The sequence below is a fragment of the Dipodomys ordii genome, unplaced genomic scaffold, assembly GCF_000151885.1.
Source record: "Dipodomys ordii isolate 6190 unplaced genomic scaffold, Dord_2.0 Scaffold2, whole genome shotgun sequence".
Classification (NCBI taxonomy): Eukaryota; Metazoa; Chordata; class Mammalia; order Rodentia; family Heteromyidae; genus Dipodomys; species Dipodomys ordii.
This window is the reverse complement of record NW_012267218.1, coordinates 11,774,870-11,839,722: the sequence shown is the minus strand read 5'-3', so window position 1 is coordinate 11,839,722 and position 64,853 is coordinate 11,774,870. Positions and strand designations below refer to the sequence as shown.

At 44.5% G+C, this 64,853-nt stretch overlaps 1 long non-coding RNA gene across 1 annotated transcript; it reads right to left on the bottom strand.

The window, feature by feature from the left end:
* Positions 1–20,799: 20,799 nt before the first annotated feature.
* On the bottom strand, positions 20,800–35,395 carry LOC105985397. Its single transcript, XR_001175056.1, has 3 exons — positions 35,314–35,395; positions 21,567–21,698; positions 20,800–20,923 (listed from the first exon to the last, which is right to left on the bottom strand). It is a non-coding gene; the product is annotated as an uncharacterized LOC105985397 (long non-coding RNA).
* Positions 35,396–64,853: the final 29,458 nt, after the last annotated feature.

Genomic DNA, 64,853 nt, shown 5'->3' with positions numbered 1-64,853 from the left:
TTCTTCTTCTTCTTCTTCTTCTTCTTCTTCTTCTTCTTCTTCTTCTTCTTCTTCTTCTTCTTCTCCTTCTCCTTCTCCTTCTCCTCCTCCTCCTTCTCCTTCTCCTCCTCCTCCTCCCCCCTCCTCCTCCTCCCCCTCCTCCTCCTCCTCCAGCTTGCTAAGTAGACATCCTCTATAGTTGAGCAACACTGCTAGTCCGTTTGGTTCCAATTTTTTGTTTCCCTTTGTTTTTTTGTGTTTTTTTTGTCAGAATGGGTCTTGTGAGACAAATAGCTTTGTCACAAGATCTAATAGCCAAGAGTGTGGATTCCAGTAAGCTTGTTTTTATTCCTACTCTGTCACCAAGATGTTCAGGAAATAGCTGGGCAGGGTGGCACATGATTATTATCCAAGTACACGGCAGGAGGGTCACACGTTTGAGGCCAGCCTGGGCCTGTCACAAACAAACAAACAAAAAAATGTGGGGAAAGTAAAAATAATAGTAACAACAATAGCAACTAACTTTTAAATCACATTGAGATTTTTTTTTAATTTTGTCTGCACAAACAAGACAGGGTAGGATCTACTTTAAAAAGAAGACACATAAGATGGGCACCAGTGGCTCACGCCTGTACTCCTAGTGACTCAGTTGGTTGAGATCTGAGGATTGCAGTTCAAAGCCAGCCTGGGCAGGAAAGTCCATCAGACTATCTCCAATTAACCACCAAAAACTTGAAGTGGCATTGTGGTTCAAAGTGGTAGAGCGCTAGCCTTAGGCAAAAAGAGCTCAGGGATAGCACCCAGGTCCTGAGTTTAAGACAACAGAAAGAAAGAAGGAAGGAAGGAAGGAAGGAAGGAAGGAAGGAAGGAAGGAAGGAAGGAAGGAAGGAAAGAAGGAAGGAAGGAAAGAAGGAAGGAAGGAAAGAAAGAAGGAAGGAAGGAAGAAAGAAAGAGGAGGAGGAAGAGGAGGAGGAGGAAGGGAGGGAGGGAGGGAGAAAGAAAGAATGAAAGAGAGAGAAAGGATGAAATAGAAAGAAGAGAGAGCACGCGAGAGAGACGCAGGATTTTTGACCTGACTGTTGTGTATATAATGCCCTCAGCCCAAGGTAAAGGGCTATTGCCGTGCCTGGGAGTTTGGAGGGTTGAATAAGACATGAAAATGGTTTGTGAAACTAAATTTCTGGGATTGTCATTCCAGGTGGAGGCACCATCTCATATAAAGGAGAACAGCTAAAGGAACACTGGTTATGTGACTCTGAGGTTTGAACCAGGGCCTCATGAACTCTACTGGGTCAGACCCCCAAGCCCTGGAAGGTGGTTGGAACAAGGTGCATGATGGAAAGAAGGGATTATTTGCATTGACTATTGTTCAGTCTCACAGTGGCCAAAGATTTTGTTTGAATTAATCAGGTATGCAGTCAAATAGGTAAAGAAAAATCTGAGACAAAATGACTCTGACCACAATTTTATCTGTGTGAAGGCTTTGACCCTTAATAATGAAACATTCACATCATTGTAATCATGATAATAGTATAATAGTATATAATAGTGATAATGTATGACTACTAATTATATATAATACAATATCATATATACAATTTAATAATGATAAATGATGATAAATAGCATAGCATAAAAATAAAAATTTAAAAGAACAATGCTCATCTATTTCCACACTCAGATTTAATACATACTAATAATTCAGATTTTGCTTTGGACCTTCAGTTCTGGTTGTTTTCTCTTTTTAGTAACAAAATGCTATAGATTCTATTAAAGGTTCGCACTTCAGCCCTGTGTGTGCCATTTCCCTGGATGCTTTACTTCATGTACAATCCCATGAACAAGATATAACATTGTTCTGACAGCTGTTAGAATTTTGATTAAGCAATAACACATTGCACCATATCAATATGTGTATCTTACATATTTCGTGACACCTGTTTTTAAGGTAGCTCCACATTGTTAATTGTAGATGTGGTTAATTTGTTTTTATTGCTCTATCCTGCCCCCTGTGAGGTTTAGACTTGTGCCTAGAAATTCTGCCTCTAGATACCTCCCTAGAGAAACCTTCTGGTGCAGTCTCAAGATGTTCATTGTAAAACAGTTCATAATAGTGAAGAAAAGCTTTGATAAGCTGTTCCAGTCATCTATTGCTACATACTAACCTCCTTAACAGACTGGATAAAATGACCAATTATTCTGGTTCTCAATCGTCCATGTTTAGCTGGGACCACCATGCCTTTCTCAGTCACATTAGCTGGAGTGACTGAAAAACTGAAGCTTTGACTCATCTGAAAAGTGGCCAGCTCCCCTATCTGGGGGCTGGTGTTGTCTGCCCCCCGGAGACCTCAGCTGTGAGTTTCAGCAACAGCATGATGTACAGTTGTCCAGCTTCCTCACAACATGGCGGCTGAATTCCAGCAGCAGTGCCCCAAGAGAGCAAAGCAGAAGAGCATCGCTTTTTTTTTCTTTTTTTTAACTAGAGCCTCAGCCTCAGAAGTAATATACCATCACTTTCTTCCCAGTCAGCTAGTTGGAATAGCCACAAAGGTCCACCACACAGGTTCCAGGGAAGGGACATAGAGAAGCCAGTGGAGGGCCATCCAGGTTCAAGAGGAGCGAAACAGCTACATATAAGTAAGAGCAGGAAGGATGGAGTGTGCTTTGGAGAACAGTTTTGGAAAAGATAATCCGCTGATATAATCTGCCATACCACCTAATTGTCCACGGCAAAGAACACGTAAATACACAAGAAGTTTTGGCATATCTACTCCTGTTTATCTGGCTGTAAAAGAGTAGGCCTTGTTCCTCAAGACATAAACATAATCCCACGTAGAATAAACAAGGACAAACGACTTGGAGAGTGTGGCAGAGATGTTACATTGGTCTGTGTATGTTGAGCTGACCAAGACTCTCTCCTCTCCCACTCCCATCGAAAATTATCAGAAACAAGCACAGAAGAACATGGTCAATTTTGTTTTCTTTCTCTTCAATAGTGTGAATAAAGTCTGGTTTTATAATCCTAGGACTTGGGTAGAACAGGTGGAAAAGTGCACTTGTTCTCTGTGGGCTTCAGAAAAGCTCAAGGAGGTTCTGGCCATCTTGTCTGCATCAGCCACGCAGAGGCTGAGGGACAAAGAGGTTGGGGCACTTCAGTACTGGCTCTGCCACCTGTTCGCGTGTGACCGCAGATGCAGCACACTTCTGTCTCCATCAGACGCAGGACAGCAGTCATAATATTTTATTTTTTTGCACACAATAAATGTGAGTTAATTCATGAGTTTTGCTTACACTTCACCAGTGTAAGCAGACTCTGAGCTGTTATTCAGCATGACAAGACAGAATGGGCTCCGAAAGCTGGAAATGACTTGTACCAAGTCCAGATTTCTTCATGAGCACTGTCTCAGGAGCTCTAGCCCTGAGTCTGAGCTTCATCTTACTTTTCATTGCTTTTCAACAAGGCCATGCATGGGGCACTCTAATCCCTGAGTTACAGGGTCGGCAGCTAGATTGTGGCCTTTACCCTAGGGTGGTGGTGGGGTGGTGGGGGGTCAGGAAGGGGGCTCCGTGGCGCCCACCTGAGCTGCGCAGGAGGCTGCAGCCCGGCGGGCCGCGGCGCTTTGATGTCGCGCGGCCACACGGTGGCGCTGTCGCATCGCCCTGTGGCAGCGGCTGCGGGCCAAGGTGCCCGGGGCGGGGCGAGGGAGGGGGGTGGGGGCGGGCAGCCGTCTGCAGGTGACGGTGAGGCGGGGGTCACTCCCCCTCCTCCTCCCCCCCCCCCGCATCCTTGAGTTGTGGGACATTGGCTCAGCCTCTTGGGGTTCGAGTTGTAGCTAGACGAAGGTGGCATCCTCCCCCCACCCGGGAAGAGGCTCAGCGAAGGAGGAATCCTGGTCCCCTTGGGCTGAGAAACCTCACAGGCCTTTCCTGAATGGAAAAGAAGGGGTGGAGGGTGGAGCTAAGAGGGAAGGGAAGAGGCCCATGGGGTTTACTCCCCGTGGGTCCTGGGAGCCAGCACCACCCAGGAGGAGGACATTAGCCCATTTTACATAAGATCAGGGACTCCGTCCTGCTCAAAGCCAGGTGGATCCCAGGTGCTAGTCTGAACGTCTGCCCACAGCCCCTGTGGCTTCCGGACAGACTTTTTGGGTGTTAGCAGTGACTTAGAGTTAACACTCCCCAACATAATTGAACAAAATACCCTTCATTTGTGTGATGTACTCTTTAAAAAACAAAAAACTATGTCCTTCCTTCCTTCCTTCCTTCCTCCTCCTCCTCCTTCTTCTTCTTCTTAATTTATTATTATTGGTCATAGTTGTTGAACTCAGAACTCAGGGCCTAGGCGCTGTCCCTAAGCTCAAGGCTAGCACTCTACCGCTTTGAGCCACAGGGCCACTTCTGGTTTTCTGCTGGTTAGTTGGAGATAAGAGGTTCACCACCTTTCTTGCCCCAGCTGGCTTCCAACCACTAACCTAAGCTCTCAGCCTCCTGAGTAGCTAAGATTACAGGTGTGTGCCACCAGCACCGTCTCTACCTTTCTTAAAATGCTGGGTGTAATCTAAAAGAATAAACACCATCACAAATGCTGCATTCTTCCCGTTGTGAAAGGCAATGGAAACTTGTCTGTGTCAGAAGCCGAAGTCCAGACCAGGCCAATGTGTGCTGCTTCTCCAATCACCAGAGATGCTGCCAAGGACTCTGGCTCTGTATGTCTGGAAATTCCAAGTGATATGGGGACACCCCCACTCCCCACCAGAGTAGTCAAATCTCCTCAACCTCCCCGTCAAGTATATTACCATGAAATGCTGAGACCAAGTTCTGCCATAAATACAGATATCTTTTAATGACTACACACACACACACAGACACACTTCTTTTTTCTTTTCTCTTTTTCTTTGGTTGGTTGTGGGGTTTGAACTCACCGCCTAAGTGCTGTTCCTGAGCTCTTTTGCTCAAGGCTAACATTCTATCACTTTGAACCACAGCAGCACTTCCTATGTTCTGGTGGTTAATTGGATAAAAGAGTCTCATGGACTTTCCTGCCGGGCTGGCATTGAACCAGGATCCTCAGCTCTCAGCCTCCTGAGTAGCTAGGATTACAGGTGTGAGCCACCAGTACCTGGCTGGTATGTTCTTATTAGAGAAATTTGTTGTATACTTCCTTTTGTACATGAAGAAGATCCCAAGCTCATCTCCAACAAGCTCCCTGCAGGGGGGGGGGCTTACCTTAACCTTGCCACCCCTAGACCCCCATTTCTCACTTCTCCTGACTCCTTTGGCCTCTCTTTACTCTCCCACCTGGGTCAACCCTGAGGTCACTTTCGGTGACAGACAGTGGCGGGGGTGGGAGGGGATGATAATACGGGGGGACTGAGCCACATCGTGGGCGCGGTCGCCACTGGTCATTCAAACATTTAATCTTGGGTGTCACTGTGTTCAGCATTCCTTCCATCACCCTCACCCTGTATCACCTCCTCAGCTAGATTCCTCACCCCCATTGGCCCCTCTTCTCCCTCGGACTTCCTGTGTCCCATAGGGTCTCTCCTTCATCGCCCCTCCCCCAGCTCTGCTCCCCTGCCCCCACCCAGTAGAAAACCCTATGCTCTCAATTTGGTACCCAGTGCCCCATCCCACTGCACCACTCCCACTCCACGCGTAGCTCCAGGGTCTGTCCCCTGTTCAGCCTATGCCCACAAACACACAAGCACACGGAAAGTCTCTTGCTGTGCGGCTAGGGAACCAAATAACCCCTTCCCCTCCCCAACCTCATGCAAGTCAGGTCCAGGTATTCCTTTGCTGGGATCTCAGCAACTCTTCGCTGGCCTGTGCACATCCCCATCACCATGGTTACCAGATCCATGGAGATCTCCCCCCCCCTCCATTTCTAGCTCCTCTATTGCTTGTCCACAAAACTCCCCTGCCTTCCCCACCCAGACACTTGGTGCGCTCTGAATGGGAACAAGGTCTGCAACCTTCCCACCTCTCACACGGGGAGGGGGGAACTCCCTAACTTCCCTGGGTTGTATATCCCAGCACTTAAAATTCATCCTCCCCTCCCCCCCCCACCCCATGATGGAATCCCTTAAGGCAAGTGCAGTTCTGAACCTATAGGAGCACAGAAGAGACAGTCGTTGGAGACACATTGGTTAAATGACTGGCTGAATGGGGGAGATCCATTCATCACTTGACTGAAGAAATGTGGGGATTACAGACGCAGCTTGCGGGTAAAGCATGGCTGGTGCTTTGGAGGTACAAGGCCCTGGCTTCAATCCCCAGCACTACAGCAAAACAGTTTGGAAGGAGCCAGGAATGGAAGGAGGGCGTAAAGGCTGCTGGTGGCTCCAGAGCTGAGGAGGAAGAAGGAGAGGAGCAGCAATCAAGTCACCAACTGGGCTGTCCATTTGCCCATCAGCCAAGCATGATACTGGTGCTGAGAAACCAACATGGCGCTGGGTACCAGTGGCCCATGCCTGTAATCCTAGGAACTCAGGAGGATGAGATCTGAGAATTGAAGTTTGAAGCCAGCCTGGACAGGAAAGGCCATGAACTTCTTATCTCCAGCAAAAAGCCAGAAGTGGCTTGTGGCTCAAGTGGTAGAGTGTTAGCCTTGAGTAAAAAAAGCTCAGGGACAGTGTCCAGTCCCAGGACAGCCACAAAATAAAAACAAAAACAGCAAAGACCTTGACAAACTTCAACTATGCGGTCTCTTCTGTTTTCATATTGTTGATACAATTTTTTTACCTCCATCCCCTAAAGGTTATAGCTCTAAAAATTGCTGTGGTTGAACTAAGAAAAAACCTGTTTATAGATTTTTGTGGAAGGGATGGTTTCATGAGCAGTCTGGGGGAGGGAAAGGCTGAACCCTTCCGAATGTGATGATTGGGAATGAAAAGTACTTCACTGGCCTGAGCTCTGACCTATGTACTTTGCAACCTGCATCTGGGCTAAGGAATCTCTTCATAAATAAGCAATCCCGAAATACCACCAGGCTGGAGGGTGGAGGAGAAGCCTTCCATTTTCTTCAGCACCAGCGAACCAGTCCGTTTTTCTTTCTGGAACAAGTCTGAGTACCTCTTCCCAACTTTACTCATCCCAACCCCTCCTCCTGGAGTCTGACAGATGCCTGTCTCCCATGGGAAGGGCTGAACAATGGGAGGGACAAGGGAGTGGGTTTGTCCTGCCCTTTGCCCCTAACATCTTTAGCAGAGGAGGTAAGGCCTCCTCCCCAGGGTTCTGAGTATCTGAAGTTACTATTCTTTGGCTCCCTTTCTGGTCTTGTCCATTTCAAGAAGATGACATCTCCTCTGGATGGCTCTGTCTGGTGAGGCTAGGCAGATTATTGGTACCAGCAGCTCTGGAAGGAGATGTTCAACCACAGCTCCTTGGCTGGAAATTGCACGCATGCTCCGACCCAATCACAGGGAACCAGAAAATACAATCATAGCAGCAAGGGGTGGGTGGGGTAAGGAGCCCTGTAGCTCTTTAAACATTGCACTAATGATGACTCGGAAGTCAGCCAGCCTTTCAGGACTTTATTACTGTCTAAAATAAAGCCCTGATTTTAGAAAAATGATCCAGATGCAGCCAGCTGGCGACCTCTTCATTCCCTTTCCTTCAGACAAGTAACCATATCTACCATGCATGAAGCCCAGGGCTGCACTTTCTGATGGCATTCCTTCAGTAGATGTTGGCGTGTCTCCCTCTTCTGCATGGGGAGTCCTTTGAATTCAGAGTCAGTCTCGATTCTCCCTCCGGATTCCCGTGGCACAGGATCTGGTATTCACTCAATATCTACTGGGTTGTTCTCACATACTCCACTGTGGAAGATAGAGATCAACCCCAAAATGGATGCAAAGGAAAGGTTTAAGGATAGAAATGATACAGTCCCTTCTCTCGTCTCTCAAGGCTCCCACTGATTGAATAAATTGAACCATCTTCTTGTTACCAAACTCAAATCCAGAAGGCCATCCCATGGAGAAATTAAGGTCTTAAGAGACAAGTACTGAGGAGAAAAGAAAGCTTCGCTCAAAAGCCAGCTTCTCAACTCCAGATAATTAGGGAATCCCAAGTATAGGCCAGGAGTAGTAAAAAAGAGAAATAGGCCAATAAAGAGGAGGAGATTCATGTACTTTCCGGGAACAAGCAGAGATCTTCCCAGACCTTGGGTACCACCTCTGTTCACTCCTTACACGGCCTGGCATTTCTGGTCAGAGTGGCTGGTAGTTGTCATTGGCCTTAAAGGGAGAAGAGAGAAAGTAGGCAAGTCTAGGTCAAGTTAACCTTGTTCTCAAATGGCCAACAAGTCTACATGCAGTGCCGAGCAGACACTGAGCCAAAGGACAAAGCAGCCAAGGAATCAGACAATATGAAGGCTGAGGTGCCAGACCCGTTCAGACCTCATCACCCATCCATGTCTGCAGGCCCAATGGAGAGGGGGTGCTTTCAGCAGAACTGCCTATCAAGTGTCTGACAGGTAACCTAGGCAACCGTGACCAGCATGACCCCTAGGCCAAAGGTATTATCTACAGCAAGGCTAGTGACAGATGAATAATATATGGTCCAGCTCTATGACCTCTGAAATTGGTCATTTTTAAAAGTCAGCTAAGAGCAAACGAAATGAGAGGGTTATTTAGGTTTTTCCTTTCATACAATGGTACGCAAGCCAACATTGTCTATTTCCTTGATGGCAGTGTTGTTGTCACCTCTGTTCACGTGATGGCTTTACAAAGGTGACTCTGTCCCATGTCCTCCATTTCTGGATGACCCCAGAACTGCTAGTCACATGTGGCCATGAAGAATTGAAATGTGGCTACTGAGGTCTAGAGTGCGTGCGTGCGTGTGTGCGTGTGTGTGTGTGTTTGTGTGTGTGTGTGTGTGCACATGTGTACGTGAGCTGATCCTGAAGCTTGAACTAAGGGCTTGAGCACTGTTCCTGAGATTTGTATGTTCAAGGCTAACACTTTACCACCTAAGCCATAGTTACACTTTCAGTTTTTTGCTGGTTAGTTGGAGATAAGGGTTTCACAGACTTTCCTGGCTGGGCTGGCTTTGAACTTTGATCCTCTCAGATCTCAGCCTCCTGAGTAGCTGGGATTACAGGCGTGAACCAGCGGTGCTGGCAAGGACTGCTTCCTTTTTGTTTTTTATTTACTTCTTTCCTCCCAAGCCCTAGACTACAAACCAAACTAAAACCATCCTATCAAAAATATTTTTGGTGTTGGGGATTGAACCCACAGCTTTGGGCATGCTAAGCATGTACTCTATCCCTGAGCCCCATTTTCAGCCCTAAAAGACCTCTGACTTAGTCTATGAACGGATCTCCACATCTTAACCAAATACCAACTGCCACTCTGCATTTTACACACACACACACACACACACACACGCACATCTACAGGGACCAACATTTTCCCATGTGTAAAACGACATGCCTGATTACTAGATTAAGCAATGGAAATTAATTATTACAGTAATTAGCCAGCCACTAAATATTTGAATGCTAGACCTGACCTAGCCACCCCAGGGGCCGCCTTCTCCTTCTTGAATGTATTGGCATTGACAGGAAACTAGCCAAGGTATTTTTCAAGCTCTTTCATAGGCTGCCCTGTGCCAGTTTGAGACACGCACATTTGTTCTGGTCACTGAGGGGGTGGGGGGCTGTGTACCCTAATACTACAGGGGGGAAAGCAAAAGATGCTGGCTTCTGGCCCTCCTCTCTCCAGACCTAAAGTCAGATACACGAAACGAGAGCATCTCTTCAGGTCTTCAGAATGGCGTTCAGTGGCGTGTCCATGCCTAGGTGGGGGATGGTAGAGAGGAAATAGCTGTGGGGAGGAACATGAGCCCACATCACTGCCCCCTCCCAGGAAGGGAGCTGTCTGTTGGGAATCTGGAATCCGGCAGAGCCATGCCAAGGGAGCTGCGGCTAGGAGTCAGCCTGTGTGTCTTCTTTCTCTAAGGCCAACTCTATTTAGGGTGAGGAAGAAATTTCCTTTAGTGAACATTTCCAGGTCAAGGCTGAAGATTCACCCTCTGGGGCCTGGTCTAGCAAGGGAATAAGAAGTCCCTGCTGCATGCGGCTCACGGCCCACCTGCCATTCTGCCGTGGGCCTGTCTTCAGGCAGAGACTCAAGCTGGCCCAGCTCAGTCTGCTCCTTTTGCATCCTGGTGTCGAGTTTCAGCTCAAGCCATGGGGAATGTCTGCATCACTTTTGGCCCTTGACTTTTGTGAATTCCTCCAGTTGAGCCACCATTTGAGGACAATCTGGGATTGTCAGTCTTTCTGACACCATCTCATTCTTCCTGCATTAAAACAGTTAGTTCAAGCCAGACAATGATCAGGTTACATGTCAGGCAGAATGAAAGGCAAAGTCTTCACTCAAAACCCGATGAAGGTTCCAAAGTGCTCAGAGATGTCTGTAGGCCAACGCCAGAATTATTTCCACCTTCTCCAGGTCACTGAATCCTCCAAGCAAGTACACGAACCTGAAAGTGACAGATGTACCCCCAAATGAATAGACAGTAACAAATTATATCATTTAATATCTATTAATAGAGAAAACACAGAATGAATAGAAATGGCTAAGTGGCAACATCTGTCCCCATATTGTCAGGTGCTGAAATAGTAAATGTTGTAGAATGTGACTTCATCCAGTCCTTACGTATTAATTCAAAATCTATCTTGTGAGAATGGCTGTGGCGTTTCCTAGGGGTTTCCCCTCCCCTCCCCCAGCCCCCACTCTAGTCTATGTCCATGGAAATATCTGAAGAGGGTGCTTAGAGCACACCCCCTCTGCCCACCTCTGAGCCCAGCTGCTGTCCTCCAGTGTCTTCTGGCCCAGCCTGGAAGAGCAGGAGAGTTTGCCTTGATGGATGGAGATGGAGGGGATGTGGTGGTAGACGTGATGATGGTAGAGGTTGAGATGGAATTGGAGATGCTCTGGGCCGCTCTTCTAGGTCACCCCGATAGGCCCACTTGGCTGGCAGGGCTTAGCAGCGCCCACCTTTATGGGTTTCATTCCTTCTCTGCCTCACTTTCAGGGCTACTTTCTTCCTACTTCCTGGGATCCCTTCCAGCCTAAACCATCTGTACTCATACCATTGTCTTGGGCTGCTCTTTTTCGGGGAGAGGGGAGGGTAGTGAACCAAACTGGATGCACATCCCATTTTAGTTGGATGTTGGTGGCTCACACCTGTAATCCTAGCTAATCAGGAGGCTGAGATTGGAAGATCACAGTTCAAAACCAACCCCAGGCAGGAAAGTCCATGAAACTCTTATCTCCAATGAACCACCAGAAAACTGGAAGTGGCGCTATGGCTCCAAGTGGAAGAACACTAGTCTTGAGTGAAAGAGCTCAGGGGCAGCACCCAGGCCCCGAATTCAAGCTCCATGATCAACAACAGAGAGAGAGAGAGAGAGAGAGAGAGAGAGAGAGAGATCCCATTTTACAGTATAAGAATGGAGATAAGATTGCCTTGAAATGTCATGCTCATAAATAGTGGAGCCAAGATTACCATCAGTCTGGGAACCCAGTGAGTCCCACCCAGGTAATACTGTCTCCCACTGCCAAAGGCTTTGTTGCTGCCCAGCAGGAAGGAGAATTTGTAGCATGGAGATGCTGGGCTTTACTGGTTTCTTCACAGACAACCCATTCAATCACTAGGTATTTGTTGTGCTTAGAAAGTTCTGGATTGGAATTTAACCCATATCCACAGGCACGAAGTCCTCTTTATGTATATCTTCCTCATCAGCGTCCAAGGCCCGGGCAGTGTGTTAGGCTGTGGTGCATAGCTGCAATGAGACAGATGTGCTCCCTGGGGTCACTGCACCCCGTCTAGGCCTGAGGAGGGTGGTGTGGGGCAGGGACTTGCAGGGAGCTACGGAAATGTGGACTGGGCATGTCCTCCCCCGCCCCAGCCCCCTGCAAGCTCTTCTCTGCAGAAAGTGAGTGTCAGATGATTCCTCGTCCACCATCAGCCCACCTCTGTGTGGGCCTTGAGCACAGAGCGGAGCCTGCTTCCCTGGTGCCATCAAACTCGAAACCAAGGCACACGGTGCTCCGCTGGGGAGAAGAGGCCCAGGCTCAGCCAGGGAAGCTGTGGTTGTCGTGACTGAAATCTTGGACCTTTCCCCATTGGACCTGAACCCCATTAGACTCCCCTGCTGCTGAGTCACTCGAGTCCCTTTCCCTGACCCAGTATCCACTGAAGTTGCTGGCAACATAGGCCCCAAATGCCAAAACCAGTATTCTGTTCCATTTTCCCTCGTGTTGCAACTGATTCGTGAGGTAGTAATTTACCTGATCAATTAGTGGGTAGAAGTCTTTGAAGTCTGGCATCTATATCTATATGTATGCATATGGGCTGGGAAGGTGGCTCAGTGGTAGAGTGTTTGCCTTGTATATGTATGTATATGTATGTATATACACACACATACATATATGTATATACGTGTGTATATATAGATATAGATACAAATAAATTAGGCCTGCTGCAAGTGGCTTGTGTCTGTAATGCTAGCTACTCAGAAGGCTGAGATCTGAGGCCTGTGGTTCAAAGCCAGGCTGGCCAGGAAAGGCCATGAGATTCTTATCGCCAATGAACCATCAAAAACTGGAAGTGGCGCTGTGGCTCAAAGTGGTAGAGCACTAGCCTTGAGTGAAAAAGCTCAAGGACACTGCCCAGGCCCTGAATTCAAGCGCCATGACTGATTTAAAAGAAAAAAAAATTAGGCTTATGAAACTGCTAGCCTGGTCTGCTTTCTCTGATTTTAACCAGTCTCGTGGCAAATCAGCATACTGTTTGGCTGCAGCAGGCTAGCATGGCTCAAAGCAGCTACCAAAGCACAGGAGTGCGACCTATTTTTATACGCCTTTCCCAGCAACCCGAATGGATGTTCACTGGTTGACTTCTTCCTGATGTACCTGGTTCTCATTTGGATTTTACTTTCTTAAAATGGTTCCTTGAGGAAATGGAATTCTGGCAGTCTTGGAAAGGTTAAACTGAGAAATCACGCCGAGATCCTGAATCAGGGTGGTTCTCCGCCCTTCTGCTGTGGTTCACCAAGCCTTCCCCTCTCCTTCCCTCTCTCCCTGGTGACAACAAATCCACAGGTCTTCTCTCTTCTGGAAATCAGCCTGACTCTCTGTCAGCCCCTTCTACTCATCCATTCACCATCCATCATCTGTCTTTCTCTCTCTCCAACTATTAATTTATTCAGTAAATGTGAAACCTCTACTCCATTCCAGGAAATGGGCCAGAGCTGTGTTCAAATGTTTGAGACAATATGAAATAAGAAAGGTTCATCTCTTCTTTCTCCAGCCTTCCAGGCTAGCTAGGAATGCACTGCTATACAAATAAATTTATAAATTATTTTGAACATAATGATTCACAGATGAGTTATAGTAGGAATAGGTGTGCCCCAAGGCGAGTTGAAGTTACTATGTAAGTTCTCTTATGAGGTGGCCCTTAAGCTGAAGAGTGCCGTTAGCAGTAGGTGGAGAGGAAGATTCAGGAGGGAAGAGCTGGCATGGAATGGTGCTAGTATGGCTAGAACAAGAGCCAAGGGAAGTGAGGTGGAGAAAGTTGGGGTGGCAGGAGAGGTGTGGCTCTTTGGGCAGGATTTAGGAGAAAAGGGGGAAGCCCTAGGAGAAAAGGAGATTGTGATGATGGAGTCTCAGGTGTTAAGAAAGAGCATGTGATTGTCTTGCTCAGGTAGGGGACTCCTGGGCAGGTAGACCAGAGCTCAGGGAACCTTAGGAGGCCTGGGTATCTCTCCATGTCCTATGGGAGAGGGGACTTGGGCTAGAGCAGGGACAGTGGCAGAGAAGAGAAGCAGAAAGGTGCAAAGTACACATGAAGACACTGGTGCTGTGGGGCAACCTGTGACAGCGTTCTGGACATGAAACCAACTTCAAGCCAAACCAGATCCTCAGAGCCTCCTCCTCCCACTCCATGGCTGCATGAAGGCTCCAGGGTCAGAGAAATGGGACTGCTTTTCCCTTCTTCCATTTCTGGTGAGATTGTGGTGTGCAGGCAATGCCCCTGATCTCTGCCTGTTCTCAGTGGTGGAATTACTAGAGACTAAACCGAGAGCCTTGGTGGCATGCGCCCCTTTCCCCACTGCTCTTCTTCTCTACTCCCTCTTTCTCCTAGCCATGGCCCTGCCAGCTCACCATGGTGAGAGCCACCTGCATTCTCAATCTCCACCTTCTTCTTCAGCCATCCTGTGAGCTGTGAGGCTGTTCCAACTCAAGAACAGGCAGTTGGGAAAAGCAAGTTGCTCAGACCTTACAAAAGTTAGGAAGTTGGAAAAAGAAAAATCACATCATCAGTTCAGTCCCCGAATACATGAATGTCAGTAGCACCACAGCAGGGCACAATGGCTTTGCTTTCTCATCTAGGATACACTCTCATATCCCTTTGCCTAGACAGCATGTATGCCAGTGCTCTTCCGTGCTGTGCTCATGACAGACATTACTAATCAATAATGATGCTTTTCCTCAAACTAATCCTTCAGGAAGATTCTCCATATAATGCACCAGGCTCCTCAGTCGACCAGAGTTGGTACAGAATATGAAACCTACTTCCTAGCCTTGGGCTGACTCTTGAATCAACACAGTCATCAGTAAGATGGTTTAAATGGCTAATTTGGTTGAGGACCAAAGCTTGTCAATAGGCAAACTTCCTAGTCATTCTCTTTCGGTGGTTGTTAATTCTTCACAAGTTCCCATGATTCTGATACCTACATCATACCACTATGAACCTCCTTGGCTTCTCCTGACAACAGATCACTTTTTTTTTTTTTTACATTTACCTAAACTCTCTCTTGCCTGCTTTTTCAGAGAAAAAGAAGCAAGTGCAGAATTACCAGGCTACCATGAATTTGCTTTTCAGAGCTGCTTAGCTTTCTTTGATATTTGATGGTTGCTGTGGCCCTTGGGTGTCTTGGTACCGCAGAGAGATGAGTACACATTTTAAAAACAAATAACTGGATTTTCAATACCTGGCTTTTCAGTGGTTGTGCTTGGGCACGTATCAGCCACACACAGGGCCGTTGGCTAACCTCTCAATCAGCTCAGGGTACTTTCACTGCTCGATCTTCAGTTAGAAGGGCACAAAGAGCCTCTTGCTTCAGAGAAAATAGAGCCGAGAACTCAAGAAGAGTGATTTCACGCCCTCATTTGGGAATCTAAGGGTGGCTTTCTGTTATCTAACCCAGAGCTCATGGAATTAGACTTTCATGCCCAATCACTCAGATATTTTTTCTCCAATCTTACTAGCTTGGCCTGGCCTGGCCTGGTCTATCCCAGGTGCAACTTGTAGTGGTGATGGGATCCTTGTACACTAGGGGGCGCAAGCAGGCTTGTTTTCTGGGATGGCCCTAAGAAATTCTCAGCAGCAGCAGCAGCAGCAGCAGCAGCAGCAGAGGTGGAAGGATGGCAGGCGGGACTGCCAGGAGCCACTCTCCCTGGGAAAAGTGCTGAGCGAGGGTGGAAGGGTGCTTTGGAATGAGGTCTGAAAGGAGAGCGAGCGCCTTATTAATCGCTTTAAGCTGTTTTCTGGGTTTGTTTTCAGAGCTGAGGATAAAGGGCAGATTACATAAGGCCCTGGGCGCTCTCTTGCACGGAGTGAGTCAACACCCTGGGAGCTAGCATCCCAGGACACTCTTTCAAGCTGGCTGAGACTCGGGACCATTACACTGAGGCCACTGTTTGACCCATCCCTGAGCCAGGCAGGAGCTAACCACATCCGTGGGCAGTGTCTCTCTCGCTGGGCCCTGAAACCACGCAAAGAGGCTCAGAAGCTCTCGCTCTCTCTCCAAACTTTGAACCAGCCCCAGGAAAATGGGGTCGTGCTCTCTGCCCCAGGGAATAAATAGCAAGAGCTCATTTCACAGACCAGACTTCTGCACTACTGGCCTACTTTCTGCACCAAGTGGCAGGAAGCCAACTCAGGGGCTCCCTGCCTTCCTCTCCACCTCTTCCAGAACCTTCAACAGGGCTCTTGTTCTCTCGGTGGATGATGACCATAGTTTCCCAGCCCATCGGTGAGAAAGGAGGTGAGGAAATCAGCCCAGGGGTTTGATGGCCAAATATTTCTTTCCCTAGGAGGACAGTGCATTCAAAGCCCAGAGTGGCAGATTGGAGTTAAGCCAGCCATACACCATCTTAATGAACACTAATGTAGAGCTGCAATCACCCTGGACTCCAAAACACAAACAAGAACTTTAGACAGGGAACCTCATCTACCCAGGAGGCTGGGCACGGAGGCCGGGCACTGTTTTTATGGTTGCTTAGCAATGGAAAATGAACTGCACCTGCCTCTTATCGCGGGAGGTAAAGGTAGGACAATGAGCTTTATTGGACTGAATAGGTATAAAATTAGTTTATTCTTCCTCACTTGGAGAAAGCAATTGGCAGTGCTGGGAATCACTTGGAGCAGGGGAGGTTCACAGGTAAGGGGGTGACTTTCTCTTTTGTTACCTTAGACAACACTAATCTTGTTTTTTCTTCCACCAATAAAGTTTGGACTTTTGCCCAGCTTCCTTCCCAGACTATCAGTAGAGAAAATACCTACAAGTATTCACCCAGAAACCAGGGCAGAAAGTAGAGTGAGCTCTAGCTCACTCTAGGAGGGGTACCAAGAAACGAGTCAGGATAAAGGATAATTTAATGTAATATTAAATGTGGACATTTTGGGAGGTTCATTATTTACCATACTATACTTGGCTTTAAATGAAATTAGGAGGGGCTAGGAAGGTGGCTCAGTGGTAGAGTGTTTGCCTCACAGGCATGAGGCCCTGGGTTCGATTCCTCAGCACCACATAACAGAAAAGAGCTGGAAGTGGCACTGTGGCTCAAGTGATACAGTGCTAACCTTGAGCTGAAGACCTCAGGGACAGTGGCCAGGCCCAGAGTTTAGGCCCCACAACTGGCCAAAAAAAAAAAATTAAATCATGAGTTTGTTTAGGTTAAAAAAAAAAAAAGGCTGTAAAGCATCAACCCACATAGATGAATAAAAATCCACAGGGAGCTAGGTGCTGGTCCTAGCTACTCAATAAGCTGAAGTCCCAAGGATCACAGTTTGAAGCCATCCTGGGCATGAAAGTTTGTGAGACTCTTATTTTCTATTTTCCAATGAACTACTAAAAAGCTAGAAGTGAAGCAATGGTTCAAGTGATATTGCTTTGAGCAATAAAACCCAGAGACAGTGTCTAGGCCTTGAGTTCAAGCTCTAGGCCCAGCACTAAAACAAGCAAGCAAAAAACCCATAGGGAATAAAATGTTCAATTTTCAGATAAAGAAAGGCCTGGAACTATCAACTTTTATCCCTTGGCCTTGAGCTTCAATACAGTACTGCGTAATCCAGCCATTGACATCTTTACACAGGGAAGGGTTTAGGGCTGCACTTCTGAAGAGAATGCCAGTGCTGTGGTAGAGGGCTGTTGTTTTCTTCTCTTTTTAAGTCAGAGATGAGGTCTCAGACTTAGGTCTTGCCTTCCCTCATTGGCTGGAGATGTACTGCCTGAGCCATGCCTCCAACCCCCTCCTTATTCTTTTGGTAGTCCTTTAGCCTGCCTTTTCTCAAACAGCAGGAATATAAATAGCCTTGGGGAGGGAAAACCTACCTGTGCCCCAAAGAGGGCTGAAGGCATGGTCCACATAGCACAGCACCAGACAAGCAAGTAAGCTGAGCCAAGGGAAAGTCCTGTATGGAAAGAAAACCAAACAATCCAGTGACCAGGAAGAGCTGACGCAAAGTGGAGAGGTTTGTCTGTCAGATGTCGGGCTTGCTTAACAGTTATAGTCAGTGAGATAGCATGGTACCTACCTAGATCAATCGCCAGACACTTGCCGTTTTCCCTTTGCTTTCCAGCCAGCATCCTCAACCACAAGCTCCACCGTGATAGGCTGTGTAGACACAGGCTCAAAACAACAAGGCCACGTGACTGTAGACAGAAATCTTTGAAGCTATGGGCCAAATTCAGCCATGTGTGTGTGTGTGTGTGTGAGAGAGAGAGAGAGAGAGAGAGAGAGAGAGAGAGAAATGGGGCTTGAACTCAGGTCCTAGGTGCTGTCCCTAAGTTCTTTTGCTCAAGCCACAGCTCCACTTCCAGTTTTTGGTGGCTAATTGGATATCAGAGTCTCATGGAGACCTTTCTGCCAGACTGGCTCAGACCTTGTGATCCTCAAATCTCAGCCTCCTGAGTAGCTAGGATTACAGCCACTGGTGCCTGGCTTATGCCTTTTATTAAGTTGTTTTTCTCAGGTAGTTTGTCATAGCAACAGCAAACTGACTAACACACTTGGCTGCATGGCTCTGTCTCCATCCTCTGCTACTAAGGTCATGTGGCTGTCTGCCTTGTGTGTGTCTATGTCTCTGTATCTTTATCTCCTCCTCTTTCATAAGGATACTAGCCCTTGGATTTAGGACCGACTCTAATCTTCTAATAAGATCTCATCTTAACAAACTGCAGCTACAGGATGGAATCCCTGCTTCCAACAGGGAGGCTGGAGGAACAGTGACTCTCCTATGTGTATACAGTAAAAAGAGGGACCAGGATTCTGCTCCCAGCACAGTGTCTCTATTACCACCCTTCACTGCCTCTCAGTTGTCTCCATTTGTAGAATTGAATCAGAGTTTTATTGCCTTCAAATTGCTGGGCACAGCATCCTAACAGCATTTCAGGGACCAGGGCCTTAGAAATCTCATTTCCCCTGGCCCCGGCCCTCCAGGGAGCAGCATCTTTCAGATTCCTTTGGAAGCAGATTCACTGGCACAGCAGCCTCGTCTTCCCGTGGCGTTCTCTGGTCACTTCCCTGGTTCCACTCAGGGGCCTGTGCCTACCTATCCTCCTCAATATAACAGGTCCTTATCACCGGTGTGTCGGTGATTAGCAGGAGAGTTGAAAACACAGTTCAGAAGCTCAGTTACAAAATATTAAAAAGATCCCTCCCCCCCAAAAAAAAGGAAAAAAAAATCAACACAACATCCACCAAACCCTAACCCACATCTTCTATTGGAACCAATCCAATATTTCTTCACACTGACCTAAACACTCCCAGTTTTGTTGTCTGGATTGCTCTAATCCAGCATATGTGTGTGTGTGTGTGTGTGTGTGTGTTCCTTCTCTAACAAAAATTCTATACAACTCAACAAAACACAAAACACAAAACGCATTTTTCTTCTCCTAATGGATGTCACATCCCTAGGGCAAAAAGTTCTCTTAGTAGGACTAGTTGCCCAGGTGTCCTGGTTGATCATGGCGATATCTCTTTACCAGCTAAATGGGCCCAATTACTTTGTCTTAACCAGTTCCCCTCCTGGTTGGCCTCTGGTAGCCACACTTGCTTCTTTCTCTCCAGGCCTTTCCGCTGGCTTTTCCTTCTGCCCAGAGCTCTCTTCCCCTGGGAACTTTTACGGCTTTCTTTCACCTCCTTTGGGTCTCTGCCCACAGGTCACCTTGAGAGGGACATCTCCTCTAACCATTCTGTCAAGAGAGCAAGAAGTGCCCTGCCCCCACCCAGGCCTTCCTCCCCTCCATCCTCACAGCCTCCCTCTCAGGGCGACCTGGCTTGTCAAACATTGATCTGCTTTTCCTCCATCTCCTTAACAAGAATGCCTGCTCTTGACAGCAGGACTTTAGGGGTTGTACCGTAAGAACAGTATCTCGCACACACCAAGGGTGTGTAAATATTTGTGTGAATAAATGATCTCTAAGTTTAAGCAAGAAGATTCAATGTTGAAATTATTATTTCAGCTGGGCCCTGGTGCTCACGCCTGTAAACCTAGCTACTCAGGAGGCTGAGATCTGAGGATGATGATTCAGAGCCAACAGGAGCAGGAAAAGTCCATGAGACTCCTTTATCCAATTAGCTACCCAAAAGCCTAAAGTGCAGCTGTGGCCTAAGTGGGAGAGTGCTAGTCTTGAGCATAAATGGCTCAGAGACAATGCTCAGGACCTGAGTTCAAGCCCCAAGACCAGCACCAATAAATAAATAAGCAAACAAATAAATATTTGGTCTATTTTTCCAAGAGAAATGAAGGATGAACCTTTGCTTCAGGCTGTTCACTTTTTGCTTTTCAATGTTGCTATTTCAATTTTTGCTTTTTCAATGTTGTATATAAAGTTTTATCCAAGAGATATATTCTGCCAAGAAAGAAACTTCAGCCATCAATAGTAACACCAAGGATTCTTTTTTTTTTTTTTTTAAGTGGTGGTCGTGGGGCCTGAACTCTGGACCTGGGTGCTGTCTTCAGCTCAAGGTTAGCACTCTACCACTTGAGCAAAAGTGCCACTTTCAGTTTTCTGGTGGTTTACTGGAGATAAGAGCCTCATAGACTTTCCTGCCTTGGCTGGCCTTGAACCATGATTCTCAGATCTCAGCATCCTGAGTAGCTGGATTTCAGATGTGAATCACTGGCTCTCAACAAGGATTCTTAGCTTTTGGAGAGCATGGACTCCTTTGGAGTCTGATACAAAGTACACCATTTATTTGCAGGAAAGTATGGACCATGTGGTAGGGGTAGGAACTGTGAGCGCCCACAGCCCTCTCCCGTCCACTCCCTGGTTTAACATCCCTGTCCTCTCATAAGTATTCGTTGAATGAATATCCTGTATTTTTATTTCTCAGCGTTACCCCCAAATGTATTTTGCTGTAACAAATCACCACAAATTTGATGCTTAAAACACAGAGATTTATTCTCTGACAATTCTGTATGCAGTGTCCAGAACCAATACCCTTGATCTAAAATCAAGTGTTAGCTAGGACAAGCTCCAGTTAGGAGGGTGAATCCCAAATCCCCTAGGCTCTAGAAGATTCTTCACTTTTCAGCTACTGGGAGCTCCTAGCATTCCTTGGCTTGTGACCACGGTCACTCCTATAGCGGTGGGAAGATGCAATATTTTTCTTTCCCATCATCAGGGTCACAGTCAACATTCCTATAAGACAGGTTAACAAAAGAAAAGCATAAACTATTTAATCATAGTATTGGGTTACATGGGCAGAATCCATATTGGTGCGTAGGTTCAATGAAGCAGAGACAGCTGTGTGGAAATGTAAATGGATAAAAAGAGAATGATGTAATCATAATAAACCATGAGGAAGCTTAGCCAGGCCTGTCTACTGAGCTTCTTCTCTGCCTCTCTGTTGTAGAATTTCTCCCTCCAGAATATGGACCATAACTTGTCTGAAACCAGGAAGGGTCTTACAACCTATTATTGGGCAAAATAGGCCATAGATCTTCTTCATAGTCAGCTTCTAGACAGAGAGGAGTAGGGATTGGGAAAGGGGTATTAATTCTAGTTTGTCTAGCTTTGGTGACAAGAAGTGTCTATGGCTCACTTTAAAGGAAAACTAAGAAGTGGAGGACAGGAGGGTAGGAGAAGGCCAGAGAGACCTTAGCTTTGAGTCTGCTAAGTGTGACCTTCCCAACACCCTTCAGCTCAAAGTACTTGACACGTCAAAGCTCCAGACCCTGAGACAGCGTTTCTGAGTCCTGGACATCTTTTTGCCTTCTCTTTCATGGCCGTCAGACCTCCCCGAGCCTCCCTGGCAATCCTGGCAGTAAGATCTCCAGCTTACATGGAAGATCTGGTATAATCTTCTCACCGCAAGATCCTTAATCACATCCTCTCAGTTGTTCCAAAGCCATCTCAAACCACACATGCAGGTTCCAGGATTAGGGCCTTATGTCTTTGGGAGCCACTAGTCAGCCTACAGTACCAAATAAAGAGAGAAAACAGCACACACCAACATGCAGAGAGTTATCCGCAGATGGATGGATGTATTTATCTTTTTACTATGTTGTGAAGCTGGGTAGAGCGAGCATGTAGAAGGCTGGGCTACCTCAGGCTCGGCCTCAGGGGATTTGTTTAGAAGTCACAGGAAGCATTTCAGGTTGCCAGAAAGCCGCACATACACAAGAGAGAGCTGGGAGACTTATTTAAATGACTTTCTAACCCCAGGGTGTCACCAGGCTGCTGGTGGTGAGCCTGTCTCCAGGCTCAGATCCCCAATTCCACTGAGGGTTATCTGTGTGTAAGGTGTTCCCATGCCCTGCGGGTACCCCGGGCAGCACTGAAAGCCAGGTAGCTACCCGCCTGTAAACTTTGCTGCAGTGAAGACGAGGGATTGCAAGCAGTCACTCCTAGGTATGCGAGAGCCTGAGAAGGGCGTCCTTACGGAGTGAGTGAGGCCACAAAGCAAACCACTTCTGCAAAGGCTGGCTGCCATTCTACCCCCTCCATGTCCATCAGAGTTACAAAGATAGTATCTTCAACCCCAGAGAGTCGCACAGTGCCTTTTTGCCATTAGGTCACACTCATTTGTTTAAGCAAACGTTTCCAAAAGATTCCCACCCCTGCCCCCGCCCCCTCCATCTCAGAACCTGAAGCAAGGTAGCCAGTCTCTGAGATGGGACTTTTCAGAATTTTGGGTTAAAAGCTGTTGAACAAAATCTCACCACGTTTCAAGATGTCAAGTGGCTTTATTCGTGATTCTAGAATCAGACACTGGAAGTACTCTGTTGGTCTCACCGGATAGATTGGTTTTTATATGCAGAAAAGGGCTAAAAAAATCAAGCAGAGAACAAAATGCACAGCGAACATTTTGAAGTTACCTATAAGGCAAGGAAGGGAAGACAGAAGAGGAGAGAAATCACTGCTTGGTTAATGCCAGGTAAATGCAGGTTACTAACTTGGTAAAGATTAAATCAGAGGGACCTTGATCATCCCAACTGTCCTGGTTGGGAAAACAAGCTCTGATCTCTCCTGATTTCTCAGGAAATCAGATAACTCAGTTTTAGTTTGGTGGTATGAAACTTTAGCGTGTGTGACGCCATTTTGATTTTTAGTCTTCTCCATAGGGGCCTAGTATAGAAGCCTAGTCCAAAATAGTGATCTATAATTTTTATTTGACAAGTCTCAAGGTAAAAGGCAACAAGTAGGCTATCATTCAAAAGACAGCTACAGACCAGCCCCGGAAGGATTTCCAGATATATGGCAGTGCTTACCCTCTGTCAGTCAATCTCTGTCTTCCACCAATATATACAAGACTAGAAATCTGTGGGGACCCATGAAGCAAGAGGAAGTGATAGCTGCTAAACTGAAGATTGCCTCTCCCTTCCACAAAGCTGTCCACGTCTGCATCCCTGGCATTGGCAAACATGCTACCTCGCAAATGGGATTAAAATTAACAAGTTTCAGAGACAGAATTTATCCTGTATTATTTAGGTGATTCCAATCTAATCCTTTTCTTGATTGGTCAGAAAGAGTTGTGACCAGGAAAGAAAGAGAAAGACAGCTACAGAGAAGCAACTACTGACCTCCAAGAGAGAACAGAGTAGAGGGGTCCACAGCCCAGAATGTAGGCTGTCAGCTTCTAGAAACTGAAGAATAAAAGGAAACAGAGCTTCCTTCCTCAGAGCCACCAGAAGCAAGACCCGCCAATGCCTTTGTAACCCACTGAGGTGTCCAGTGAGACCCATATTGGTTCTGATTGATGCTTTAATTGAAGCTACTTCAGTTTGCGTGTAGCAATGATTTTACAAAAAGAAGAAAACTAACTGATCAGTGGGCTATGTAGATAAAAAGGAGTTCTTTGGATTGCTTTCTTTTCTTTTCTTCTCTTATTTTATCATTCGTGGGGCTTGAACTCAGGGCCTGGGTGCTGTGCCTAAGTTTTTCTGCTCAAAGCTAGTGCTCTACCACTTTGAGCCACAGCTCCATTTCTGGTTTTCTGGTAGTTCACTGGAGATAAGAGTCTCATGCAGTTTCCTGCCCGGGCTGGCTTTGAACTATGATCCTCAGATTTCAGCCTCCTGAGTAGCTAAGATTATAGGTGTGAGCCCCCAGGGTCTGGCAGTTCTTCAGATTTCTGAGAAGTCCGCTCTCTAGCTAAATGGGAGCTCCAGAGAACTACCTGCCCCTGGAGATGCAGAAAGGCACCAAGAAGGTTCCAGCCCTCAAAAAGGCCACAAGCAAGGGGCACAGGAACATAGTTTGTGAGATCAAGAACAGATGCATCCCCAGGCTCTAAGTAACATAACCATGAACTGTGGTGTCTCCCTATTGCTGGTGGGTGGTGCTGGCTCATGTCTGGACCCCTAAGAAGGGCTGGGGTACTCACTTTGTCTGTTCTCCCGGCATGCCCATGCTAGTAATGTTTCCCTTGAGGTCTTCCCTTCATGAATACTCATGCCCTGTCATGGTGGGGGCAACTGACTGAGCCAGATATGGGAACCTCTGGAGTTTGAGCCTGGGACCTAAGATTACTTTCACAGTGACTTTTCTGACTGTCCACTCTCCAGGAATTCCCACATGGCCAGTTATCCTTTTGGGTTTTTACATAAGCTTTTTTTTTTTTTTGTCGGTAGTGGGGCTTGAACTCTGGGCCTGGGCTCTGTCCCTCAGCTCTTCAGCTCAAGGCAAGCGCTCTACCACTTGAGCTACAGCGCCACTTCCGGTTTTCTGGTGGTTTATTGGAGATAGGAGTCTCACAGTCTCTCCTGCCCGGGCTGGCTTTGAACCGCGATCCTCAGATCTCAGCCTCCTGAGTAGCTAGGATTACAGGCATGCACCACCAATGCCCGGCTACATAAGCTTTATTATACCGGCATGTGTTAGGTTTTTAAAGAGGAGGCCAACTAAGAACAACACCGTGCATGTGGTATTCAGGTAAAAGGTAGGTTTATTCATCCTTCGGTCTGGCACTAGGCCATGTCGGCACTCCACACGGCTGGGAAAGAGGACGTCTGGCCCTGGGCTAGGTCTTATCTAGAGTACGGGTGGGAAAGGTGTGGCCAGGTAAAGGGTGGTGGGACCAGGCGGGAGAAAGTTGTGGCCAAGTAGAATCCAGATGTGACCTCAGCGGATGCATGCAGATGTGACCTCTTCCAGGTGTGCCAGTTGTCTAGGTAAGGCAGGTACTGGGCAGAGACTTTGCTGTGAGGAGAGTGGAATCTGCTTGCCATCCAGGAGTAGACCTTACAGAATGGTTGATTCCATCCTTGGCCAGTGTTTTGCCCATATAACGATCTGCTATAATGCAACTTTCAGGTCAGTCATCTGGTCTTTCTACCTTAGGAGAAGGACATGGTAGAGAATTGGTCATTCAACTCACCTACCCGAATCTACATTGCATTAATCAGTTCACAACCCCAAAGAGAAGATGACAGAATTTTCAGTGGTTTCATTTTCTCCATAATATTTTGTACACAATTGGAATTTTTCTAAGGAGTTTATTTTTCTTTAAAAAAAAAAAACAAGAGCAGGTGAGTTTGACCAGATGCTGTGATACACGTGTATAATCCCAGCTACTTGGAAGATAAGAGAGAGGAGGATTTCACTTGGAAGCTTACCTGGGTGAAACATTAGTAAGACTATCTTAAAGAACAAGGCAGGTGTCAGGGCACATATCTGTAAGGCTAGCTATTCAGAAGAAGGTAGGAGATCCTGGTCCAAACTCAGCCAGGGCTAAAATTATGAGATGCAATCAGGAAAAAAAAAATGACTCAAGGAAAGAGAAAAGAAGGGGGGATGGGTGGAGGAATGGCCCAAGTAGTAGAGCACTTACCTGACATACTCAGAGCCCTGACGTCAAAGCCTAACTGCTGCCAAAAGAAAAAAAGAAAATGAGGAGAAAGGAAATGAAGAAAAGAAGAAAAGAGATAAATGGTAGGACATGAGAAGTAGCCAACTTACTCTTACATTGGGAATTCCAGCGGCCAATTTAGCAACACCAGAAGCTGTTAAAAAAATCCACTGGAACCATGAAACCCACAATTTTACTCCCAACCAATTGTCCTCGGGAAATACACTACCCCATTAGAATCCAATTTCTGAATATACAAAAATTGCCTTCTGAAGAGTTGTCTTCATGATCTATAAGAAAGAAGAGGTTGATAGATATTTTCTGTTCCATGTTTGCTACAGAGAGTTATTTTGTCCTCCAGGAGTTTCCATAATAAAATATATTTGAACGGTATGTGCATTTTTTGATCACTGTGAAATGAAGCAGTTGATCTGAATTGATCCCCCTGGATTCCATAAGGTTCATGCAGATCTAGACAGAAGGTAGGCGAGCAAAATCACTCCATTTCAAGAGCAGAAGGTGCTGAGAGCTAAGGAGCTTTGTCAAAGACACTGACATTGAACCCTAGCCTCAGGGATTCTAGGGCTGGCTGATCTGGAGCATTGCTGGACAGCAGCATTTGAAAACCCTCCCCAGACAATTCTAATGTGCAGCCAAAGTCGAAACTCATACCAGACCATCAGAATAAATGGCTGCACGACACATAATTCATAACTGTCCTTTCAAAATGCAATAGTTACATGTTCCCAGGCTGCCTGCTCAAAAGGTTCGTTGTCATTTTTACTGAAGTAAAATTGCCGTGCAGAAACGCATGCATGTTGTATTCTCTGCAGTAAGCTGCGAATAGCAAACAGCTCAGAGATGATTTACACGCCCATCAACCATGGGAAGGAGAGACAGACACATTGAAAGTATTTCTACAGTGGCCTATTACACAGTAGATAAAAATGAATGAACTAGATATACAACAACCTAAGTCAATTTCACAGAATATATTGCTGAATGGAAAAAGTTGAAAGGTAACTCCAGTGTGATACTATTTATGGCAAATTTAAAAAAAAAACAAAAACAAAAAAAACCACAGCACTATGGAGCCAGGTGCCGGCAGGTCACACCTATAATCCTAGCTACTCAGGAGGCTGAGATCTGAGGATCACGGTTCAAAGCCAGCTTGGGCAGGAAAGTCCATGAGACTGGGTGGTTTATTGTGGTGCTCAAGTGGTAGAGCACTAGCCTTGGGTTGAAGAGCTGAGGGACAGTGCCCAGGCCCAGAGTTCAAGCTCCATGACTGACAGAAAAACAAACAAACAAACAAAAAACACTATGAAAGACTATAGGATGGTGACAGTTTAGATTATAATCAAACCAAGTGGAAAAATATACAAATGTATATATTGGAAATTTCTTTGGAGAAGTTAAGCAAAAGTAGGAAAAAGGCAAACAAAAGGAACAGCAGTTTTATTACTGATGTTTTATTAAAAAGAAACCAAACTAAATATGACAAAAATGTAACTGTTATTTCTGAGTAATGGATACATGTATGTTACACTATCTTCTACAGCTTCTTATGGTTTATAACTTTTCAAATAAAAGAATCAATTAATATAATACATAGCTGAAGAGCACATACACGAGAATACAGAGACAAGCACTCTATCAGAAAGCAGAACAAAATTCTAAAAATTAAAATGTGAGAGGAGAGTGAATACAAAAATTACAGCTAGGAGAGTTCCAACCTCTGTCTCAAGAATATCCAGAAAGTCAATAAATAAAGAAGATATTAGAAAGTTTGAAGTTAAAAGACACAACACTTGAAAGAAAAGATGACTATGAAAGAATGAGTTAGGGGAAGTGGTAAGAAGAATTGGCAGTAGATATACTGATAACATAAAGGAATAAAGCATTTTAAAAAGGAAAAAAGGGTGGCGGGGAGGATTGGATGGGGGGCGGGGAGAGGATGGCAAGGGATGGGAAGGGGAAACAAAGGAGGAGGCTACAATGCTTGATAAGAAATGTACTCATAAAAAAAAAAAGAAATGTACTCATTATCTTGCCCATGTAACTGTAACCCCTCTGCACAGTATTTTCACAATAAAAAAAATGAAGTCAGTAAAAATCTCAATATTTTAATTCCAGAGGGGAGAAAAATGGACAGCTGACATTGCAAATGCAATGATTATACAATTCTGGAAGGCATAGTGCCATAAAGCTCTGAAGAAGATTTTAAATCTTGAACTCTGTACATGGGCAAAAAAAAAAATTGATTGAAATGCCATTAGAACTTACTGTTAGATGGACAAAGACTCAGCAAGTTTTTGGTTTTGCCTGAATCCTTTTTGAAAGACTCTCCAGAAGATGTGATCCAACAATTAGAAAAATAAGTTGGAGACTGGAAAAGCAGATGCAACTGACAATTGTATGGAAAGATATAGGTAATGCTTGAGCCCAAAGCACCACTGAAAATACAGCTGTGAAGCTCAATGAACCATTAGAAGAGAATTTCATATTACATTCCAGAAAGTTTAAACAAAACTTGGGAATAGGTAGGCAGAGTGGGTGCGTGGAGAGAGAAGAAAGGTACAACAGAATAGGGAAATCTAGACTTCCTGACAGGGGCAACTAGTAGGCCCTGGTTGATTTTCAACACTGATACAGAAATATTGACTAAATGTGTTTAGAAAAATGATTCTTTAAATTCTTGAAGCAAGAATAAAACCAATCAAAACACTAATTATTTTTTTAAAAAGGAAAAATAGAATAGTCAATCCAGCTAAAGAAGAAATAGTGGAAGAAGCAATAGGACAAGATAACAGGAATATGAGCACATGCACTAATCATAGCCAGAGGGAGCAAAAGAGAAAGATTAAATATTGTAGACAAATGTTCTTCATGAGTTCTAACTATAACCAAAAGATGTAATAGTTTGATCAGAAAAAGGAAAAACTATATATATTTCCTCAACAATTGAATTATGTTCCAATAAGCCCATTGTGAATTGAAAATGTTGTAAGTAAAAATTGCATGTACTATACCTAACCGAGTATACATCAGAACTTAGGTAAGCTACCTTAAGTACACTCACAACACTTACTATGAGTCTGTAATTGGGTGAGACCACCTGACATAAAGCCTGCACAACAGAGTTTTTGAGTTCTTGAATACCTCACATAGTTTATTGAAAGATGTACTAAAAGTGAGAAATAGAATGATTGCATGGTCATCATTGTAAAGTTAAAACATTATAAAAATGAGCCATGGTAAGTCAAGAATCATCTGCATAAGAAAATGCCAACAAAAAAATACATGTAGTAGTATTAAATCAGATATTAATTAACCAGGAAAAAAAATTGTGCTAGTCCTGGGGCTTGAACTCAGAATCTATATGTCTGGTGATTTCACCCAATTACAGACTAATAGTAAATGCTGTGAGTGTACTTAGGGTATATTACCTAAGCTGTGATGTTCATTAGGTTAGGTATAATATATGCAAGTTTTACTTACAACATTTTCAATTCACATTGGGTTTATTGGAGCATAACTCAGTTGTTGAGGAGAATCTATATAGGCCTTTTGCCCCCCCTACTACCTAGCCACAGCTCTACTTTTGGCATTTTGGGTGGTTAACTAGAGATAAGAGTCTCACAGAAGATGGGCACTTGTGGCTCACACCTGTAATCCTAGCTACTCAAGAGGCTGAGAACTGAGGATCATGGTTCAAAGCCAGCTGGGCAACAGTCTGCGAGACTCTTATCTCCAATAAACTACTCAGAAAAAGTTGGAAGTGGCACTGTGGCTCAAGTGGTAGAGCACTACCCTTGAGTACAAGAGGCTCAGGAACAATGCTCAGACTCTGAGTTCAAGCCCTAGGACTAGAAACATAAAAGAGTCCCACAAACTTTCTTGTCCAGGCTGGCTTTAAATCATGATCCTCAGATCTTAGCCTTCTGAGTAGCTAGGATTACAGATGTGAGCTACCAGTGCCTGGCTGAATATGTATCTTATGAAGTCTAGAAGAGAAAAACATGAAAGCTCAAAATGTAAATAAATGACCAGGAGTTGGGCACTGGTGGGTTACGCCTATAATCCTAGCTACTCAGAAAGCTGAGATCTGAGGATTGTGGTTCAAAGCCAGCCTGGACAGGCAAGTCCATGCGACTCTTATTCCAATAAACCACCAGAAAACTGGAAGTGGTGCTGTGGATCAAGAGCTTGTCTTGATCTGAAGAGCTCAAGAACAGTGGCCCAGGCCCAGAGTTCAAGCCCCATGAGAGGAGGAGGAGGAGGAGGAGGGGGGAGGAGGAGGAGGAGGAGGAAATGACCAAGAAATGCTAATTATAAATGACCAGGAAATGCTAATTATACTGATTTGGTCAGTGCATGTTAGTATATACGCTGAAATAGCACATTGTCCCTATTAAAATGCATGACTAATATGTATCAACCAAAAACTGAAGTTAAAATGAAAGAAAATTGTATTTATTTATTTCTGTTACCTAGGTTTTACTATGGTTACAGTTGTGTATTTCTTTAAATAGATTCTTTATATTTTTAAGTTTTTTATTTAAAAAATCTATTTTTAAAGGTAAAAGGGCCATGTTAATTTTAAAAAGAGTACTTCTTTGGGAAGATAAGGGGAGGCACAGAAATGGAGGGACAAAGGGTGAACAAATGCAGCAATGGTACTTATTAGACACTGTGGAAAATGAACTATACAACTTGTGGGGGTGGTGGATGGGAGGGAAAACTGACAGAGTGTGAGGAAAGGGGTGACATTGTTCAAAAAGAATGTACTCTTTACGTGATTTATGTAATTGTAACCCCTTTGTATATCACCTTTACAATAATAAAATTCCTTTAAGCCAGAAAAAAGTACTATTCACCAAGCTGTTATTAAAAGTCTTAAGCTCTTTTGCCTGTTCACTGTGTTAAAGCATGTAAAGCAGTGAAACACACAAAGATAAAAGAGTTGATAAAGCTCCATTTTTGGCTATGACTGGAAATAATAACAAAGGCAATCTAAGCAACCCTACTACTGAGGTAATAAAAACAGTCTTCTGACTATCAGAGTTCAAAACAAATCAACACTGACTACCAATGATGGCAATAGATAAAAATGAGAATACAGTGTAATAAAAGCAATGGCACCCAGCTAGGGCAGTATCCAGAGGAAAATTCATAGCTTCAAATTCATTTGTCAAAAAATAACATTGTGAACCATATTAATAAATACTTTAATTCCAGAAGCCAGAAAAAAGAATAAAATAAACATAAGGAAAATCTAAGAGAGGAATTTTAACTCCTTTAGAGATTAAAGAAATTAAAAAATAGAGATTAAAGATTTTTTTTTAAAAAAGTAGACCTCATTAGAAAAGCTAGAATCTGGCTCTTCAAATATAAACAAAGTAATAATATGGATATGATGTTGTATCTAGAAAACCCATGGAAATCAACATAAAACTCCTAGAATTCATTACTAAAGTCAGAAAGATAAGGTGAACAAATAAAAGTGAATAACTTACCTGTACTCTAATAATAACCAATGAGAAAAATACATTGGAAATCATTCTTTTAACAATAATGAGAAATATTCTCAAACATCTAGGAATAATTAATAAAAGTATGTATAACCTGCACAAGAAAACTCTAAAACAGGAAGACTGAGACATTAATGAAGAGTTCATATACTATGAACTTAAGATTATAGAGTTATCAATTGTCCTCTATAACTATCAATTTAGTCTAATACCAATTCGACAAGATTTAAAAAGCCAAGACTAAATTTCATCTTGCAAAGTAAATGCACAAGAAAATCTAAATTTGGGGCTGGGAAGTTGGCTCAGTGGTAGAGCGCCTGCCTTGCATGCCTGAGGCCCTGGGTTCAATTCCTCAGCACCATATAAGCAAAAAGAAAAAAGCCGGAAGTGGCGTTGTGGCTCAAGTGGTAGAGCGCTAGCCTTGAGCTGAAGAGCTGAGGGACAGCGCCCAGGCCCAGAGTTCAGGCCCCCCAACTAGATAAAATAAAATAAAAAATAAATTAAAAAAAAAGAAAATCTAAATGTTAAAAAGCCCTCTCAGAGATTAAAACCTACTAAATGTTATACTAATTAAACTTAGCACAATCCTTTTTTTTTTTTAGGAGTGACCACTTCATGGAATAAATTGAGTTTAGGGTTCAGGATATTATATAGAAGCTACTTTAAAAAAGTAGAAGAAAGACATGTCATTTAAAATGTGGGGGTTTATTATTTAGGAAAAAATACACTAAACCCTTATTTTGTAACATATACATAAATTTCAGCTAGTTTAGGGTTTAAGACTTTAGGAACTGTAAAATCAGAACAACAAATAATTACAGTAGACTGCTCGTTTGGTTTTTAATTAGCAACAGAAGGCTTTTTTAAGCATTAAATCTGGATACTAAAAGCTCAAAGAAGTTTCTCTACCTAAAACTAAAAAAAAAATAATGTGTACTCCAAAACCTATCTTCAATAACTTAAAAGAAAGAGTATGGACCAAAGGAAACATTTTTTTTGCAACAGTTAGAAAATATGTAAATGAACAATGTATACAAATTTATAAATCTGTAAGAAAGACATACTCCAATAAAGGAATACTTAACAGAGAAGAAGAAATAATAACATGGCCACTAATCATTGGGAATGGTATTTGGTCTTACATTTAGGACAACATACATTAAACAAACAAAAAACAAATGCTATTTTTTTCTTATCAAAGAGGCAAAACACAAGAAGACTGATAACATCCATTATTGTCGAGGGCGGGAAAACAAAATAAATGCTGCCACTGGGTAAAGTCCTTCATCAGCCAAAACCTGGGGCTTCCAGCCCCGAGAATGGTCAACATAGCATGCAGAGGTCCAGGAGAGATAAATCCAGGAAGGAGTGTAAGGAAGGAACAGCAGAGATTTTTTCCCTTCATCTCTTCCAGGATTGCAATGGAATTTATACTAGATTTGGTCATAAGACATATTGTCAATAGGCTAGAAGCCTCTTATACCTAAACTAGGCTAAAACTAGTAGGGTGTGAGACATCTACACCAATAGTAAACCTGTTACTGAAGACAAACCCAAACAAGCCCTCTAAGCTTGCTTGCTCTTAGTTGACTTAAAAAATCAGTAGTTTTGGAGATCACATAGCTGAACAATACTGTATTGGCTTCCTGCTAGCTTGCTATAGATTATACCTCTGAGGCGTGGGTTATGATCACAGTTGCCTAGGTTACTTTGCAGAAACTTGAAGCCCATTTTTTGCTAAAAAAAAAAAAAAAAAGACTGATTCTTGGTGGAAATAGTGGTTTGTGCCTATCATTGTAGCACAGAGGATGTGTGTGGGACAGAAGGATTGTGAGTTTGAGGCCAGCCTGGGCCAGGCCAGTCTGCACTAAAGTGAGCCTGAATAGTCTCTAGACTAAAAAGCAAACCAAAGAAACGAAACCCCATCACTCCTTCATTAAAGCCTACAGATAGGTTAATGGATGGCTAAAGGGAGACACAAGGCTTGGTATCCAGACTTCTCTTTGCTCCTTCTGCCTGTGGATGACTCTGTATTCTTTCCCTTCCATAAGGTGTATCCACATGCACATCTTGGAGAGGGCACAGAATCAGGGGAAAACGGTGAGAAAGTGCAGCAGTGGAGCTCATAGCCACACAGGCCATCAAGGAAGGCAAACTCTGCAATCTGTGGGTGGAGAGAGAAGGGAAGGAATTAGTGAGAATGAGAGAGCAGATAACACCTGTAATAGAAAATGTACTTATTACCTGATGTATGTAAAGGTAACCCCGCTGTCTAGCACCTTTAAGACCACAGAAAAGTAATTTAGAAAACCAAAGACATATTGGTCATGTTGGAAACGTTGGTTGATCAAGAGTACCATACAGGGTTAACTTGGCCTTATTGCCTGTTTAGAACAGATACTGTTCCTTCTACCCTGTCCCTGTGCTTGCTTGCTCCCCGGCTTAAGCACCGAAAGTCCCTTTGCCTCCATCACGAGGCCCAAACCAAACCACAAGGCCAGGATGTTTATGGAAGGAGATGTGGTCAACAGCAGGAGGCACTCAGGGGTTCCTCCCTCACGCAAGTCTTTTAGCACTATCATAAACATCAAACCATAAGGTTAAGACATTTATGCAAGGTGATAAGACCAGCCGTAGAAGTAACTCAGCAATTCCTGGGTCAGGCCATCTTAACACTTTGAGGTCAGTTAAAGTAAGACAACTTTCAAGGTCCTAAGGGAAATTCGCATTCTAGAGAATGGGGAAGAGAGAGGAAAGGATGGGCTACAGATGAATGGGTCAGACAGTCAGCTGTCTTCTCCTGAAGACAGATTGTATCTCACTAGGATTAACATGAACTGGGCCGGCTACAGTGTGGATGCCTGGATGGAGGCCAGTGTGGAGGTGGAGGTAAGATGTGGCCATGGCAGAGGTGGTCTACCTGAGCCCTTGCACGGCTCTGCCTGCTGATCCACACCTCACAAAGTACCCCAGTACTCACAAGCACTCTGAGAGTACTCCAGTGACCTGGTCAGGGTGACCTTCGTAGCACACATTGACTTGGGAGAATCCCACACGTACACACGTACTACCCTCTGATGCTACTTAGTCTGCAATCTTCCAACTTGACCTTTCTGGGTTTCTAGAGCTCTATCGTCACATTCCAAGTTATTACCCTCTTTTCCTTTTTTTATGGGGAAAGGGTGTTGGGGTTCTTCCACCATGGCTCTGGGGGCTCCTGGCTCAGTTCTTGTGAGGTCAGGAGTTGAGAAAGGGAAGACTCTATCTTGAAGCCTGGAGAAAGAAGCAGCTGCCTGGCTGCGTTTTCCCTGCCTTGCTTATTCTGCATTTCTTTCTCTCTCTCTCTCTCTCTCTTTTGGTGAGCTGTTTTTGTTTAATGTAAGCAGAGCAAATCCATCCATAGCAAAATCAGAGAAAATAACTTGTTGATGTGTAAACCAGGATGTCACAAATAACCCTGTTTGTTTAATTATAGCAGGCTGAGTGCTGTGAGCAGGGGAGGGAGTGGGGGTAGTGGTAGGAGGGGAACTCAGGATACGCGCATCCCAGAGGCCTGCGCGAGGGACCTTGAGGAAAATGTGAGTGCCTAGAGTCACGTGGATAAACTAGGGCACATATGGTGCATGAGTCAAGCTCAACTGAGTGGGTAGACAGCTTTTGGTGCTAATGGGAGCTTGATGTAGCTGCTAGACAGAAAAATTAAATCGTAGGTGAAAGGATTAAAAAAAAGGATACCTGGAAATAATAAAGCAATGAAGATAGAAGATTTTTGGTAGGTGCAAATGCTTGATGAAGACAACTAACTGCTCTTCTGCATCAGAGTGATGGTAGAGAGCAGAGAGCACTAAGAATGGTAAGAGGGTCTCCCATCTCACCCAACCTACCATAATCTCTCCTTTATTGTCTTAGTCCATTTTGTGTTGCTATGACAAGATACCCAAAGCTAAGAAACTTAAAAAAATAAGGAAGTTTATCTGTCTTATGATGCTGGTGGCTGGAGTGTACAAATAGCACAGCACAGACATTGTCACGAGGGAAAAACAGGAAACATGCCCTCATGCAGGAGAGGACAAGCACATGGGATGGTCTCACTTGCTAACAACCTGCTCTCCCAAGAGTTAATTCAGTCCCACACAACCTGATCCCACCCCACAAGCAGTAATGTAACAATCCATCCCTGAGGATGGAATCCCTTCATCGCTTACCACTGTGCTCCACCTCTGAAGAGTTCTATGTCCTCCACGTACTCAGCTTGATAAGGACTACAGCCATCTGGAGTCCTAACCACCATGATTGCTTCAGAGCAACTGTGGTTGGTTTTGTTGCATAGCTTCCCAGCATTCTATAAATAGGCAAAACCATTAGGCTGCTATGTGGGGCTTTACAACTAGATCCTGGCTCCAGGGAGGGGCCTGACTCTTGGACATCAGCTTAAAATAAGCCAGGTACTTTCCAGCCAGGATGAACTCACTTTTGTCCAAATCCATAAATGCATTCCTCTCTCTGACCCAAATTGTGGGCATCCAACTGGTCCTGCTGCTCCCCAGGGGAGCATCCTTCTATCAGTGAGTCCCCTCAGCCCTTTACACTCTGCAGTCCTAGATCTGCCTGCCTTTCTCTTTCTTCTGTCTCACAGCACTGGAGGCTGGTTCTTGTATGTAGCAAGACTGAGTTATTCTAGACAGTACCTTAACATTTTCCAAGTGGACCAAGCTTTCAGCACAGGACTGCTTTGAGGGGTACAAACCACATCCACACCATTGAGGGAGAACACTAGAACTTTTGAATTCCAGAGGCCATGCAACATAGGATGTAAGAGCAGAGGATCTGAATTTAGATAGACATGGGCTAAAGCCTGGTTTCAGATTTTACATCACAGGAGGGGTAGGGTGAATATGTATGTTGGATCCTGAAAGCAAACGTGTCCTATGAAAGATAGTTGGACTAGGCCAGTGGCAGATCACTTACCTTGGAGGCTCTATTGTGAGCTCCACACCAGCAGGTAGAGGTTGGGCATGCTCAGATGAACCACCTCTACCCTGGTTACACGTCAGGCCGCCCAAACCCCTGTTTCCTGGCTTGCTCTACTCCGTGCTGCAGCCCAAAGAGGCTTCTCAAAGGCCACCAGTCCACATTACTCCTTTAGCTGGACAGAGTTTGTTTTCAGAAGAAGTCCCAACTCCTTCAAATGTTCTCTGACCCATTTAGCTCCACCTCCTCTGCAATTCAGGCTCGCCCAATGCCCGCCTCATTGCCATCACGAGTCTGCGGTAATAGGAACGTTCATGTTTTGTAATTATAGTACTTGGCATGAGCTCTCCCTTATGCCTTGAGCACTTTCTCTACACACCCTTTGCTTGAAGCTTCAGAGCCCAAACTTTGCTAACTTTCTGTCCTCCTTTGACAGAGTTCTCTCTGACCTGGCTGTGTCTTCATGGTCTTGTCTGTCTTCGCTGTCTATACACTATCTCCTTTGCTCCACATCTGTTCTCTACTCTGTCCTGTCCTGCTGATTGTTCACCTGCCTGACACATCAAAGCCACTCCATAGATGTTTGATGAATGAATGAACGAATAAATGACTCTCTTTCATGTTTAGCTTCTTCTTCAGGGAGACTGACTTTTTGCCGACATCTGGCTCAAAGCAAAGACCACACACAGGTAGCTCCAAACTGGAGACAACCCAAGAATCCATCGACAATAGGCCAGACAAATAAATTGTGGCATATTCACATGATAAAAACTATCATTAGCAGCCCAGTATGCTAATTATTTTCAATGAAAGGTCTTTGAAGGTCAGCAGATGCTAGCTTTACTCAAATATTCCCTGATTTGCATTGAGACTAGACCTGCCAGAGAGGACAACAACACAGCCCATCCCCACCCCAAAAATCTCATCATACGTCACGGGAAAAGAAGATCAAGGACTGAAACCACACTTAGATAGCTATTGCTACAAGACAATGTCTGTCGTTCTAACCACACTTAGATAGCTATTGCTACAAGACAATGTCTGCCGTTCTAGCTCCCTGGAATGATGAAAAGAATTGTTTATAGGCTCAATTCTGTCTCTGAACCCATTCATTCCCCTAATGACCCTTTGCCAGCCCTCCAAGCGGAACTCAGTTTCTCCACCTCTCTCTCATCAGGAAGCAGGGTCTGTGAGCATCAGGATGGCACCAGGTAGAGAGTCAGTACTCCTGCAAGTCTTCCCCCAACCACATTAGGAAATCTGTCTGTCTTTGTTCTTATTAACCTGACTACTGTCAGTTCATTCTAGAGAAGTCCTTCAGGGTGAACTATCTATAACTGCACCAAAGATAAGGATGCATTTCACAAACAAAAACATTGAACAAGAGATGATCACATATGAAAGGTTATAGGCTACAGGATTCCATTGATCCTGTACAGAGCCAGGTACAGCCAGCCTCAGCCATTAGCAGTCAGCACGGGGAAAAGGGCAGTGGTTGGAAGGGAGCTTCTGAGGGTTGTGGGCTGCTCTGTTCTTTGTTGGGTGCTGGCTATTCAGGCTTGTTTAGCTACAAGAATTCTCTGTGCTTAGCTGGGCACCAGTGGCTCACACCTGTAATCCTAGCTACTCAGGAGGCTGAGATCTGAGGATCACAGTTCAAAGCCAGCCCAGGCAGGAAAGTCTGTGAGCCTCTTATCTCCAATTAACCACCAGAAAACCAGAAGTGGCGCTGTGGCTCAAGTGGTAGAGTGCTTGCCTTGAACTGAAGAGCTGAGGGACAGCACCCAGGCCCAGAGTTCAAGCCCCAAGACTGACAAAAAAGATGGAGGAAGTGGGATGAACTGTCAAGACACCCTATGGCGGCATCTTCTAAACTTACCTGTCTATTTTTTTTTTTTGTTAGTTGTGGGGCTTGAACTCAGGGCCTGGGTGCTGTCTCTGAGCTCTTTTGTTCAAGGCTAGCATTCTACCACCTTGAGCCACAGCGCCACTTCTGGTTTTCTGGTGGGTAATTGGAGATAGGAGTCTCAGACTGGCCTGCACAGGCTGGCTTTGAACCTCAATCCTCAGATCTCAGCCTATGGAGTAGCTAGGATTACAGGCGTGAGCCAGCAGTGCCAGGCTAGCATCCTCTACACTTCATGATGTGACTATTACATGCAAACTCACTGTATTTTTGCAATGTGACCCTTGTGAGCCCTCCTTCTCCCTCCAAAAAAGGTCCGATAAAGTCTGCCACATGCGCACATGTGTCGTTTCAGTGTGGTATTTTTCTTGGGAATTCATGAAGAAGCTAAGCTCTATGTCTGGGTCCCTGGAGGAACAAATAAGGACAGTGGGAAACTGGCCTTCTGCTGATTATCGGCAGACAGTGGGGATGCTGCGAGGCGCCAGTCCTCCCGGGAATTCTCCCAGCTCTTGGGGATGGCTTTGGATTTGCACAGAATACAGACTGAGAACTTGGGGCAACGCTTATTTAGATCTGAAGGGGGTAAGAGATCATGGCTGACATCGGGTCGTGTGCTAGTACCGTTAAGTGGCCATTAAAATGTCTCACCTCCCTATTTCATTATAACTCCCCCTCAGGCAGAAACTGTATGTTTGTCTCTGTGTTTTCCAAGAACCTGGGATCCAGATCTTTATAACATCCTGAGACCCTGAAGGCTGAGACTTAAACCTATGAACTTTTAGGGAAACAGCTGTGAAACCAGGTGCTGTTGGCTCATGTCTATAATCCTAGTTACTCAGAATGCTGAGATCTAAGGATCACAGTTCAAAGCCAGCCCAATTAACTAGCAAAAAGCCAGAAGTGGGGATGTGGCTAAAGTGGTAGAGCACCAGCCTTGAGAGGAAAAAGCTGAACAAGGGAATGAGGCCCAGAGTTTAAGTCCCAGTATTGCCCCTGCCCCTTATAAAAACAACCATATCGACCTGGAGCCCGGTGATCAACTTCTCCCACCACAGTTTCTGTATTTCTAGTGTTAGAGCTTATCATAGGAAGAATGACAGGACAATGTGACTGGAACATTGTGTGTGTGTGTGTGTGTGTGTGTGTGTGCACGTGCACGTGCACGTGCATGCATGTGTGTGAAGACACTGTAGCTTAGTTTTTTTTGTTCAAGGCTGGCATTCTCCCACTTGAGCCATAGCTCTGCTTCCAGCTTTTTTTCTTGGTTAATTGGACAAAAGAATCTGGCTTTGAACCTCGATACTCAGCTCTCAGCCTTCTGAGTAGCTAGGATTACAGGTGTGAGCCAACAGTACTGGCCTTCTAGAACACATTAGGCTCTGGCATACAGTAGGAGCTCAACCAATACTGATTGCTTCCTCAATGGTTATCACTACAGAAGGCCAAGACTCTGGCTCCCTGGCTAGAAACCTTTTCCCCTGTCCCCTCCTCTCTCAAGTCTATTAATCCGATAAAGCAAATAAGCTTAAATATAAACGTTGAACCTCTTCTCTAAGCAAAAGTCTGTGTGCGAGCATTGTATTTGTCCTCCTGAAACTACGACACACTGGGGACCTGCAAAGCTGGGCCTCACTATGAAGATAAAGGATGCGACAGTTGTGTTAAGGGTGACCGCATTTCAAGCACTACTCAGGCCTTTGGGCAGAGCTCAGGATGAGTTCTTGCAACCTCCCCTCTCCTCCCTCTTCCCTCCTGTCGCCTTCGATTCATAGGCTGTGTAATTCAAGTCATTAATTTTTTCCATTCGGTGCTCTGCCAATTTCTTCTCGTTTTGTTCCTGGAAATCTCTCTTGTGTGTGTCTTCTAAATTTAAAATAAATATGTTGCACATAATTGGATATGAACCAGACGACACAGAGCAATCATACTTTTCTCATTGATTCTACACATGTATTCGTCTCCGACACGAAGGAGGAAAGGTCTTGGCGTGTTCGGGATAAAATGTTAAATGGCACAAGTTGACCTCATGTTCTTCAAGATCAGCACTGGCCTTTAGAATAGTTCTATGATCCTACTGGAAATGAACAATGAAAGGTTCTTACACTAAAAATAGACATGCCCAAATCATTCTGGTTGTTAGCACTTTGTACTCACAAGATTGAGGGAAAAGATACTAACTATACACCAAAGACTCAGGAGCCCTGGCTGGACATGCCACTTGGAAGAGGGTACATAGTAGAATAAGTGTTTATGTTGTTGACTTCAGTGTTCTTGGCCATGCAGTAAAGATATTGGGCTTTATGGTATTCTTACAATAAAAAAAAAATAAAAGCCGGGCGCTGGTGGCTCACGCCTGTAATCCTAGCTACTCAGGAGGCTGAGATCTGAGAATCGAGGTTCAAAGCCAGCCCAGGCAGGAGAGACCGTGAGACTCCTATCTCCAATAAACCACCAGAAAACCGGAAGTGGCGCTGTAGCTCAAGTGGTAGAGCACTCGCCTTGAGCTGAAGAGCTGAGGGTCAGCGCCCAGGCCCAGAGTTCAAGCCCCACGACCAACAAAAAAATAAAATAAAAATAAAAAATAAAGAGAAAAAATAAAAAAGAGAGAAAAAAAGATATGGGCTACATCCATGTTCCCCCAATATACCGAGTACATGTTTGAGATATACATAGGGTGATTTAAAAAGTACAGGACTGTGGACCAGGCACTGGTGGCTCATACCTGTAATCCTAGCTACTTGGGAGGCTGAAAATAGGAGGCTCAGAGTTTGAGGGCAGCTCAGGCAGTCAAGTTCACAAAATCTGTTCTTAACCTACACCTGGTTGCAGTGGCACACATGTATCCTCCTAAGCTATGTTGGAAACTAAGATTGGGAAGATCATGATTCTAGACCAGCTTGAGCAGAAAAGTTCACAAGACTCCATCTCAACAGAGATCCCCGTAGCTACAGGAAGCCTAAAATAGGTGGTTGCTGGTCCAGACACATAGCCGGGCATACTTGCAGCCATCACCACTCTGTCAACTGGACCCTGCCTCCCACAGCTCCAGCATTTCCCAAGATGTTGAATCCATCATTGTATTGATCCACGATGAGGGTAGAATGATGGAGTCACTTCCCCCAAGCCTGACTTCTGCTTGTGCCAGGGATCAAATTCTTCAATGTTTCAATACTTGGGAAGCTGGGGAACAACCATTCATATCTGGATCATCGTAGGCCTGACTTTAACACCACCTCACTGGGGACCAAGCTTCCAGCATATAACTTTTAGAGGACACCCTCCAACCAAATCCAGACCATGGAAAGTGCTCTGACAGGATGTGAATAGGGCATGGAAAGAGAGGATGATGGGAAGGGGGGAGTGTCTACATTAGATTAGATCAGGAACGCCTATCTGAAGACAGTATTTCATGTCTTGATCTAACTGATGCGCAGGAAGAGCTACTATCCAGATGAGGGAAGACCCTGGAAAGGCCCTCAAGGTTGTCACCAGGTTACAAGTCTGAGAAACAGAAAGCAGGGGAGAATGGGCAGAGGTGACATCAGAGAGAAAAATACCAGGGCTAGATCACACATACAGGGCTGTGGAGGTCAGGGTAGGGAGCTAGGATTTGCTCCAAATATGAAGAAAGCCCCGGGAAGTTTCTCAACCGGAAATGGTGCCATCTTGTTCAACATAATGTTTGCCTGTATAAACCCAGGGTCAGTGAAACAACAACATTCTACCCACAGATAGATCTGTGGATGAACTCTTCAAGTTCAGTTTCTGGAGCTTGGGGTCAATCCAGCTCACTAGATGATGACAAAGCATTATGGTTTCTCTACAGCAAGAACTGGAAAATTTAGGGGGGGAGTTTGTTGCTGTCATTGTTGCTGTTGTTTTTTAACTGAAATAAGTCTATATTGGGTTAGCCTGAGTTCCAGTACCTTGGGATATGACCTTATTTGGAAATAGAGTAGTTGTAGACAAAATTAGTTAAAATGTCATACTGGAATAGGGTGGGGGCATGATCCAGTAAATCTAGAATTCTGACAAAGGGGATATTTGGATACAGACAGAGTCACAGAGTCAACGTCTTGTGAGGATCAGGGATATCTATATCTATATCTATGGACAACCGAGGAAGGCTGGTGAGCCAGGAGAATCCAGGGGGAGAGACCTGTGGTACTGAAGGAACCAACTCTGACTTCAGACTTCCACTCTCAGAGATCTTCCTTGATTGCTGACTCTGCAAAGTGATACATTTCTGTTATGTAAGCCATAAGTATAATCTGTGGTACTTTGTTATGGCCACCTTAGCAAACGAATACAATGCCCCATGGTAAGGACTTCAGGTTCTGAAGTCCAAAAGATCTCTGTCATGCTGTTCAACGCCATCACTGTTGTTTTTTTTTTTATTTACAACACCATCACTGTTACACAAGCAAAGGCGTATAACTCCATCCCAATGAAATGACTTGTTTTGTTACAGGTGGCAGGCAGACTACAAGAAAAGAGCTACCTCATGTCATCTACCAAGGGCCAGGCTGTTAGCAAACTCCTTGTCTCTCTCCACACAGAACTGTTCTTTGTTGGAAATTTGGAAACAATAGGAAATACTTCATCTGCCCCCAGTGCTGTGCTAAGCATTTTATGCAGATTCCACTCCTGAATACTCCTAACTAACCCAGTAGAGTAGGCACTACTGTTTGCAATACCACCTTACATCTGGCTAAGCTGAACATAATCCAGTTAACTGAGTTGACTGACACCACCCTGCTGGCATGGGATAGAGCCAGGGTCCAGTTCCCAGGGCATGACTGTGCAAAATGCGTGTGGAAGTAGCGATCCAGTGCCTCCACAAACACCATCTGAAATTCTCTTTCCTCTCTCCTTACCCATTGATGTTTTTCCATGTTCCATCATAAAAAAAAAAAAATGTGCTTGAGTAAATTTCTCCTTTGGCAAAGTTACACAATCCTTTTCTCCCTGGACAGAAAGCAACTAAAAATGAGTTTGAAAAGCTGCTCATTTGTTTTTATGTCTTATTACCAGAGGTATGGCTCTTATTTTCTTATGAACATTCTTTAAAGCACAACACCATAACTTGACTCATCCTGTCAGTGTCATCATTTGTTTTTTTACAGGGATAGTAGGCTAAGGGAGTCAGAAGAGCAGACTTCTGAGATTTGGTGAGAGCAAACGATGAACTATGAGTGGTGGTTAGGTGTTGTTCCTTCTTTTCTTTCTTGGCTCTTATTCACCTATTTCTCCCCGTCTCCCTTCTGGCTCTATCCCAGACCAGGCCTCTCTATTTCATGGCTGAATTGTTCCAACAGTTGGTCCCCATGCCTCTGAGCTATTTTATTTCTTATTTCTGCTGTGTGCTGCTATCAGAATTCATCTTTTGAGAAAACCTCTTTGGTCCTATCACTCTGCTACTGCCGACCTTCCGTGGCTTCCCTCTACCTCCCAAAATCTGGCTCTTCGGTTTGGCTTCCACCCTCACCAAAATGACCTTTCAGATTTATGTGAGTAAATAGGATATTTCTTTCAAGGCAAATGTGTTTCAAGTTCCAGCAGACCACCCTGATTTATGTAAAACATTTCTCATGCAGAAATGTCAGCATCACCCAGAAGAATTTATGGAAGTGGAGAAGCAAACAAAATTAATAGTATGCAGAAGCAACTCACCAATCAGGTCTGACAGGCAGGACTCAAACAACAAAGTTCATTCCTACCAGGTAGGGATGAGGAGAAAATGGAGTCCCCAATTCAACCCATACAAAGGAAATAGTCCACCTGTTAAAATGTGGGCTACATGCATGGTGATTCAGAAACAGAAAGCACTGGGTCCGGTTTCTTTTTTTTTTTTTCCAAAGTTTATTTTTTATTGAGATTAAGTAATTAATGGGTCCAGTTTTTAAATATATATATTCTCTTAATTAGGGTAACACTTTCCTATACCTAATGGACCTCCAAATTTGCAGCTTATTTTTTGCTCGCATAGCCATGAATGGGCTTCCAAGGGTGGGTATTGGTGGATGACTTTCCTCTATGTAGTCTCTCTCAGGGACCCAACCTCCTTCCTTCTGTGGTTTTGCCACAGGAATTCACTGTTGTCAGCTTCACCCATTGGTGGAAAGGGCAAGAAGCTGGTGCAGTGAAGGCATATTGCTTCTTAAAGAACCTAGAACTAATGCCCACCATGAAGACTCAATCCTATCCATGAGAACAGTGGCTCTTTTATACAGAAAGTCCCTACAGGTCTTCACTTCTCAGCATTCCCATACCCTGAGAGAGGGGGTTGTGGGTTTCAGCAGACAACTAGTATCCTTGCTATATACAGAGTCTGTCGATATCAAGGTTAGTAGTAATTTGGTCCTCATGCTAAACATAACCTATTCAGGTTCTTGCAGTGAGGCTAAAGTAAAAAAAAAGCAATTTTTTCTAACAATTACCTTCCATCACCCCACTTCACCTGCTAACTCCTAGTCAATCTTTGTATTTCAGCTCATCCTCACTTCCTTAGTAGAGCCTTTCCTGGTATTTCTATTCAGACCACATCCCCACACTCCTGTGCATAACATTTGCCACAGCTGCATCTGTGTGTGTAATGATTGCATGAATATTCATCTCATCCATTGGACTTTAAGTTCTACCTTAATCCTAACATCTGAAACAAGGACAGACTCACAGTAAGAAGGTTCTTGACGTATAAATTAAACACTATCTGTTCAATATGGAAAATTGGAAATATAGATCTAAGAAAAGGAAATTGAAAAATCATCTGTGAGCTCTTACCGGGATGATGCTGTGTAACAAACATCCCTTCCAAATCTCAGTGACTTGTAACAACAAATGTTTATTTCTTACTCAAGGTTTGTAAGTGAACTATGGCGGCTTGGCATTGGACTTTCGGTAAGGCCCATGTCCACACTTCATGCTTCTTTTTTATGTTTTTTATTGTAAAATTAGTGTACAGAGGGATTACAATTTCATGCGTAAGGTAAGGAGTACATTGCCTATTGACAATGCATGCATCTTTTGACAAGACCTAGGCTAAAAAATCAGCCACTGTGTGAAGTAGATTCTTTTCATAGTTTTGGACAGGAATACAAGTCTTCGGACTACCTTTTTTTTTTTTTTCTCGGTCGTGGGACTTGAACTCTGGGCCTGCTCTTCAGCTCAAGGCTAGTGCTCTACCACTTGGGCCACAGCACCACTAGGAGTACAAGTCTTCAAACCAATCCACATATACAAACGATGAAAGAATTGTTTAAAATGAAAAATATACACTCAACCTGTCTTTCTGCCCCAATCTATGTTTAAATATTATATCTTCATACATGCTTCAGACCCACTGCATTGCCTTTTGTTTAAAGCTTGTGGGACAGGAGGGGCATCACCAGTTTTAATGTATGCAGAATCTTTTATTAATTGCGGCAGAGACTTACAAATAAATTGCAAAGGATCTCTCAATCTAAACAGTGTTGGAATCCAGCCCCGGTTTTATTTATAACTCCTCTCAAAAATAAATGAATTATGACTCATTAATAAGAGTAACAGGACTAACAAAGCTGAGAGTGTCATCTAAACCCATTCTAAAACACACACACACACACGCACACACACACACACACACACACACACGAACATTCGTCATCACTCACTCTTATCCTGGTATTTTAACAAGTCTCAGATGAGACGTCTCTTTATCTGGCCACAATTTAAGTCCTTTTTTTTTTTCAGTAGACACAGAAAACAACAGGTCAACGTTACAGGGAGCACTTGCTTCAGACCCCCCTTTATGTGTCTCGTGATTGACAGGCGCTGATTTCTTCTATAGACTGACAATAACCAAGGACTTAAAAGTCACTCTCTCTTTTTTTCCTCTCTCTCTCTCTCCCTGAAAGCTTTTGGTGTATTCAAATACAACGGATGCCTCAGATCCCGACTTATTAAATAAGAAGGAAATGGTTTACTGTGATCTTATGTTGAAGCTGTTCAGATGTCAGGGCAAAATGTGAATCAAAAAAAAAATCAAGGAGAAAGGACATTTTCAATGCCTCTTGGGGCCTTCATATTTCAATCGAGGGGGGAGATGCACTTATTCAAACATCCTTATGTCTGTATTTCCACTTCTAGCAAAGTAATAAATACTGCAAATGGACTGTGCTTCTCTAAGTTTTCCTTGTATTATTTTTGAATTTAAAATTGGCTAAATAAAATTGGCTAAAATACTTTAAATTTAAAATTGGCTAAATCAAGATAAATATAACATGAGACTCAGAGCTCTTATTGATAGTTCTAAATAGAAATGAAGGATTTCAAGCAAATGAGAGTCAATCTGATTGATCAGCCCCTCTCCACATATGGTAGGAGGTTTGCCGGGCCTAGGCTTGACACATAATCCTTGCAAATGTCTGCAAATGTCCCTCTCATAGGTTCCTTTTCCTTGAAGGAGGAACTGGAATTAGGATCACACAACTTCATCTTGTAACACAGGCCAGAAAAAAATGATGGAAAGTCAGCAAACTAGTCACCTATATATCAAGTCAGCTGTATATTACTGCAGCAAAGGATCCAAAACAGCCCTGTTATAAAGAGAGAAGATCACCTTAGCTTACAGTTTTGCACAGCACCTGCACCTGATTTCAGCAGGAGCACACTTAGGAGTGACCTGTTCACATCTCTAGACAAGAAGTGGAGAGCGATAGGAGTCTCCCTCCTCCCTTTGAGGGTGTGTCCCCAACAACCTATCTCTAAGGCCCCACCTCTTTTTATGTGCTGGTACTAAGGCTTGAACTCAGGGCCTTGTGCTCTTTCTTGACTATGGACATACCAGCACATTCTGCCTGTGCAAGGAGACTTCTAACCTTGTCCCTCCAAGTAGAAAACATCCAGGTTTACCAGACACTGGTGGCTCACACTTGTTACCCTAGCTATTCAGAAGGCTGAGATCTGAGGATGATGGTTCAAAGCCAGTCCGGGGCAGGAAAGTCCATGCAACTCTTATCTCCAGGTAATCACCAGAAAACTGGAAGTTGGAGCTGTGACTCAAAATGGTAGAGTGCTAACCTTGAGCAAAAGAGCTCAAGGTCAGTGCCCAGGCCCTGAGTTCAAGCCCCAATACAGGCCCCCAAAACAACAACAAAAATGAAAGCGCGCGCGCGCGCACTCACACACACACACACACACACACACCTAAAGATAAAAGAAATACTCTAAGGGTTAGGTGATGAGGAGGCCCCATCTGACAAGGCAAATTCAGGGGCCTGGAGCCATTTTCAGAGGCAATGGTTGCTGGATCCATAAAGAGGAAAAATAAGTGAGAGATACCGGGGCATTTTGGTGAGTGATTAACATGCACTGCCGGCCCAGGGCTGCTCCGAGTTGAGGACACATTGCAAGAAGAAATCCCCATCTGGACGCCCTTTTCATGGAGCCTATTAAGCTAATGATTTTATTTTAACAGTGGCTTCCCTACAGCCCGTCTGTCTTGGGTATAGGCTGTCAGACATGGTTACTAAACACCCAGAGACTCAAGCAATTATAGAAAATGCTATTTTTAACTTCCCTTGTATAGTCTCCTGGGCAGTGAGCTGACGAACATCAGCCCTACAGATTCTAGAAGCTTCTGTTTCACCACTGTGAGCTTTGATTCCTTCAGGTACCTCTGGAAACCTCTGCCTGGGACAGAGCTGGATGCCAAAGCGGAGGAAGGACTTCCTTCTCAGGTAAATGGAGGCTCTGCTTCGCTTCCCAATCTGCAGTGACAAAAGCACAGGCCCGGTGCTGTCAGGAGAGCTCACTGCTCCTCCTCTTAAGTGCTGATGGCGTGTTACCACTCCGCTCTTGCTCAGTGCACTTGTGTGGGCACAAGCTTTCTGGCTTACACGTTCTATTTGGCCCAGTGCAGTGATACACGCCTGTAATCCTAGCTACTCAGGAGGCTGAGATCTGAGGATCAAGGTTCAAGACCAGCCTTGGGGTGGGAAAGTCTGTGAGATTCTTATCCATATTAACTACCCAAAAGACAGAAGTGGAGCTGTGGCTCAAGTGGCAGAGCACCAGCTTTGAGTGAAAAACCTAAGAGATAGAGCTGAGGCTCTGAATGCAAACCTCAGCGCGCGCACACACACGCGCGCACACACACACGCACAGAGTTCCGTTTGGGCCAGGTGATGGTCAGTCAGCCTTGGATAACATTTCCAAGGAAGTGAGCTGATTTCTTGATGGCGTCACCTGCCTTTGGGACAGCTTCTTCCTCTTGACCTTTGCTCCCAGCATCCTGGCTTGTTACCCTCAAACTCCGGACTCACCCCACACCTCGGCATCCATCTGCCTTCTAGTTGAGATTCGGCTGTATCACCTCGAATGCTCTCGGCCGCTCCACCCCGCTCCCTGCTCCTCTAGGGCTCAATCTCAGGACCCCAATCCTCTGCAGCCCGATCCCATCCCCACCGAGCCGGGCCAGGGGGCTGGCATGGCGGCGGAGCGATGTCACCGTCCCAGCCCGGTGGCCCAGGGCCGCCCCAGGGCCGCAGGCACCTGCGCATCGGCTCTGGGGCGATGTCACCGTCCCAGCCCGGTGGCCCAGGGCGGCCGGGGACGCGGCACCTGCGCATCCGCTCGGGGGCGAGGCCGGCAGCCTCGTCCTCCCCGCCCCCACCGCTGCTCTTCTTCTGCTTTTTAAAAAACACATTCAGAAGTGTTTTAATGGCTTTTTGAAGGAAATGATTGTCGCGGCAATCAGGGCTCGCTGTGTGAAGTGTCTTCAGTCGTCGGAGGCGGGAGGGACATTTGGATATTAAAACACCACTGAGCTACATCTGCCCACAAGCAACTGCTCACTAATCAGCTCACGGCAGCGGTGCCCGACCCCAGGCCTCGGCTCTCCAGTCCCTGCCGCAGGCGGCCTGGGGCCAGATGGAGGTTCTTGGGCAAGGACAGCCAAGAAGGAGGAAAGGGAGGTGGCGATGGCTGGCAGGCGGCCAGCGTGGGGGGGGGCACTTGCTGGCCTCTGCCTCAGGTGAGAGCGAGCCTGCAACCTGGCAACCCAGTGATTCGAGGCCCGATTCTCATGTCAGTGGTGTTTCCAGGAACATGGCTTTCTTCATGACATTCACAACCACAGACTGACTGAGCGTGCTGGAAGAAAGGAGGAAAAGACAGAAGCAAAGGGAGAAAGAAAAGAAAACAGAAAGAAAGAAAAAAAGGAAGGGAGGAAGGAAGGAAGGAAGGAGAGAGAAAGAAAGAAAGAAGAAAGGAAGGAAAGAGAAGAAGGAAAGAGAGGCAGGCAGGCAGGCAGGCAGGAAGGAAGGAAGGAAGGAAGGAAGGAAGGAAAAGGAAAAGTGCTTCCGGAAGTCATACATGAGGATTGGGGGATGTTGTCTCTAACCCTTTTCCTTTCTTCTCCATCTTCCCAAGCCGCCTGCCTGGAAAGCTCCCTTAGCTGCAGCCTCCAGTGGAGCAGCGGGGTTAGGAGGGGAAGAGGCAGGTCAGGATCCTATTCCATAGAGGCTCTACCCTGGGAGGGCTGTCTTAGCTCTGCCTTCCTTCCTACTGGATGATCCTCACGTCAGCCCTGGCAGGAGGCAAGTACTCCCTCCCCCGCCCGGAGGCTTACCAGAAGTGGTGGCCACTCCCCCCTTCAGGTACACCACTGTCAGCTCAGAGCGATGCTCTCTCTGTGTCCCCCCATGTGTCCCCTGTCTGTCCCCCGCCAGGCATTGGCTGGCACGCACATACATGCAAATCCTTCTGTACCTTCTCCAAGATCTGCACTCCTATCCTGCAATGCCAGCCTCCCCCTCCTTCTGTACTGCGAGGATGCTCCCTGCCCCACCCAAGGCTGGGCCGTTGGGCCGCTGGATTTGTTTTTCACATCAAAAGCATGTCAGTCTCTCTTCTCAGTTGAAGTCCCCACAACTGCCCCAGGGGGGTCTCTCTCATATCTCACAGGGGTCCCCAAATCTTTTACCTGGGTCTCCTCTCAGCTCCAGCTGTTGGAGGAGCTAACACATTTTTAATCCACACACATTTGCATGTAAGGTTTTTATTTGAGATTCAGCACATGGATTTACTAAATCATTCGAAGATCTACCAGGCGCTCACCTTGCGGGTTCAAAGGCAGTTCGTTACAAGGGGTCTGGCTGGCAGGGAACTGACGGCCTTGTCCTGTGTTTCCATGGGAAACATGCTCAGGTGTGTCAGGATGAAGTGTGGCTCTGCCCCAGCAAATGAAGCCAAATGTCCACAGCTACCATGTAGCGTCATTGTGTCTGGCTCAAAGCCTGCTCTTCTTGCTGAGTGCTGTGACTCATGCCTGGAATCCTAGCTACTTAGGAGGATGAGATCTGAGAATCTTAATTCCAATGAAGCCAGGCAGGCAGGAAAATCTGTGAGACTCTTTTCCCAAATTAACCAGAAAAAAAAAAAGGGAGGCCTGGCCATGGATATGTAGCTCAAGTAGTTAAGTACCAACTTTGAGTGAAAAAAAAACAACACTACTATAGAACAGCTCCCAGACCCTGAGTTCAAGTCCCACCAAAACCAAAACAACAAACAAACAAATAAAACCTGCTCTTCTTATTAACACACGAAAAACCCATCTACCTTAAAGCTTACCTTTCTGAGAAAGCAATCCTAAGGTCAAAAGGTTGAAGAAAGTTTTTTTCCTCTTATGAAAACATCATCTTTGAACATTCTAGGCCTATTGGAGTGCCCTACTCCATGCAGTCATGCAGAAACCTTCTTTCTTACCTCTGCACCTCCTGAAGCAGGTTATTCGTAAAGTGCCAGTCTACAAACTTTTTGATAATGGCCCATGAATTAAATCCTAGCATTGAATATAAGATTTCAGAAACTGCTGCCCCAATTTGGCATTCTGATGACAACTGAGCTCTACATTAAGGAACTCATCTCATTGAATTGGACCAGCTGCACCAAATTTGGTCTTTAATGGGGTCAGGGTTGGAGAAGAGTGGAAATCTGGTTTTTTAATACTGATAGATTAAAAATGGCACTGCTCTAAGGCCTGTTTATCTGTCTGGTTAATTCTTAAAGAAAGGGACGAAGACAAAGACACATCCATGTCTTAAGTTGGCAAATTGGGAATGATTCATTTTTCTACTCACAAGGCTGGTTAAAAATGTTTCAATATGGCTGCTGCCAAGAATACAATGGAAGCTGGGAAATGTAGTCCCAAACTGGGAGGAACATGTTAGTCACAGCTCCAGAACTGTGGAAGATGAGGAGAACAGATTTTGGTGAATGACCAGTATTTTCTGTCCCACATCATTCTTCCGTATCTTCCATGCTTCAATATAGTCTACTCCATTTGGCTTTTCCAACTCTCTTTCCTATATACTTCCAATTTCTTTTTTCTTTTTGTCAATCGTGGGGCTTGAACTCAAGACCTGGGTGATGTCCCTGAGCTCTTATGCTCAAGGCTAGCAATCTACACTTTGGGCCACAGTGCTACTTCCAGTTTTCTGGTAGTTAATCGGACATGAGTCTCATGGACTTTCCTGTCCAGGCTGACTTCGAACCACAATCCTCGGATCTCAGCCTCCCGAGTAGCTAGGATTACAGGCATGAGCCACTGGTGCCAACCTTTATATTTTCGATTTTTTGTTGGAATACAGTATGAACAACACCAGACTAGCCTTGAAAGACCTGTTCTGTTAGTCTTAGTTATATCACAAAATGGCTGTGTGACCTGGTTACTTTACCTCTGTGCTTCAGACACAGAGATTTCCCTCCTTGACAATCCTCCCTGACAATACAGGATGGCGACTTTTATCAGGTAAGATAATGATGACCAAGGACACCATACATTAATAGCAAGAGCTTCTATGGTTTGAATTGTTTTAAAGACTTAGTGGTAGAAACTTTAAGTGATGGAGAAGTCTGTTCGGGTGTTGTGCTAGTCAGTTTTTTCTTTTTCCCCTCTCAGTCATGCACCAAAGTCTCCAAAACTCTGAGTCCAAATCAGCCTTTTCTCTTTATAAGTTAATGTATTTCAGGTATTTTGTTACAGTAACAGAAAGCCAAAGAAGACAAGAGCTAACATTGGGTGTCTGGTATATGCCAGGCAGGGTTAAAAGAATGTTACATGTATTAACCCACTTAACTTTCACATCAAACCTGAACAGAAGGTACTGTTATTGTCTTCATTGTCTGACTGAAAAAAGAGGAGGTACAGAGTAGGGAAGAGCCTTGCCTAGGGTTGCTGGACTCCCTATTTGTAATTGTGGTTGTGTTGCTTCTTTAATAGATGGGTATAAGATTTCCAGAGTATTTCTTAAACTTCCTGAATTTCCTCTTTAATTTATGGGCCATCTGGTCTACCTTCCTGTGAGATGAAAAGAATTCTTTGGAGACAGGATCATTACTTTCCTGTGCTTTTACTCTTCCCCCTGACCCTACCTACATTCATAATTTGCCCAGTCCGGTGCTTGCTCATAAGAGAAATTTACCAAATGCATGTGGATGGCTCTAGATTTTTTTAGTTAATTCTTTGTGCTATAGTAGAAATGATATAAATTTACGATCACTACATTCCAATCCTCCTTTTTCTTGGGTACTAAATGTGTTAGACTGGGCAAACATTTACCCCCTAACGTCACAAAGCATATATATTCTCAAATGTCTACTCCATTTGGCTTTTCCAACTCTCTGTCCTATATACTTCCAGTTCTTTTTTCTTTTTGTCAATCGTGGGGCTTGGACTCAAGGGAGGACCATTGGTTTGAAAATTGAGTCTCTGTGCCTGTTACTTATCCTAATTCATCCAGAACACATTTCAATATCAGACTAATAACCAAATAAACAGGTAACTAGCCAGTACGTTAGTCTCCCCTGCCCTTCATCATGCTAGTAGAAAATAAACCCCAGAAAGCCAAGGGCTTTTCTATCATGTTCACAGCTGCATCCCTATGTCCTAGAACAACGTCTGACTCACAAGTGCTCATCAATTGTTGAGTGAATGAACGATGGAATTATAAATTTCAGACCTGGGATTAAGCCAGGGATTAAGGGCAAGGGCAAGGGGGTGCCTGGAGCCAGTGGTAACTTAATGGGAACAGTGTGACTGGCAGTTTGGCCACACAGATGTCCAACCTCCCACCATCTCTATACTACACACAAACCAGCCCTCCCTGGCTTCTATCTCCAGTCACAACTGGAGCTTCCTGAAGCGTTCCTCCTATACTACCTACTATATCAGCTGAGCATTCACTGAAGAGCTTCCTTTTGCCCCACCAGCCCTCCCATGGCTCAGCAAGGCCTAGTATGGACAGGAAAGGTTCAGTCTTTGCCAGCCAACCACCATCCCTTTGTTCCCTGCCCCCCTCTACCCCACTCTCCTTTGTGTCTTTTTACATGAGAGTCAGCAGAGGGAGGGCTTGGGGAATATTATCAGAGTCCTGATTGCAACCCCTAACATTATAATCCACAGGGTTGTGAGGCGCATCAGTACATCCCAGGATAAATTAATTCAGTGTATAAGTAAGCACTTTGAAGCTGGGCACATCGCTCGGCTTTTGAAGCTTAAGCCCTGTTTAGATTACTTGATTAAAGTGGGTCCAGAGCTTCGGAGATCAATATATTTTGCTTAAGAGCAGTGTTGCTACAGAAGCAGATTTAATTGTGTCCGCGGTGCCCTGTGCTATGGATAGCCCTTTAGAATATAATGAGATATTACTGAGCCAAAATCCAGGGGTGGGAGGAAGAGATGAGGGACAATCATTCAAGTCACTACCCTGGGAAGGTATGCGATATAGATTTGCAGGATGTGAGCATAAATAATCCCTGGAAATGAAAACTGTCAAAAATTAAGATGGCAATCACTGCTTAGACGATCTTGGCATGCAGGACACAAGAGGAAAATCTTGGTTGCCTGGCTGCTTTGAGGATGGAAGGAAGCTATTAGGCCCTCATAATGTGACACTGTTAGGATTCTGGGCTGACACTTCATCAAAATTATTGTGGTTAATGAAGGGGGTTGACCCATGTCCCCCAGGAGGCAGAAGACAGGCGATGTCTCTAATATCAGGGACAGTCCAATGAGTCAACTGTTAGGGAACTGGATATGCATCCAGAGTGGCCGGGAAGAAAGGAAGCCACATGTACAACGTGCCTCCTGTGTGCTAGCCAGTGCTTCAGGAAACTCGGCACTGTTACATTTTCTTTCATTTCATTGTTAAAGCAATGCAGCATCCTGACTACCTTGTGCCCAGCTTATGGGCATGGACTGGTTGGAAAGGAAGTGGGGGCAGAATTTAACAGCTTGGGTCTCCATTTAGCTACCAACCACCTATGTGAACATTTTCAAATTAACCAATCTGTGCTCTCCCTCTCCCTCTCTGTTTATAGATATATGTATTTATATGTATACATATCTATATGTATACATATATATGTATATGTATACATATATATACATATAGATACACACACACATATAAATAGTTTTCTTGATTGTTAAATTAGGGGAATCTTAAGGTTCTCTAGAACTCAAAATCTTCTGGCTAGAATAACTCTGGCCTGGAAGCCAGTGAATGTGGCTTCAGTCTTTGCAACATCAACAAGCCATATGATAGACTAATCATCTCTCTCTACCCATGTATACAGGGGGAGAGGAAGCAATTTCTACTCAAATTGGGATGGCAACAAACAAGACACATGAAAGAGACCTTTGACAAGTTATAAATATCATACAGAAGTTATTTAAGCTATATCAATCAAGGCCTGGCACTGGTGGTTCACACTTGTAATTCCAGCTATTCAGGAGGCTGAGATCTGAGGATTGGGGTTTGAAACCTAGCTTAGGCAGACAAATCTCCGAGATTCTTATCTGTAAATAGCAAAAAGCTGGAAGTGTGGTTATGACTCAAGTGATAGAACACCAGTATTGAGTAGAAAAGCCAAGTGAAATCCTGAGTTTAAGTTCCAGCAGAGGCACAAAAATAAATGAATAAAATAAAATATATCAATCAAGCCAGCCACTGGTGGCTCACACCTGTAATTCTAGCTACTCAGGAAGCTGAGATCTGTGGATCATGGTTCAAAGCCAGCCTGAGCAGAAAAGGCCAAGAGAGGGGCTGGGAAGGTGGCTCAGTGGTAGAGCGCTTGCCTTGCATGCATGAGACCCTGGGTTCGATTCCTCAGCACCACATGAGCAAAAAGAAAAAAGCCGGAAGTGGAGCTGTGGCTTTAGTGGTAGAGCGCTAGCCTTGAGCTGAAGAGCTGAGGGACAGCGTTCAGGCCCAGAGTTCAGTCCCCACAACCGGACCCCAAAAAAAAAAAAAAGAAAAGGCCAAGAGACTTTTTTTCTTTTTTCTTTTTGTCAGTTGTGGGGCTCAAACTCAGGGTCTGGGTGTTGTTCCTGAGCTCTTTTGCTCAAGGCTAGTACTCTACCACTTAGAGTCACAGCGCCACTCCTGGTTTTCTGGTGGTTAATTGGAGTCTCATAGGGACTTTTCGACAGGGCTGGCTTTGAACTGTGATCTCAGATCTCAGTCTCCTGAGTAGCTAGGATTACAGCCAGCAGCATCCAGTGCTGAGACTCTTATCTCCAGCAAACTACTCAGAAAAAGTTGTGAGTGGTGCTGTGACTGTAGAGGGCTAGCGTTGAGTTCAAGCCCCAGGACTGGCACAAAAAGAAAACTACATCAGCAATCAGATATGCTTAAAGGTGATCTTTAAAAGTCTAGGAGAGTCTGTGACTTCATGCGAACTCAGGTTGAGCCAGAATAGAGACTAAAGACCAGGTCGTCGGTCATGGCAAAAAAGCCCTCCACCAGCACAGCTGCAGGTCTCCATGCCCCGGGAGTTCTTTGCCCTCCCCAGACTCTTACAAGCTTCATTTCTCAACTCAGAACCCTTGTATGAAGCCTGGGGAGTCTTGTGCTGGTCCTTTCTAAGTCGAGCCCAATTGCCCTGGAGCCAGGGCCAGGACCATAAAGTGCACGAGAAAAGAAAGATCATCAGCAAGGACCCGAAGAAAGACGGCTTCCCACTGAAGCAGCGTGGATGCCAGACGTGTCCTTCCCCTCACAGCTTGTGGCGGCTGATAGAGCGTGGGGGAATCCAGATCCTCCATCCCTTAAGTTTTCACGTAAAAATATTTTTATTTATGTTGCATCAACATGACACAGCACCATATGCCCATGAATCAGACCCAATATAGTATCTGCAGATCTGCCTCCCAGAGGACTGAGCTGAGAACAGGCTTCAGAAGACTGAGGAGAAGACACAGACTGATTTTAGAAGAGGCAGGCAGAAGCCCCACAGTGCTTGTTTCATAGTTTCTCAGATGGGAATAGAGGAGAGAACCAATATGTCCTGAGACTGCTCATTCATTATTTCAAGAACATTCATTTTGGTTTTTGGTGATCAAATATGTGAATCCCCTTTCAGGGTTTGGAAAACTTATCACATTTCTTTTTAATGTTGGTGAGTGGGTGGTACTATATTTGCTTCTCACTCCAAAAGCTGCAATTGCCAGCTTTTATCTGCCTCCCTTGCAGCTAGACATGAATACATTGCATAGACAGATATGTCATCCAGAGCTAGCAAAATAGAGAAGCTGTGGAAGACACAGAAATGTGGTAATGGTGTGTGTGTGTGTGTGTGTGTGTGTGTGTGTGTGTGTGTATGAGAGACTGAGAGAAAGAGAGAGAGAGGAGAGAGAGGAGTATGTATATAAGTGTGTCTATGACAATCTTTGTGTTTGCAGAAGTGTGTGTGTATATGCATGTGTGTGTGTGTGTGTGTGTGTGTGTGTGTTTGTGTGGTTTTTTACATGTGCATTAGGCTGGAGGCACAGATCTCAAAGGTGCAGCTTCCTTGTGATCAAAATAAGATGAGACGATCCAGGTAAAGGACGCAATTAAATACTAGATCTAAGTCACCAGAGGACAGATTTACACCTAAGAAATTGCCAGTACTCTTGCTAAAATAGATTCCTAAGCTAGGCACCAGTGCTTCATTTCTGTAATCTTAGCTATCTCAGGAGGCTAAGGTCTGAAGATCACAGTTTGAAACTAGCCTGGGCAGACAAATCCATGAGACTCCTCATCTCCAGTTAATCAGTGAAAGGCCGGAAAGTAGAGGTATCCCTCAAGTGGCAGAGCACCAGTCTTTAACAGAAAAGCCAAGCAAGAATGTGGGGCCCTGAATTCAAGCTCCAGTAATGGCATGTGTGCACATGCATGTGCGTGCACATGCACATACACACACACATCCATTCCTGAAAAGCAAACTAGGATTGTATGCTTCCTTTAAACAATAATACACATACCACCCACTTGGCATTTAAGGTACCTTTTAAGGCTGGTTGTAATTTTTCACTGTTACATCTTTTGAGTTTTTCAATTGCCCTGTTGCAGGACCTTAGAACAAAATATACAGTCCAGCTTGCTCAAGAACATCTGAAATTTACGTCTCATAGTTCTCAAGGCTAGTTAGTCCCTGAGCAAGGCGCCAGCAGGCTGGGGGTCTGATGGGGTCCACTTCCTGGTTTTTATAATAGCTCCTTCTTCCTGTGCCCTCACACGGCAGAAGAAGCAAATGAGCACCCTTGGGCCTAGTTTTTCATCCAACTCATCAGGATCTTCCAAATACCCTCACCTTTTAATTCCATCATCTTGGGGTAAACATTTTGGCAAAAAAAATTAGGAGATGCAGCATTCAGCTCAGAGCATACCCTGTACAAAGCAGACTCATTCCTGTCTTAGGGAGTTTAAAGTCAGGGCTTAGGAAAAAAGTGATTCACTCAAGGTCAACTAACTTCGATAGCCAGGGCAGGACTAGACTCATAGGTGTTTTGGTACTGAGACAGTTCTTATCCATCCTTGCCAAGGGGTTGGGCACCAAACAAGCGCATATATATATATCCTCCAATGCTTTGTTCCCTGCTGGCTTCCCAGAAGCCCTTTAAATCTATTCACAGCTAAAAGAAGCTGTACTTGGAGACTTCTCAGCTAGAGCTGCGAACTCAAGTTACTCTGAGTTGATATGAGTGACTTGCTACCAAGAATTCCAATTAATACACAAGTATCACCACTTATGCTATCTCCTTTTATCTGACAGCCGTTCTCTGAATCATGGAGATGTACCAGGGGCCATGTCAGGCTCTAGAGATGCAATGATGAATCGGCTACCTTCCCTGCCTTCAGACTGAAGCCATCCCATGAGCTGGTGGTTGACAGATGTTCCTGCTTCTGTTTTCTAGGTCAGGAGACCTAGACTCAGGGGTGCTGAAGGACTTTGTCAGGGTCATAGCGTTTTAGTGGCAGAACCAAGGAAAGTACCCCAGCAGAGTTTCTGCAGAGCATATTACTTCTCCACTGGAGTCCATAGCTGACAGATAAGGGCAGAATCCAACCACAAGTCTCCAGGGTTGCCGCTTCCCTTTGGAATCCAATAAAGATTGAAAGAATAAATAACTTCCAGAAGGGCCTAGAGGAGCTCACATGAATGATAAAGCTAGAATGAGTTATTATGGGGCAAGTCAAAGAGGCACACATCCCTAACCTCTAGAAATTGACTTCACCAGAGGCAACTTCTGCGTCCTTCCGGTAAAGCAGTATCAGAAACAGAACAAAGGGACAGGCCAAACTTGATTCTGCTCTCCTCTAGTGGGTCTTATATTTCAGACATTTTGGTCCCTACCCTCTCAAGAAATAGGATCTAAGAGTCTTGGAACTTATTATCAGGAAAGGGAATCCTTTGCAGGATAGAGGGATGGTAGGGTAGAAAGAGATTTGCTGGTGAGGAGATTTAAACGAGCACAGAAATCTCTACTTGGGTCTTTTCTTCCAGCCCCAGAGGTTGTGCCTCTAGTTGGGATGAGAACAAAGAAGGAGGTACTCAGGACACAAAGGCACACATCACACCACCTAGCCATTGCCATGGTAACAGCATGGTCCCTGGGAAGGGGAAGGCAGCTACTGCCCCCATTTTATTTATTTATTTATTTATTTATTTATTTATTTATTTATTTATTTATTTTGCCTCACCATCTGAGTGGCAGCGGCCACATCACAGGAAAAAGTGGGGACAGAGCTGCCAGAATACCCAGGCTTAAATCTGTCCTCAGTGGCACACCAGTCCTCTGCCCTTTCTTCAAAGTCTCCCATCAGTCCCTCAATAGAAGTCTTCTTACTTCTTCCTCTCAGAAGCCCCCAGCAGACTGACTTTTCAAACTTAGTGCTTCTGAGGATATCTGAACAGGATGGAGGCTTCAGTGTCATCACCGTTACCTTCTTTGCCTATTTTTTGGAAGAGGGCAAGGAAGCCTGGCATTTCCTCCCTATTTTCTCCCAAATAGGGAGATCTTTTTGGTCTTCCTTCTAAATGAGAAGTAGTTACTGGGGAATAATAAGGTTTGTGTTTATTGATTGTTTGGGGTTTGAACTCAGGGCCTGGTACTTGCTAAGCAGTTGCTGTATCACTTGAGCCACTCTACCAGTCTTTCTTTTGGGTTGGTTGTTTTCCAGTTATAATCTTCCTTCAAGCTTCGGCGGTCCTGGACTGCAGTCCTCCTATTTGTAATTTCCTGTGTTGCTGGGATTGCCGGCTTATGCCATTACAACCCAGATGGAGACTCACGATCATGGTTTTTTGGGGGGGTATTTTTTGAACTGCAATCTCCTGATCTCTACCTTCCAAGTAGTTAGGCTTTAGCCACCACACTAGGCTCCACAGCAATATTTCTGACAAAGAAACCAGCTAAAGAAAGAGAAGCATGCAGATTTAACATTTTCAGAGTCTCTCTAAAATGAAAGGCAAAAATGGTGATTTAGATATTAGGATCAGTTTTAAAACACTTCAGACATTTCAAACCCTCATATTCTCAACCTTTCACAGCAAATCTGTTTCTACTTCTTCCATCCTCTTTCATCATCCATACAAGGTTTGGAAATAGTGGTCTGTCCACTGCATCCCCATCAGGTCTTCCTCATGGGATTTCTCTTCTGAGGGAATCTAGATCCATGTGACACAGTAAGAGAGTCCTCCACATGTCCAAAGCAAGATGAATAAAGCAACATTAAGAAAGTATAATTTAAGATTGGGAAGAGATGTTAGAGGTATGTGGTCCAGGCACCAAGTATCTCCACCAGCAAGTGATTATATATGAGACCATAAACATTTGCAACTATTTATTCGACTGGCAGATTTCCTATTCCCATAACAGGTATTAGCAGACACTTACTGAATTTCTTCCTTGGCAGACATGACTAGTCAATCACAGAAGTCTTTCTAACCATCCAAATTCAGTTTTGGAATAAGCTTCCGAATTTTCTCAATACAAGGCTCCATTCTGATACAGTTAATACTTGTGTTGAAGCTTAATCCCATTCTTAATTCCATATTTAAAAATGAGGAAAGAGATTTGCCTAGATATTTGCTTCAGATGGTTAGTTGTAGGCTGGCTCCAATATTTGGACCTGCTGATGACAAAGAAAGTTTCATGGAGCAAGAAAATATGCAGACAAGATGAACAATAACAGGCGCTAAGCTAATTTTCCAGAAATCCAGGATGACTTTTGTTTCATTAGAAAAAAGTCACAGTGGAGTTGGGAAGGTGGCTCAGTGGTAGAGTGCTTGCCTCGCATGCATGAGGCTCTGGGTTCGATTCCTCAGCACCACATAGCAGAAAAGCCAGAAGTGGTGCTGTGGTTCAAGTGGTAGAGCTCTATCCTTGAGATGAAGAGCTCAGGGATAATGCCCGAGCCCAGATTTCAGGCCCATGACCAACAAAAAAAAAAAAGGAAAAAAGAAAAAAGTCACAGTCATTTCTACATATCTCATAACATAATGTTGCAAAATTTCAGTATACACAATAAAGTCTGTATACACGCGCACACACAGATCTTTATTATTAAAACTATATTTTTTGCTGAGTACTGGTGTCTCACACCTATAATCCTAGGTATTCAGGAGGCTGAGAGCTGAGGATCATGGTTTGAAGCCCACTTGGGCTTAATATTGAGACTCTTATCTCCAATTAACCACTCAACCCCCCCCCAAAAAAAAAACCCACTAAAAACAACCCCAGAAATAGAGCTGTGGCTCCAAGTGGTAGAGCTCTAGCTTTGAGCAAAGTTGCTCAGGGACAGCACCCAAGCCCTGAATTCAAGGTATTGGGGTTTGAACCCAGGGCCTCACAGTTGCTAGCTTGCCATGGTACCATGGAGCCATACTCCCAGTCCTTTGTTACTGAAGCTTTTGGGTTGTGCCCCATAGTGGTGTGGCTCACTTGATGATACAGGGACAAGAAGGCATGGTCCCACATCAGAAAGCAAGAGAGACGCACCTTACTGCCTTGAGCTCTGATAGGATTTGAACTCCTTTTCTAGAGCCATTAAAAGAGAATACATCTTAACATATTAACTTTCTAGCTCCATTGCCAAGGACATCTTAAAACACAGCCATCACTTGATATCCATGAGAAACTGGTTCCAGGACCCCCTTGGATAGCAAACTCCACAGATGCTTAACGGTCCAGTATAAAAGGACAAGGTATCTGCATAGAATGTATACACATTTTCCCATATGCCTTCAGTCATCTCTAGATTACTTGTAATACCCAACACCATTGTTTAGGGAATAATAACAAGGAAAAATAAGTCTGCACACTTTCAGTATGGATACAATTCCCTCCCCCCCCCAATATTTCCAATCCAACTAGATGGCTCATGCCTATAATTCTAGCTACTTGGGAGGCTGAGATCTGAGGATCAGGGTTTGAAACCAGCCTTGGCAGGAAAGACCATGAGACTCTTATCTACAATTAACCACCAAAAAAACCCAGAAATGGAGCCATGGCTCAAGTGGCAGAGTATCAGCCTTGTGGGGGAAAAAGTTCAGAAATAGTTCCCAGGTCCTGAGTTCAAACTCCAGTACTGGCACAAAAATTCCAATCCAAAGTGGATTAAATTGTGGAGATGGAACAGGGATGTGGGAAAGGGGTGGGTGGGGCATGGGAGCTGGGAAGCAGAGCTCTTTCACTGAGCTGCAAGAAGTGTGTATTAGGACTTACAGATATTGGACAGATTTCTGCCAATATGTACTCAAGAGCCTTGAAAATACAGGTTTTGTTTACCTTAGTTAAAGGATTATTTTAAGGAAATAGTAAGAATATACAACACAAATGTACATAGAAAAACATTCAATACAATAGCAAAGAATTAGAAATCATTTAAGTATTTGTCAATGTGATGGAACACAAGGCAGCCATTACTAGTTATTGAACAGAATTCACTATAACTTATTACAGAATAACAGTATATAGATGGCAAAGTGATGTGGCTAGATCAAGACGTGTGTGTGTGTGTGTGTGTGTGTGTGTGTGTGTGTATGCATTAGGCTGAAAGCACAGATCTCAAATGAGCAGTTTCTTTGTGATTGGCATGGTGAGACTGTGGATGAGTGTTTTTCTTCGAGATCTGCTGTATTTATCATGATTTCATTGATGAATATGTATTACTTTGGTAATTTGAAAAATTTTTTAAAAGTTGATAAAAAAAACCCCACCAGCTCATTTGCCACCTGACAGATGGAGAACTATTTGAGCACAGAGAAAAACAATTGCTTTAAAGTTTTAAAATTAAAGTTAATATTGTTTAAAAAATTAGATTTAAGCCCCCCAAATGAGCTATAAACAAGTTAATCAAGATGCCTCTGTAGGTTTAGAACTTGAGTATAGTTTTGAATAAATATTGCTAAACTAACTCCCTATTTGCTAAAGTGAATATTTTTCAAACTCCTTAGATTCTAATTCATGTTACATGAACACCTTAGCTCCTTGATCTTGTCCTTTAATGGGCAACAAAACCAAAGCTCCTCAGTACCCCCCTACACACACACAATTATAAAACACAAAGAGAGCAGAGGCTCTGTGGCTAGGCAGGCCTCCTTTGCATCTCTGTGTCAAGCCAGCTTAAGGCCAATGGTCTTTGCAAACTGTAAAATACCTAGACAAATGTGATTAACTGAGAACATGAGTGAATCAGTCTGTTCGGGCTTTGCTTTGAGGGAAGAAAAATCCAAGGAAAAGAAACATAAAGCATGTTACTTACAATACCAGCACCCAGGGATCGGAGGTAACCTGGCCCACATAGCGAGACTTTGTTTCAGAAGGGAGAAAAGAAAAGAAGAAAGGAAGGGAAGGGAAAGGAAGGGTTTTATGTCTATTTTACTCTCAGATTATTCTTAACATCCAATACAACAACAACAAAGCCAAAGTTCCTTAGTACCAGCACACACACACACACACACACACACACAATTATAAAACACAAAGGGCAGTTAGCATTATTAATGACCACATCACCTAAACCTGGTTTGTCTCTCTGCACACATTTGTGTGCTCTGTGTATCCCCAGGGCATACATACTCTTGTGCATGTACACACACACACACACCTGCTCACAGATGACTGATGGATATGCTCCCCTCCATAGGAAAGTTTGCAATTGGAGAAATAATATTTACAACGTTTGGCAAGGAGCACTTTCTGGAGGAAGAGACATCATTTTTCCTTTCGAAAGACTTGTATTATTTTCAGGAAAAAGTCTCAGTCTTAAACATATAAGTATAAAAGACCTACCTCCAACACTGAGAGAAAATGGCAGGGTCATCATCATAAACAGGACCTCAAGCTATTTGGACCATGGAGAGACACCATTACAAATGAAAACAAGGCTGTTCTTTTCTTTCTTTCTTTTTTGTTGGTCATGGGGATTAAATTCAGGGCCTGGGCACTGTCGGTGAGATCTGCTGCTCATGGCTAGTGCTCTACCACTTTGAGCTATAGTTCCACTTCTGGTTTTCTGATGGTTAATTAGAGATCTGAGTCTTACTGACTTTCCTGACCAGGCTGACTTTGAACCGTGATCCTCAGATTTCAGCCTCTTGAGTAGCTGGGATTACAGGTGTGAGCCACCAGCATTAGGCACAAGGCTGTTCTTTACCCTGACCCTGACCATGAGTCAGAGAAGCAGTTCAGTGGTAGGTATGTCTCAGTGGAAAGTGTGTTCCCCTGAAGGAAACAGATCTTCCCTTTTCTAGTCATCCTGGGTAAGCACGAGGGTCAGCTCTTGGACTGGGAAAGGGTCACCCCATGAGGGCTGGAGGAAGGTTGGGCTGGTCCCTAACCTGAAGAGTCCTCCCAAGCTCTAACCTCGGAGCGTGAGTAAGGGAAGACTTGGACCTGTGAGTCCCAAAGACATGTAGAATCATTTGTTACCAAAGCCTTTGCTTCAGTCAGCTCTAACGTCTTCCCTTGAGTGTTCAGCAAGAATATTCTGAGGCTCTGGGCTGGGATCTGGGGCAGTCAGGGCAGTGGCCTGGCAAAGACAGAGATGACTAGCAGGGCCTCAGATCTACTAGAGGAAGTGACATAATGCCCTTGCAGGGGAAGAAGAATGGATTTCCTGTATTCTTTGGGGGTGGGGAGTCTAGAATCATCATAATGTGGGCATAAGAGAAAATGTAAGCTTTTTTTGTGCTTCACTGGGAAGTGGGTGGCAGGCACTAATAATATGCATATTTCCAAGAGAGGGCATATGATACACCATGTTTTGGAACCCAATTGTTTCATGTAAAAATGTACTATGAAAATATTTTCCAGAACATTAGTCTTAAAAAGATTTTCTTCAACAGTGGTTATACATTATTTAATTTTATAGCAGTAACATTTGAATTCAGGGCCTCAAACTAGAATAATGCTGGAACACATAAGCCACCGTCTAGCTTAGTTAGTGCTCATTATTTTTGAAGTAGAATCTTGACTTTTGCTAGGACTAGATAATGGTATTTCTACAGCAGATATTTCCACAGCTAGATACTTCCACAGTAGCTGGGATG